This window comes from Acartia tonsa, chromosome 8, assembly GCF_053477335.1.
Source record: "Acartia tonsa isolate MP-2025a chromosome 8, ASM5347733v1, whole genome shotgun sequence".
Classification (NCBI taxonomy): Eukaryota; Metazoa; Arthropoda; class Copepoda; order Calanoida; family Acartiidae; genus Acartia; species Acartia tonsa.
In genome coordinates this window covers 48941268-49006917 of record NC_137267.1, presented here as the reverse complement: position 1 = coordinate 49006917, position 65650 = coordinate 48941268, and the positions used below count along the sequence as shown (strand labels likewise).

Here is a 65650-nt window from a genome sequence, read left to right as displayed (position 1 = left end):
AGCATAAAACAATCCCAGAACAATTACTTACATCCTGATAATTAATTACATAAGATTGTTTATAAACTAACAAGGATGACAACATCCATAAGTAGCGAAGCACAAAAAATCGTGGATGGAAATACGTAAAAGTAGATTTAAAGTGTATTTATCTCAAAAAAGTTTGAAAATTGGACCAAAAACACCAAATATATGGGGAAAAATTTAAAACATATAAAAATAGCCAAAAACCTGATAAAAGGCAGTCTGACCGCCATGGTTGTTTTCTATAAACGACGGGAAATTTAATTTTGATATCTATAACTGAAAAAATTTTGAAAATCGGACCATAAACACTGAAGATATGGAGAATAATGTGATAAATACAAAAATAGCCTAAAACCTGCAAAAAGGCAGTCTGGCCGTCATGGATGTTTTCTTTAAACGACGGGAAATTTAATTCTCATATCTATAACTGAAAAAATTTTGAAAATTGGACCATAAACACTGAAGATATGGTGGAAATGTGAAAAATACAAAAATAGCCTAAAACCTGCAAAATGGCAGTGTGGCCGTCATGGTTGTTTTCTGTAAACGACAGGAAATTTAATTTTGATATCATTAACTGAAAAAATTTTGAAAATCGGATTATAAACACTGAAGATATGGAGAAAAATGTGAAACATACAAAAATAGCCTAAAACCTGCTAAAAAGGGGTCCGACCGCCCTTGATGTTTTATAGTTAATTGTGCTCCTTAATAATGGGAATGCTGTCAAAAAATTTCAGCTGTCTATCTTTAATAGGAGCCGAGAAAATCACGTTTCCCCTATTCTGTCTTACACGGACAGACGGACGGACAGACGGACGGACAGACGGACGGACGGACATTTCGAATTATAGAGTAGCTTCGCTACTAACAAGGGCAATTATCTCAATAAGTAGCGCAGAATTCAAAGTTTGGATAAAAAAGAACTGTATGCTATCATTTTAAGAATTAGCACATGAAGTCGGTAAAATTGAGAAATTTAATGGAGTTAGATATACTGGGAATATAAATACCCTTAAAATTAAGAAACCTACTAGGTTTTGTCAAGAAAACTGTGAATTTGACCGCCATGTAAAATTTAATGGTTGTGAAAATGACAATGAAACTGGCACCTGTCTTTATGTCAGCGACAAAGGTGTATGTTTGACAACGGGTAAATAAATATTGCCACTTATGCAGCAAAAAATCAAATTGACAATAACACATTCACTTTTTGTCAAAAAAAAAAACAATTACTTTACATAGTAAAGCTATTCGTAGAAGAGGCAGACCCTAATTATATACCAGCTGCTCTATTTTCAAAAAATAGCTAAATATTCCTAGTTTCTGATATTCAGGTAGGCAACAATAAACAAATATTATCAAAACTAAATATAAAAGCAGTTGGTAGTGAGTAATAAAAATGACGTCTTACAATATAAATGACCAATGAGTATCCAGAATACATTATACCATTGGTCAATTACAATGTATACTGGCCTATCATTGCTTATTCGTATTGTATGACGTCATTTAGGCACTATTAATTGCTTCCTAAATATAATAATTTTCTCTTTACAGGAACCATTTTGGCATAGCTTTTTGTCTAATTTTCATTTCAACCTTGAATAAAGAAACAACAAATAGTGACTAATAAAAATGCATCATACAATACAAATGACCAATTATAGGCAGTATTGAATAAAATTTACTACTGATAAAATGTATACTGACATATCATTGGTCATTTGTTTTGTATGACGTCATTTTTTAGTAGGCACTATTTGCTGCTTCTTGAATAAATAGATTTATTATACTAGATAGTCAATCAGACAATGAGTTTAGGATATATACATGGATATATTGACAGGGCATAATTTGTTGTCAATTTAACTGGCTAATATGGACCCTATTTATTGGTCAATTGGTTTATCCAGTGGGAAGGGGATGGATAAGGCGAACAGTTATTTTAGCCAGCTGCAAGTATAACTTTATTACAGTACATGAAAATCTGGTGCAACATTCAAGTAATATATCTATTAATCAGACACAATAATGCGCACAGCTAATAGTTATTTCTCGCATCGTATTATAAACGGCTTTCAGCGGATATAGAATGTACAATTATATGATTAAATTCAGTTTTTTAGATTCTAGGTGCCGTAGGCACGGGCTAAAAAAACTGGTTTTAATCTTATGATTGTACATTTTTATATTCGTAGAAAGCTGGATATAATACGATGCTAGACATAGTTTTTTCGTATGGATGGGAACCGGTTCCTATCCACCGGATTTGAATGAATACGAGACAAAATAATTTATTTTTACTTTTCATAGGGATGAAATAAAAACCAAAAGATGGGCAGACAACCCCTGCAGCAAAACCCTGTATACGCCACTATAAATGAGTTTAACACTTGCAGGGAGGAAGGGGACATTGGACTGTATAATAAACAAATCCCCAAAGTTTTGTGAAAAAGTTTTCTTATTCGTTGAATTTACATCATTGGGGGCTTTTATTATTTTTTGATTGGTTTGTTGTTTTTGTTATGTGTTCTAACATCTCAACCACTAAATGTAATCTGCAGAAGGGGTAATTTTGTATATTACTATTGGGGATGTACATCATTTTATCAGCCATTGTCCTATGCCTTTAGGTTGCCACAATTTAATATTAGTCACTATCAATATAAATACACTGAATAAAAAATATATGAATACGTAATTTTTTTAAAAGAATGAAATATTAATTTAACTTTAATAAACCTATCCCTGTAACATCTGATAATTTAAAATAGGAATCAGCACATGAAAAGTAGTAAATTCAACTAATTCATATTTTTAAATTTCCAATAAATGCTATAAGCAGGTGTTTTCGTTAATTTGTAACATAGACAAATTATCTATAGAAGATTTTTAACCGCTTGAGCTGTAACTTTGCTAGAATCTAAAGGGATAAGACAATGGCAGATAAATTGATATAAATTCCCAATGATAACACACAAGGTTACCCCTTCTCTAGATAAAAATTAGTGATTGAAACTTTTAGATTCTCAACTTAAAGAATCAACTAATCAAAATTCAATACAAGTCTCCAAAGTTGTTATGTCAACGAATAAGAAAACATTATTGTAAAACTTTGGGGACTAGTGTAATAAACAGCCCAAAATGAAGAAAAAATGTCTGACTTTCTTTCAGTCAGTTCCCTGAGATCTCATAAACCTGTTGGGAGCTCTAACCCTGCTGGCCCTTTATATTTAAAGGGCTTTTATGACCTTTCCTTTATATCATTTAAAAAGTAATTTTATGAAACCGATTAATGTCCGCTGGATTAGGACCGGTTCTTAGCCATAATGAAAAATCATGTATATCACCGTATTACAGATAATTTTCTAATAAAATTAAAATTAAATCATAAAATTAATACCTATTTTGTTATCACTGGCCTTAGGCTTCTCTGGGCTAACAAAAATGGTTAAACAGTTTACTAATAGTTGGATGGATCTAATGGGCAATCTAATTCATGTTACCTCTATTATTAGTGCAAGTGTTAAATTTGTAATATAATTAATAAACCTTATATCATAATAAGACTTGGACATTAAATGAACTATGCATATGGATGTAGAACATTTGTGGATATTATGATAGGGGGAGTTGCTAACATGGAACTCATTGGTCAGTTCGTTCATCAAGTAGGTGGGGGGATATTATGTAAAGGGGGTGAAAACGTATAATCCCTAAATTAGCCCGATGCATGTTTTACTTTATTGGAGAACACGTAAATCTGGTGTAAGATCCAAGTAATAATATATCCATTTATACTATACATTAGTTCAAAATGTTGACGATTTGAAATTTAATTATTGATTTTACAAGCATTAAAAAGATTGCTAATGATATAATGAAAAGCTTAAATCTGCTTGGACTGTACAGTATACTGGTCCCCAAAGTTTTTCAACACTTTCTACCATTGGTTGACGTATACAAATTGGGAACTTTTATAAATCAATCTTGATTGGGTTATAGAAAATCAGCATGATACCAAACTTTTCCACCGATAATTGTTGCCAACATAAGAGGTAATTTTGTTTAACACAAATGGGCTGTACATTAATACAGTGTGTTTTTTATGAGAACTTTTTTGAAAGAAATTTTGACCCACTTCTAGTTATCAGAATTGAATGATTAATGGCTTATTTTCTTCGTTTTTTAAGGCAATTAATAGAACAACAAAAAAATATTTCAGTTTTTATTTAAAAAGAACAGTAAAATCTAAAATTCAAAACTTAGTGGTCATTATCTAAAAATGGTTTTTGGGCCTTTTTTTGTGCTCAAATCTTCTGCCTTCTTCTTTGAGTAGGTGTATATGATCTCCATTTCAGCTTTGTTCTTAGAATGAGCCATATTTTGTAAACAGAAAAACCTAGCTCTCTGCTTGCATCTCTGAGATGTGCATCATCCTTGGATTGAAAGTAATCATTAACTTGTTTTATGTCATCGTCAGGTATTCCAGTTCCCTGACGTTTCTTAGGCTGGGCATTCCCACCACTGTTTACAAAACGCTGCATTACTCGTCTGAAACAACTAATGTTTGGCAGGGAGTAAGGGAGGGGACAATGGGCAATTAATTCAATTTAAGTGTTTTTGAAGAAAGGCCATGAAAACCAGAATAATCCCGAAAATATAGTGGAAATTGTAAAGTGATTGTTGATTAAATCTAGAAAACCATAAACTAAGAAAAAAGTTCCAAGAAAAAAAGCAATCATTTGAAATTAAGATTACCAGTATTACAGACTGACATAACCATTCTGTAATTAATTACTAGAAATATCTCCCTTGATCTCTTCAGATGGCAGGAAAAGAGAAAAGAGATTTGGGGGCAAGTGATGTGAACACGGAAAAAAGGGGCAGGCAGGTGTGTAGCTGGATGGGCAAGTATATGACCCGCACGCCTTCCTGCCCCTTTTTATCCTGTTTATTTCCCCCACCTCCCTTCTCCATTTCCCTTTCTCATCTACTTTTAAAAAGGAGGTGGGGATGAAGGGAGTGAAATATAGTATGGGAGGGGGGCCGTTTATTTATATTTGAACTACTCTCTGTCTGCAAAACTATATATATTCAAAACTAACATAGCGAGTAATGGCATTTCTTGCGCATGTCCCCAAACTCATTCAGAAACTGCTAAATTCTTGCACATTCCCTTTAAGCCAGTCCCCAAAGTCTGAGACTCCTAAAGATTGAATATTCCATCCATTGTCCCCTCCCTTACTCCCTGAATGTTTGGCACTTTCTTGCGGTTAGTAGGATAAAACTCTTTTTGAAAGGCTGTCTGAAGCAATTTGATATTTTTCACTTCGCCATACTTAAAAATTATCCATACATGCTGATCAGGAGAAAATGCAGGTTGGGGTGCCATGACGTTTGTGTTTGTCACAACATAATTAAAAGATTTTTTAAAATTTTCTTCGCGGATTTTCAAATTGCCTTAAAAAAACGAAGAAAATAAGCCATTAATCATTAAATTGTGATAACTAGAAGTGGGTTAAAATTGCTTTCAAAAAAGTTCTCATAAAAAAACACACTGTATATCATTTCTTATAACTTCAGATTTCTTGAAAATCACAAAAAAGTAACAAAAAAGGTGGTTAAAAACGTCCATAATTATCAAAGCAAATCTAAATATAAAACAAAGATTACAACATCCATAAAAGCGAAGCTCTGAAATGGAAGGAAAAACGAACATAAGACTTGTAGAGTGTCAGAACTGAATTATCAGAATATAAATGTACAAGAAGTAAAATGTTGAAAAACTGATTAGATACAGGATATTGTTTGTGGCGCATACATACATTTTTAGGACTTGATCATAGAGATGCTTCGCTTATGATAATGTACTTTGTTGTGTTAGGAATCAGTATACTAAAATTCAGATATATTTTTTATACAACCCCCCCCCCCCTGGTCCTGTTATTTTTCTTAGTTAGGTTAGGTTAGGTTATAGGCCAGGGGACATTTCTACAGATGGGGTGATTTTGATATTATCATTTTGTATGTATATCAGTTTGTCGGCCATTGTCTTATCCCTTTAGATCCATGAATAGAGCTACACAATTAAACCACAACCAAAGTGTACAAAATATGATGACTTACATAATATGACCTTTTGAACAAGAAATTCTGAAAATTTCTATCTGGTTTTGATAGATAATTATACGGGGTATAAATCATGATTGTCTGCTCAGAGCTGGAAGGTATATCTATTATACAAAGTAGAACGATGTCTGTCTGTCTGTCTGTCCGTCCCTTAACCCTTACAGATCGGGCCCCAATTCCCACCTTAATAGATCGGGGGGGGGGGGGGCTCCAAGAGCCCCCCCCTCTATCTCGGCTCCTAGTACAGATAAAGACGTAAAATATTTTTCTGGTGGTTCATGTGCATTTTTAGAGAAAATTACTTTTTCTAGTCATAGCGGTCCTTAGCCGCTTTTTAGCGGCCAGCCGCTAAATTTTAAAACAGCTGTAGAGCGGCCAATTTTGCAGCTAGGATGACCAAATTTTAGGACGAACTTTCATTTTCATAACAAAAAAATTACTTTTTCTGATCATCGCCGAAAAACGGCAAATTAAAACGACGGTTGGCGGCGAAAATTAATATTTTTATCTGTTTATTATTGCTCAAGGATTTACCAAAAAAAATTATAGGTCTCTAGGTGTAATAGAAGCCACGATATTCATGATATATGTCTGTAGTAAAAGCCGGACAAAAATCGGTCATAAAGTCGGTCAGGGAGCGGTCAAACGGTCATAACACCACTTTTCTCAGAAGGTCATTGATATCTCAGTATTCACCAAAAAATTTTTAGGTTTCTACCTTATACACAAAAGTCATAATGTAGAAATTAAGATTTATTTAGAATTTTTTCTAATTTTTTTTGCTACCCAACCGACTTTGACCGGACACCACGACCGACACAGACACATAATTACTAAACTTAAAAAGTCATGAAGTTACAGCTCTCCATCTTACCTACAAAAAAATGAGATTGAAAAAACTAGAGGGGGAGCTCTTGGAGCCCCCCCCCCCCCCGATCTGTAAGGGTTAAGATCTCGGTAACCACTGAACCGATCGGATTCTACTCTTCAGGGAATATACATACTGGTCCTGTGGTGGTTTTAGGCTATTTTCTTGGGGGGTGGGACACCCCCAACCCCCCAAAAAACAAATATCCCCCCCATTTTTTTTTTGTAGAAGATTTCCTTTGTCCTTTTACGTATTTCGCAAAAGATTTTTTTATCACCTCTTGGGGCAGAGCCCCTAGAAGCTAGGCTCAGGGAGTAAGGGAGGGGACAATGGGCATTTAATTCAATATAAGAGTTATCAACGAAAGGGCATGAAATCCAGTCTAATCCAATAAATTTGTAGGAAATTATAAAGGGATTGTTAATTGAATAATAGATTTCCATAGCGTCATGTAAAGTGAAATCACAACTTGTTTTTGATGAAATATATTGAGGTTTTTTGGTGTGATTTTTATATTAAAAGATTATTGGACCCGGCCAGCTGCTAGAAAGAATATGACTGCCCCTTTTTATTCTGTTTATTTCTCTTGCCCCTTACCCCCACCTCCCTTCTCCCCGTCTGCTATATTCCAAACTAACACAACAAGTGTTTATTTCCCTTCCCCCCACTATTCAAAACATACATAACGAGTAGCGGCATTTCATGCGCAAGTCCCCAAACTCAGTCAGAAACTGCTAAATTCTTGCACATTCCCTTTAAGCCAGTCCCCAAAGTCTGAGACTCCTAAAAATTGAATATTCGATCCATTGTCCCCTCCCTTACTCCCTGAGCTAGGCTAGTCTATTATATAAAATAGTTTGTTTTTTTTGTCTGAAACTTAAGATCTCAATAACTACTTAACCGATTTAGTTTCCGTTAAAGGTAAACTTCACATAGGTCCCGGGGTGGTTTTTAAAAATATTTTATTACTATATTTTATACTTGGGATTGTAAGGCTATTTTTCTGCCCCCCATAAATATATTTCGGTAAAACTTATAAGATAATAAGATAGGGGCTAGTAAGGCATTTGAATTACCTAAGTCACTAAAAGTTCATAAACATCACGATCTCCTATTAGCTGGCATAAAAACTTTTCAATCACTAATTTTAATCTACAGAATGGAAAATTTTTTTATTGTACATTAATTTATCTTTTAATTTCTTATCCCTTACGATACCGGGTTCCTTCTAGATTATACCAGAAACTTATGTTGAGTTTAACTTTAAACCATATGAAAATTTATATCTATGAACAATCAAAGATATTATAGAACAACAAATTCAATTAAAACAAAGTTTTAAAAACTTTTTTTCACATACATTCAATGACAATTCCTAGTTCTTTAATGTTACTAGCGGCTTCGCTCCTAGCCTCTAGGGGCTTTGCCCCAAGAGATAATTAAAAAAAAAGTAAAAATGCTGCTCATAGTCTAATGTGTTGGGTGGGGGGAATTTTCATTTTTTGGTGGGGGGGTTGGGGGTATCCCACCCCCAAGAAAATAGCTTTAAACCACCACAGGACCAATAGGTATATACCCTGAAGAGTAGAATCCAATCGGTTCAGTGGTTACAGAGATCTTAAGGGACATACGGACGGACAGACAGACAGACAGAGGGACGGACGGACAGACATCAAGCTACTTTGTATTATAGATATCTGAATGATTTTAAATAAATAGGAAACAACATTTATAAAAGACGGCAGGGCAAAGGAAAATAAAGTATTTAGTGTCAAAGTTTTTGATCCAATGAATAAGATAATTTGATTATTATTAACTTTGGATACCAGTGTAATGTACAGCCCAATGTCCCCTCCCTCCCTGGTTATTGAAGAATTCATTTTAAAATTGATGTGCTGAATTTTAATTTCTAAATGTGTACGCAGTTTCCGCTCAATATTTACTACTAGCTAAAAAAGCTTCAAACTTCCAAACTTTGAAAATTTTGTATAAATACATTCAAAACTTTAATTTTCAAAATTTTGATTTTTTTGGGAAGTTTGAAGCTTTTTAGAATGCCGGAAATATTAAGATAAGATGAGGAAACACCGCGGAAATTGCGTACACATTTGGAAATCAAAATTCGGCACATCTTAAAATTAGTTGAAGAAACATTTCAAGTATTTAAATACAGGGACCTAAAGGGATAAGAAAATGGTAGATAAATTGATGTACTTCCACAATGATGATACACAAAATTACCCCTACTGTAGATCACAGTTTGTGGTTGAAACGTTTGGACACTTAAATTGATGTACCAGCCAATCAAAATTCACTAAAAGTCCCTAAAGTTGATAAGCCAACAAATAAGAAAATTTTGGGGACTAGTGTAATAAACAGTCCAATGTCCCCTCCCTCCCCGATTTCGAGTATTTACTCAACAAATAATGGGAACCAAATCAAGTGGGGTTGAGTGCATTTATAGCAGGGAGGGAGAGGACATTGCGCTGTAAATTACACTGGTACCCAAAGTTTTACTACGTTAACCTTGGGTACTTTTACTGAATTTTAATTGGTTAGTTCAAAAATTGTAGTTTCCAAACGTTTAACCCAATAATTTAATCATGTTTTTCATCATTAGAAACTAGGGTTGGGCCGGATATCCGGTCTGGCCGGTTATCTGGCCATTTTCAATATCCGGCCGGATACCGGATATTAAAACTATCCGGTTACATGAAATCCGGCTGATTTTTGACGCAGGATATCCGGTTATCCGGCCGGATATACAGTAAATGGCCGGATATTAAACGTTGGCACGATATCCGATCGGAACCGGATATCCGGCATTAGAAATTAGCCGGATATCCGGTATTCGGTATCCGGCCAAAAAAGTATCCGTGCCAGCCCTATTAGAAACATAAATTAATTTATCACCCTTTCATCAAAGTTGATTGTCGAAAACTGAAACCCCTCTCCACCTTAATTTTAAAATAATATTGGGGTTATTTTTACTCGTTTTCAATTTCATTATAAAAATTCTTTAATCCCAATTTACTAATTTGGAAAGAAAACACTATTAGGTGCATTTCAAATTTTGATTCAAAACAATCTTATGCATGGTTCAATCAGTTAGTATCAGAAGGCAGGCAGGGAGGGGACAAAGGGCTGTTAATGTTAATGTCGTGTGGGTGAGTTGCACCTGGACTGTGAACAGTCAACTTGTCAACTCAAGGCCAGACTCTTAGTCCTTCACCTCATACCCGTGATACCGTACATTACAGACAACCAACCCTTTGATTGCACGATCTTTGTCTGGAGATCCTAACTGTGCATGGTTATGAGTTACGCCTGTTTGGGGCCAAGACATTCCCCCTACTCTACTTTTTGATGTCCTGTGCCGAACCAAGCAGGTACCATTATTAACGAAACCTAATATTTTTTGGTGAATACTTAGATATCAATGACCTTCTGAGAAAAGTTGTGTTATAACCGTTTGACCGCTCCCTGACCGACTTTAAATTTTCTCTAAAAATACACATGAACCAACGGAAAAAAAATTTACGTCTCATCAATATCGGCGGGTTGACAAAGGGCTGTTACACTATTGTCTATAATACCATTTTCTTATTCGTTGGCTTAACAACTTTGATTGGTTGGTTCACTAACTTGAGTGTCCAAAAGTTTCAACCTTTAATTATAATCTACTGAATGGGTAATTTTGTGTATTACCATTAGGGATGTACGGTCATTTTCTTATCTGATAAATTGATCTTAATTGCAGTTACCCTTTCTGTAGATTACAAGTGTTTGATAAATATAGACTTAATGAACCAATCAATGAAAAGTTCTTAAGCCAACGTTAAGTTTATACTTTAGGGACTAGTATAATAAACAGCTTAACGTGATCCCCTCCTTCCCTGGGAAGATTTCTAATCTCGTGTTCATTGTTTTATACCCAAAATCTTGAACGTACTTGTAAGTGGGTGCAAGAAATGGATATATTATTACTTGGATGTTACACCAGATTTTCATGTGGTCTAATAAAGTAATATTCGCAGTTGACCCCGTCCACATCCCCTGCTACTAGATGAACTAACAGACCAATAAATGACCATGATAGCAACCTAAAGTTACGACAATTTTTCCCTGTCACAATATCCACTAATATTGTATATCCATTGTGCAAGACCATTGGTTAAAGGTGCATCAGGGTTAATGGATGTTAAAAATCTAATGTTTTACTTTTAAAGCTAAAATAAAATCTTGTATGTAAAACTAAGACAGTAAATTAATCTTTTCTTTCATCAGAAGTAAATTTCTTTCTTTATCAGATGTAAAATGATTAAATATATACATTTTCTAGGTACCATTAGCTATTTTGGATCTACTGCAGTTCACGGTAAAATATTGTTGGTAACGAATATTTCCAAAAATCTATGAATTTTAAAGGCTGCTAGCTTCCAAACAGCTGAACGTACAGTTCATACCCGCACACCATTTTAAGCGGTATAAGAAGGCCTACAAATAATCTGGAATAGCCAAGATCTAATGATGCACAGGGAAAGCTTCACTGAAGAAAAAACGCGTAAAATAGATCTTGGCTATTCAAGATTATTTGTAGGCCTTCTTATACCGCTTAAAATGGTGTGCGGGCATGATCTGTACGTTCAACCGTTTGGCAGCTAGCAGCCTTTAAAATTCATGGATCTTTGACCATATTCGTTACCAGCAATATTTTACCGTGAACTGCAGTAGATCCGGTATTTTCTATTATCAAAACAACAATATTAACATTTATTTTTTGAAAATGTAGCTATTAGAACAAAAACAGTATTTTATTTTGTATTGTGCATGTACAATTTTAGTTATTCATGTATGCTATGTTCTTAAAGATGAAATATATCATTTGAAAACACCACCATTAGCTATTAAACATTAACCTGCTTTTCTTTATATTTGTGATATTGTGAATGTGAAAATGTCTTGGTAAAACTATGAGTAATGTTTTGTTTCTCAGTCCCTTTCTGGGAATATATAATTATTTTCCTTCCCCTGTATCCATGAAATGAAAGTACATAGCAACAATAACAACATGAATATAATATTTGCTTACACTCCACAGTCTTGGTTTGGTGCTCAACTGGTAAACAACAAGTTCAGTGTAATCTATTTTCTCGTATTAATTCGAATCCGGTGGATAGGAACCGGTTCTCATCCATACGAAAAAACTATGTCTAGCATCGTATTATATCCAACTTTCTACGAATATAAAAATGTACAATCATAAGATTAAAACCAGTTTTTTTAGCCCGTGTCTACGGCACCTAGGGGCTAAAAAACTGGTTTTAATCTTATAATTGTACATTCTATATCCGCGGAAAGCCGTTTATAATACGATGCGAGAAATAACTAGTATTCTTAGTTCATCTAGTTTAAATCACTTATATCCACAAATCATTAAGAACGTACTTTGTATGTAAATTTTGGGTATAGTCCTTTCCACGACATCCCTCCATAAGGAGCGATTTTTCGTATTTTTAAAAGAACGTACTTTGTATGTAAATTTTTATCATTAGATGGTTTTATTCTTATTTATCATATTTTTCAGATTTAATTTTGACCTCTTTTTTTCATCAAAAAAGCAAACAAAATAACTTCTATTTTCCAATATTTTATTGTGTAAAAGTTATGACTTTGTACAGCAAATCAAGATTATTTTCACACTAGGGTTAATTTTATTTAATAACGGGTACGTTAATTGATCGTCTACTAAGCAAAGCTACTAATTAATTAACTTTTTAGTATCGAAACTTCTCTATAACTCACTTTGCCAGTCCGTAAGTCAATCACTTTATGAAATGTGTTTCTGTCGGCTGACATTGAAGATGTGCATCTGAAGTTTTCAGTGAAGATTCTTATGTATATGCGCATCTAGTCTATACGTTGTTTTGTCCGTCTGGCTTTAATAACTTTGTCCGTTCCATGATTTTTTTGTGCTTCGCTACTTATGGAAGTTGTCATTCTTGTTATTGTATAATTATAATTCTATCATGTACTTTGACTTTTAACTTATAATTTTGTAATCATTCTTTTAACGTTTATTTTAACGTTCATGGAAAATTAATTGTATTACGATGCTATACAGTATTTTACAGTATATTTTATGACGAAGCCCATACTCTACAAATTTTGCACTACTTTTTATTCCTGTGACGTCATAAAATGAGGGAGATGAGAGGAGAAGTGGGAAAGAAAACCCCTAAAAAAGAGATAGATAATTCAAAAGTGGTACAGATTGGGCTTTGTCTATCTGATAACTGGTTCTAATCCAGCGGATAATAATCGATTTCAAAACCATGCTGGAAAAATGATTATGAAACCATTTCATTTCATGATAGTATCATATTTTTCTTTGCTTTCTAAAACAGGTTGAGAGATGAAGCCATAATTATAAATAAGGGTTGCATGATTTAACAATTCAAAACTAGAAATTTATCATATTTTTTAGTAGCGAAGCTACTCTATAATTTACTATGTCTCTGCGTCTGATATGCAGTCCGTCGGTCAGTCAGTAAACCGATTGGGGAAATGTGATTATCTCAGCTGCTATTAAAGATAGACGGCTGAATTTTAGTGTGAAAATTTCCTATGCTAATGAGGATCCATTATGTAATTAACTTTGTCCATCGGTCTATCAGTCATGCTACTAAATACAAACATTAAAATACCTAATACAGGTTTCGTGATTTATTCTCCAATATATTTTTATTCTTGTTTCAAACAAAACTCTTTTAGTCTCCTCGTTTGTATTCCTATCTATGATTAGTTCACTATTTATGGATGTTGTCATCCTTGTTCTAATGGTATTTTTGTACAGCTTATAAATGCTAGATTAATATATATAACGAATGGGACCAATCGTTTTCTGTCCAAGTAATGTCTATTGTATGTAATTAAAGGAAGCATAATTTTGAGGAATTGATAATAGTAAATTTGAATACTTTGCAGAAATAATAATTTTTCACAAAAAAAACTGAAAGAATCAAACAGCCTAATCTGAAAAGCAAAGTTTTATGAAATTTTTTCTCGTCTGCTGGCAAAAAGGTCTAAGATAGAGGGGTCGGGTAGTTGTCTAGAATATAATTATATATTTATTTCGACATAATTGAATACACAGTTTTGAAATTATACCTCTTTCTTGGTAAATCCTATACATACATATATTTTGTAACTTGATATCTCTTAATTTCAGTATAAAAATGAAGTGGAAAGGAAAATTAGTTTTCTGTGTTTTCTTAATCTTTTGTCAAACAGGAAGCTTTTTATAGTGCCTATTAAAAAACGGCATACAATACAAATGACCAATGATAGACCAATACACAGACTAAATTGCTAATTGCAGGTGACTAATCATTTTGATTGACCAATGGCAGATCAGTATAGATTTTAATTGACCAATTGCAGGCCTGTGTACATTTTGATTGACCAATGGTAAGCCAGAATTTATTTTAATTGACCAATAAAAAGCTTCGTCTAACAGTGCTTGGTGGTGACAGCAGTGAAGAAGAATATGAGGGAAGCAGCTTATAGTGCGTTATAAAAAATGACGTCATACGATACAAATTATCAATGATCGGCTAGTTTACATTCATATTGACTAATGGTCTGGGACTAGGGCATGCTATTCTGACAAGCAATGCTAAGCGATATTTTCCCCTCAACCCTCTTCCCTAATTCCCCCCCCCTTCTTACCCACTTCCATTCAGTTACATCAAAAAAAGTTCTACGCCAAGAAATTATTTAGTTTTCGGCAATTTAAATTGCACTTATTGGTTGAATCACAGCCCCTGACCAATGGTAAAATGTATAATGGCCTATGATTGGCCATTTGTATTGTATGACGTCATTATTATTAGGTACTATAAGCTGCTTCAATATAATAAGGAGGAACCTGATTTGTTTCTAGAAGATATTAGTGCTGAGAGTGCTGACAGCGAAGAAAGTAAGTTTAAAAAATGGATATTTTGTTTATTGGATGTTGTACCAGATTTGTATGCATTCTGATAAAGTATTACTCACTGTTGGCTATGATGCCAATACCCCCAATCCACTCTTTTTACCCTATCCCCTCCCTTTCTACTGGATTAACGAACTGCCCAATAAACAAGAGCTGGATCTTTTAAATCATTTTAGTGGTGAGCCAGATCGTGGTGAGCCGAATTTCAGCCAATCACAGCGCGGCATTTCATAAAATGCTGTGTTCTCATTGGTGGAAAATTGGCTCACCCCGATCTGGCTCACCACTAAAATGATTTAAAGATCCAGCTAAGGTCAATGTTAGCAACCTAAATTTTCCCCTGTAAATATGTCTACATATATTTTAGTCTACAAGGAGTGGGAAGGAGATTGAAAAATAGCCTAAAACCTTCCTTTGACCTATGTAAATTTTTCTAAAAATGCAGAACTCAATCGGTTTAGTAGTTTAAAGACTTGTTACTTTATACATTAGGATATCCATTTCTAGGAATTATGTTGTATATATTTTTAGGCTTTGAACATGAGGCTACTGGACAAAAATCCACATCCCTACCAAAATTAGATAACAGCGATTATGAGTAAGTACATTAGCATTAAATTAAATAAGGCAATACCATTAGAAAATAATTCCCCCCCCCCCCCCATTAAAATACGTCTGTTTAGGTGCGCTACTTAAAATTTACATAAAATTATGTTATATCTAAACGTAGTTTAGAATTGGTTTTATTACTTAATTATCTAATTCACCAAATTATATAATTGTACACAGGTCTCCTTAGCAAAACCTTAGATTAAAAAAAATCTCCAAAGAAACGGACAACAGGGCCTTCAAATAGGGTACAGTGGTGGTCAGAATCCGTTGGAGATTAAATCTTAGCTGCTCCTTCTTGCCAGATATTGCAATTTGAAGTTTTGTGGTAAAAATGCCTAAAATTACAAGAATTCCAAGGATATATGCATAAGTGAACACCTTAATTCATCAAATAAAAAGGGTGAGTTTAACATTTGAGAAGTTTAGATATCTCTTCATATGTAAACTACACACTTCATCCCCATTTAGAACAATTTTTACTACTTTAAATGATGTTTTTAACTTCAATAAGAGTTATATATAAGGTACTATAAGCTTAAAGAGGTATGTTCAATTTACAACTTTATCCTAAAGGCTGTTACCCTAGAACCAGTAGAAAAACTTCACTTTCAGTTTACATATGGCCCAAGTTACTTTTAGTAATTCTGCCCCTCCCCCCATACTCTCACAACCTACAAACTTTAGGGTGGAGGGGGGGGGGGGGCATAGTAATGTACCAAAATAATTGTACTAGATTAGGAGGGTTGTAGTTGGAATAGATATTTTTAAAAGTAAATATGGGCCTACATAAGTTAAAATATTAACCCTGAATATCTTCAGAGGTTTCTAAATAATATACAATATTATTTACCTATGCCAGTAGCCTCTATTTCCAACAGATGGAGGGGGGGGGGGGGTGGTGGAATTCAGCAATTTTTGTAAAAGTAACTAATATCCTAAAAAGCTTAAATCCAAAGTTTGTTTAATATAATTCAGTGATTTTAAAATAACACAAGAGTATTTTTCACATCCACTGCCCCCTCCTAATAATTTGGGGTCTAAGAAGGGGGAGAATGTTGATTGCAGCAATATTTGTAAAAGATTTTGATGCCTACTAAAGTTTAAGTGCTAAAGCTTATATATTTCTTTAGTAATATCTAAAGAACTCTTCTGCCTCTTCACCCCCTTCCAATTGGATTTCATTAGGAGGGGGGGGGGGGGGGGGGGTAGTCAACAATATATCCAGAAACTTTGAGCCCAAGAATCTTACATATAATTTTTTCTCACAATACTTCAAGTAGTTGGATCATTTTCATTATTTTCCAACTACAACCCTCCTAATCTAGTACAATTATTTTGGTGCATAGTCTCTTTCAACCTATTGGACTAATAAAAGAAATATTGTCAACCCATTGCTCCTTCCCCAAACATTGAATAGGTAATACATATAAAGCAATTTGGAAATCTAAAAGCTTTATTCCAAAGTTTGCTCCTTATTGCTGTAGTGGTTCCTGAGTAAAACACAGGTGGTGAGGTTGGAGGGTAGCTGGAGAGGGAGGAGGGAAAGCAATATTTAAATATTTTTTTATGGGGGTGGGGGGAAATTAAGCAGCAATATAATTTTTCTGGATGGGGTTGGTTGAGGTTGGGGAAAGTATGAGGTATGAAGTAATTATAGACCTACTAAAGTTTAAATTCAGAAGCCCTCTATATCTTGAGTAATCTCAAAGTAAATCACAAGGAATTGCTATATTCCCTTTTATTACTTCATTGGAGGGTGGGGGGGGGGGGATTGTAAAGCAATAGGGAGGGAAAGGGGGCTTGGTGGGAAATTTCAGCAAAATTTGTAAAAGTTACTTTTGACCTACGAAAGCATATCTCAAGCATATTGCTTTGCTGCTATAATTCTAGTAGTTTCTTAGTAACACAATATAGTAGTACCATTTCAACTGCAACTCCCCCCCCCCCTTTCTCTCTTTACAAAGTGTTATGTTTTTGATTTATGAGGGGAGGGGAAGAGGTCAGCAATATATGTAAAAGTGCTTTGGGTCCCACAACAATACAAATCCAAAAGCTTATATATATCTCTAATAGTTTCATAAAACACATTGGAATGGTCTTCTACCACCCCCCCCCCCCCTTTCAATTGTGTAAGAACGAGGGGGGGGGGGGGAGAAGGTGGTCAACATAAATTCTACAAAATTTTGGCCTAAAAACCATACATAAAAAATTTTCCCACTATACTTCAATTAGTTTTTGAGAAACACATAATAGCATTACTATGCACCCCCCCTCCTCCACCCTAAAGTTCATAGGTTGTGAGAGTGTGTGGGGGGGGGGGGCAGAATCAATAAAAGTAACTTGGGCCATATGTAAACTTAAACTGAAGTTTTTCTACTGGTTCCAGGGTAACAGCCTTTAGGATAAAGTTGTAAATTGAACATACCTCTTTAAGCTTATAGTACCTTATATATAACTCTTATTGAAGTTAAAAACATCATTTATAGTAGTAAAAATTGTTCTAAATGGGGATGAAGTGTGTAGTTTACATATGAAGAGATATCTAAACTCCTCAAATGTTAAACTCACCCTTTTTATTTGATGAATTAAGGTGTTCACTTATGCATATATCCTTGGAATTCTTGTAATTTTAGGCATTTTTACCACAAAACTTCAAATTGCAATATCTGGCAAGAAGGAGCAGCTAAGATTTAATCTCCAACGGATTCTGACCACCACTGTACCCTATTTGAAGGCCCTGTTGTCCGTTTCTTTGGAGATTTTTTTTAATCTAAGGTTTTGCTAAGGAGACCTGTGTGTAATAAAGGAAATTTGGATCATCGTTTTTTGCATATAAATTAGTTATTTATCGCATCATAATATAGACAGCTTTCGCGGATATTATCATTCAGCATGTTAATATCAGCTTTGTTAGCCTAAACTGGAATAAATTTTATGTTTTTCATTTTCATATCTGCGGAAAGCTGTCTATAATACGATGCGATAAATAACAAATATCAATCATTATTAAATCATCTTTTCTTACAGGGAGAAAGGAGCTGTAACAGCATTAGAAGATGGATTAAATGTGTACAGTGTTGGCAACTCTTCAAAGTAAGTATTGTTATTTTCAATTGGGGACAATGGGATTTGTATTACACTTGTCCCCAAAGGTTATGATAAGGTTTCATATACGTTGGCTGAACATTTTTGGGGACTTTAAATAAGTTTTGATTAATTAATTCACATAGTTGAGTATCTAAACATTTCCTAAATCTTTTTAAGAGGGAATTTTGTGTATCATCATTGGGGATGTACATCAATTTAACGGCCATTGTCTTAACCCTTTAGATTCCTGGAAATGACCTCTATAATTAAAAATATCTCTGTGTATCTGAAACATTTTCTCTGCTCCTATTTAAGATTGTCATCTGAAATTTCAAGTTAATATTTTCTGTGTGTAATTTCCGTGTTCTTAAGTCACCCTAGTGTCCCTTAGGGGGTTGTAGAGGGGTGTCAATACCCATTCTCATATAAACGACCCCTTAAATAGTGGATGTAAATATTTATTTATTTCCCCGGTATGATCATTTATATCCCTGGTATCAATTTTAGAAGATTTTTAATTTTTTTTGGAAGATTTTAGAATTTTTATTAATTACTGAAAGAAAGAAACATGATACCAGGGAAATAAATGAAATTCAAAAACCAAAATTAAACCACATTTTAGCATAAAAATTAGTTTTTGTTTAAATGAGAATGATATTCCTATCCAGTTTTTTGTTTAGGAATGAATATTTTTTACCCAAGGGAATAAATGATGGACCGATAGGTCATCATTTATTCACGGTCCATCATTTATTCCCTTGGGTAAAAAATATTCATTCCTAAACAAAAAACTGTGAATAAATGATGACCTATCGGTCCATCATTTATTCCCTCGGGTAAAAAATATTCATTCCTAAACAAAAAACTGGATAGGAATACCCCATTTAGATTTTTAATATAGTTATCCGGGCCTATTTGTATCTTAACTGTAAAGGAGAACCACAAAGGTCCAGCGGTTAGCAAGACCTTAACTATATTAGTCATTTCAAATATTAATATTCCTGAACATTGCTTTTGAATTAATTTGAAATGCTTCTATATGAGAAATATAATATATTACACAACTCGATCGATATATATATTACTTGGATGTTGCACCAAATTTTTCATGTACTCTTGACCCTTATAAAGTGATACTCCAAGCTGGCTACCCCTTTTAACCCATCTCCTTCAGTACTGGACCAGTAAATGAGTTCCATATTAGCAACTTAAACTAGTGACAAATTTCTCTGTCAATATATCCACGTATGGTAAATCTATTCACAACTCCCAGCCATAAATTGCTTTTCAGTACCTACCCAAATTATTACCTCCAAATTGTAGCCGACATAGTTTTAATAGTTGTCCTTATGATATTGCATAAATTATTCATATACTAGTGGTAAAGGCCTTAGCATCTAGTGGATCAGTATTTAAAGGGGAGGAAAAAATAGCTTAAAACCATACCATGATTAAAATCATGTAAATCTAACCTGAAATAGATAATCAAATTAGTTTAAGACCTATAATACATTGCTATACAATCATAACTATGACTTAATGGACTATAGTTTTACAAAAACTTCCCTTCCTCTCAAAACTAATATGATGAAATTTATAATTTATCAGGGTTTAAATTAATAAATTTATTAGCATAACATTATGATTAACTTCTCAAACCTATTGTTACTCATCAGTAATATTTAGCTTTATTTTCTTTTTAAAACCACCGTTTTATTTAATTCTGACATTCCATTTCAGTCAAATTTGTTTTTAGATTAGACTCTGTAAAGAACCAGGTATCTAAAGGGATAAGACAATGGCTGTTAAATTGATGTACATCCCCATTGAAAATACACAGACTTACCCCTTCTATAGATTAGAATTAGTGGTTGAAATGTTAGGACACCCAACTTAATGACCCAACCCAACCAATTAAAGTTCCCGTAAGTCGCTAAGCCAACAAATAACAATTTTTTATTATGAAACTTTGGGGACTATTGAAGTAAACAGTGCAATGTTCCCTCCCTGCAGTATAGAAAACAAAATAAGGAAAAGCCAATGAAATTCTCCATGGATTGAATACGGTTTTATAAGAAGCCCGATGTGCACATGGGACTTTTTCATCTGCCTTATAATTTTTAAAACTACCTCTAATAAATAATAAAACATATGCAATATTTTTGAAAATAATTGTTTGACAAATTAATAATGCAATATTTACCTTTAAGGCTAATGTTCAATTAAATATTTCTCTTAACATTTATAACTATGAAATATAATTTTTCTTTTTCTTTCTATAAAAAAATGCATTATTATCTATTTGTTTTCAATAAGGAAATATAAAATGATGCCAAATTTTTCTATTTTCATTTTGAAATTCCTAGAACCTAATATGTCAATAAAATGACAAATGACAAATAAGAAGAGGAATAGAAATATGTTTTAGATTTTAAATCATTTGTGTATGATAAAATATTTCAGGTTCAGACGTATTAATTATTTTTAGAAAAGAACCTACTCTATAATTTGAAAGCCCGCATGTCCGTCTGAAACGTTTTGGTAAACATGATTTTCTTGGCTACTTTTAAAGGTAGACGCCTGAAATTTTCGGGGAATAAATAAGTGCACATTTAGATTCTTCATATTTTCACTCGGATTTGTCAATTGATTGTGGTGCTAGATCGATTTCTAGATTTTAAAGTTTTCATGATTTTTTCGCCTCCTATTCAACATAGATGGCTCAATTTTTCACTGATTAATCAAGTTTCAATTCTGCATGCTTCTAACAAGTTTCATTGAGATTTGCGTATTGGTTAGGGTGCTAGTTCGATTCCTAGATTTTTAAGTTTTCATGATTTTCTAGACTCCTATTCAAAATAGGGGGCTTTAATATTCAGGTACTAATAAATAAGTTCACATTTTACATATTTCCATAAAGATTAATTAAGATTTTCTTATTGATTGGGGTGCTAGATCGATTCTTGGCTCTTACGTAATAATGTTTTCGTGATTTATATTAGTATAATGTTTTTTTTTTTTGATAATGCTATATAGTAAAATTTTCCGGTTGTCCATCCATAGTTTTGGTGCTTCGCTACTTATGGATGTTGTAATCCTTGTTTTTTTTTTGCACAAAATATTTTAACAATGACCTTGTTTTTAATTTAGGTGTATCATATGGAATTACGACATCTTTGGATTTTCTGCTGGACGAACAAGACAGCTGTGTGATTACTTCGCCGATCAGGAATAACAAAATCTTTTTTTTATATTATTTATTGCATCGTAATATCTACATATTTTTGCGTATATCAGAATGAAAAAATATAAGATTGAATTTTTTTGGCCCCGATTGGCAGACATCTAGAAATGGAATCATTGTATTTTAAGCCTATTCAAAATAATATTTCCTTTTTTAATGAAAAAACAGGGAATTATATTGAGTAATTATTTACTTTTTATGTTTTTTTTTATCGCATTGTATTATATACCTACAGCTTTCCGCGGATGAAAATGAAAATCTTAAGATCAAAACCAAAGGTCCGGGATAACAAAACTGGTTTTAATCCCAAGATAGTTTTTAAATATTCGCGGAAAATAGTCTGTAATTCGATGCGATACATAATTTTTCAGTATATTATTCGGTTTAGAAGCCATACTGGAAAAATGTTTACTAGGAATGATCTTCAAAAAACTGTAATAGTTATTTCTCGCATCGTATTATAAACAGCTTTCCGCGGATATAGAATGTACAATAATAAGATTAAAACCAGTTTTTTAGCCCCGAGGTGCCGAAGGCACGGGCTAAATATTTAAGTTTAGACTCGGATGGATAAACTAATAGTATCCAAATCTTTCTGATAATTTTAATCTAAATAAATATTGGATAATTTTGTTTTTCATAATTAGGGATTTACATAAATTTATCGTCCATTGTCTTATCCTCCCAATATACTGAAAATTTTTCCCTGAGCTGGATCTTTAAATCATTTCAATGGTGCGCCAAATGGGGGTTCGCCGAATTTCAGCCAATCACAGCGCGGCATTTCGTAAAATGCTGGGCTCTCATTGGTGGAAAGTTGGCTCACCTCTATTTGGCGCACCATTGAAATGATTTAAAGATCCAGCTCTGTACATGAGAGTTGCATTCCAGTGAGAGATGGTACACTGGGCTGTTTATTACACTCGTCCCTAAAGTTTTATAATATCGTTATCTTATTCGTTGGCTTTGGGGACTAAAATTAATTTTGATTTGCTGTTTCATAAAGTACATCAATTTATCGGTCATTGTCTTATCCCTTTAGCTCCCTGGTTGCATTCAGACAATTTTCTAAGAAAACTATTATGGTTTGGACATCTTAATATATTTAATATAGAATTAGTTTTTAGGTTTCCTATTAATTTCAAAGACAGAGAAAACCATGAACTAGAAATGATAAAGATCTAAAGTTTAAGTAAACTCGTACTTTTAATAAAGTTTTGGTAGAGAGGGAAGGGACATTGGGCTGTAAATTTAACTTGTACCCTAAGTCTTATAAACACTTTCACGATTAAATCTTGACTGGTAGGTTTAAACTAGTGGTTTCCAAACTTTCATCTATTCAAGGGGTTTATTCGGTATTGTTTATCATTATTAGGGATGTAAATCAATTTATCGCCAAATGTCTTATCCCCTAATATGAGTTTAGTGGTAAGCATTTTAGTTTATACCAGGGATCTGAAGGGATAAGACAATGGCCGATAAATTGATGTACATATCACATACCTTATGATGATACACAAAATTACCCCTTCTGTAGATTACAATAGTGGTTAGAACGTTTGGACACTCAGCTTAAAGATGTTATGCCAACGAAAAAAAACTTTAGGGGCCAGTGTAATAAACAGCCCAATGTCCCCTCCCTAACTGAGCTTACAGAGCAACAGGCTTAACACTTTTCTAACAATAATTTGAAATGATAATCCTCCATTTTCCTATCCCTTAACGTCTCTGAGAAAGATTTGTTGTATTATCAGGGATACTTCGTCATTCTGCCAGATTATTTCAGGTAGCATTTTTTTTTATGACTTGTGCGAAAATTCCGAAAATAGAAATGACGCAAATGAGTACAAAATATACCCAAATTTCTGACCAATTTTTGTGTTTTTTTTTTTTAAATGCAAAATATAATAATAACTATTAAACAATTCTTAAGTATAGCTTTTATCTTATTAGGATAACAATAAAAAAAATGTTTTTACAATATGCAATTCGTGTTCAAACACCTAATTGAAAAAATAATGCAAGATATAGCTTTTATTTTAAGATAGAGTAGAGGCAAAGAACCTAGAAGCCTCTAGGTATTCTTAAGGTGGGAGGGGGATAAGTCAACCGCCCTTCTACTTTTTAATTTGAGTTTTAATAAAAAATATTATAAAAAAAAATTTGGGAAGGGGATTTTAAATTGGCGCATTTGTATAAACATCAGTTTATGTACAAAAATAAAGGGGGGGAACAAAACAAAATTCTGAGAACCCAAACTTCTATCATCATTTTTTTTGTGGGGGTTCGGAGTGGAGGGGGATTGGAAATAATCCTTATATAAAAGTTACATTATGTGTCTGTCTGTGTGTGTGTATCTTAATAGCTGAAGAACTGATATGGTTCTCCTTTACAGTGTAGCTTGTAGGGCTTATATTTATTTTGAGGAAGGGCTCCCTCCCTAGAGAAATAGTCCCCAGAAAAAATATAATATAATTTTTTTTCTATTTGAAACTAAAACTAAAGTTGGGATGAATTTTTTACTTCCCCTTTCACCTTAAGTGCCCCTAGAGGCCTCCAGGGGGGCGTGACCGCTAATTTGTCAGTCAGGGGAGGCTTTAGTCGATAATGGTAGAATTGCAGACCCTCCCAAGTTGCATGCCCCTTGTAAAAAAAACACATTTAATCTCCTCTTGAGGCAAAGATTTTGTTAAGGTTGAGGCGGGCGCAGCCGCTACATAGATTGAAAGTACTCAATAAATAAAAAGTACATATTTATAGTTCTTAAGAAAATGATTACTGATAGGAATGTCATATCCTGTTAGATATCACAAGAGAGATATATTGTGGTATGCGGCAACTCTGGGCCATGCAGAAACCATGACATTATAGTGATGCTACGCACCCAGCTAAATCCTGTTATTCTACAATTGTAACGCCACCTGAAAATATGTCAGATAACGGTATGGATTTCATCTCTCAGTTGTCCTGCAAATGGAGGGAGGGGTGTTACCCCTCCCTCTCCCATCTTAAGCACCGGAACCTTCCCCTTCAACCACCAAGTTATCAGCACCACCTCAACCCTGAGGATAAAGGATCTAAGCCTTCCCTCACCTGATAGAATCACCCCCACACAGACTGTTGTTGTCACAGTAATCATCAAACCTTCCCTTTTTAGTACCCAGACCTACCACTCAACCCCTCTATGCTTATCTACCTATTGTGCTGTTCCATGGGCTATCCTGCCTTCCCCGGACAGGGATAGCCATCTACCTAACCATTGCAACTATCTATGTTTTACTTGTATGATTTACCTTTAACTATCTTTATTCCTAATCCATATGTATTTATATTATGTTGTACAACTTTAGTAATCCTTAGACCTTCAATAAAGGAACAACTGAATAGATGTTGTTTATTATTTAGTGATTGCCAGAGAAGCATAGCTTCTCTATAGTATAGGTGTCCACGTCTGTTCACACTGCCGTAGTCTTTTCGAACTCTGGTGTCTGCCATTTACCCTAGGCGGATACCACAACTTTTGGTGACAGCTGTGTGAGATTACGGCAAACCACAAGTGTAGAGCAGACGCGCAGCTGAGGCTAAGGTACTCCCAGCAGTGAAACTGGCAAAACTGACACAAGCAACCTGAATTACCCACCCTGGATAGCAAGGTCTAACTCTGCATCCGGCAGTTGTGGAAGCGAAACAGCGAAACTTGACGGAGAACCGCGAGAAGTGCCGATATCTAACGGAGAATTGAGCGCTCAAGGGCTGAAACAGGCCTGCGGACTGGCTGAAACAGGCCAAATAAGTGCAAACGGCTGAAAATAGGCCAACATTTACTGCAAGAGATAGCAGGATTCGAACCAGCGGCGCTAGCAGGACGGGACATTCCCTGCCGCCATCAGCCGGATTCGGATACACGGCGCTGCAGGACGGGACATTCCCTGCCGCCGATAGACTGAAACAAGCCAAGGATTCGAACCAGCGGCGCCGCAGGACGGGACATTCCCTGCCGCCAACAGTCGGATTCGGATATACGGCGCTGTAGGACGGGACATTCCCTGCCGCCGATAGGCTGAAACACGCCAAATAGCTGCGAGCTGCAAGCCAACATACGAGTGTAGTGTACCAAGCAGAGGAAACTGCGTCCACTCCAAGTATCCTGAGAGGCTACAGCGCAGCCACCCATCTAGAAAAGCAGATATTATATCACATTGTAGGGATTACCACCCTAGTGTGATGGCTAAACAATAGATTTATGAGCAAGGATTGGCAAATAATTTGTTGTGTATTGTGATAAAACTAAAAATAGAACAGGCTTGGTAAGCAAATCTGTTATGTATTGTGATAAGGCCAAAAATAGAATCTAGATGTAATATAACAATGCCTTGATAAACAATCTGACCACCCAAGCCTCCAGCACAACAAATACACCCCTTATTCCAGAGGAAAGGGAGGGGCCCACTCTCCATTGAAGAGAATACAATCAAGGTGACATAACAATAAGCCTAGGATTAAGGAGAGAGGGCACCATTACCTCATCACACAGTTACCTCAAACCCACAGCACTCCCCCTTCCCCACAGGGGGAACGGACGGCTTTACCCCGTCCCCTCACGCGCTTCCCCCCTCCTACCCACACTTGACTAAGTCCGCCCACGGTGTGGAGCTAGTGATCGGGAGGACAGAGCGCCATTTACGGGTCGCGCAACCGAGTGCGGGACATATCATAAAATTCAACGGACAAAGCGGACCAATGAGAGAGCGAGTTGAGGGATAAGTGCGCGTTTTACCTGTGTGCGCGGATTTGACGGTGCGTAAGCGCGCTGCAAGGAAAGGAGATTTCACGCACACACACACACACACACACACAGGAGAGGGGCCACTCTATAGCATACAACAGAGATATTTTTTAGAAGAAAAAACTTGCAAGCTCCTCCCTCCCTATCTACAGTGTGATAAGGAAAACTAAATCAGTTCCTTAAACCCGCTCAGACCCTCAACATCTTCCTAGCCCTGCCAACCCTACTTCAAAGCTGAGTGGCTAGTGAAAAAATATATGTATATATAAATACCCAAGTGATAAATAGTGTTGTTTTTTGTATCATGGGTGCAAGTAAGTGAATACTAACCTCACCATACAACACTGGAGACTGCTATGGTAACTGAACGAAAGTACGCCCACCCTGTGGACATAGCCTGACTTGATGCCCCACACTGGGCAGTGGTGGTGTGTACCTTGACCATAGACCCTCATGGTTGTGAACTATATACAGAGGAAGCGTGATTTTTTTTGAAGCAAGGAGGAAAGCTAGCTAGCTCTGGGGATATTCCTATACACGTATATATATATGGGAGTGTAGCCATATATATAGATAGCCTACATATCCATATATCTACTAGCGTATACGCTCCTAGAGACATCTATGGATACCTAACATATTCCCTTTTATCTCTAAGCTAAGATCCGCTGGTTATCACAGGAATCAAGAGCTATACTGGAAAGGAGAACAACTCAGGCTCAACAGTTAAACAAGACGCTGGCACCAACAGACCAACCCCCTGCTACTTATCATGGGGACGCTCCAGCCACCAAAACTCTTGAGCCAGGAGGACAGAGCCTACGGCTACGTGGACTACCACCCTAATTACACAGCTATAGTATCTATAATAGGGGTGAGCCGGCTCGAACCTCCTTGCGGCGCAGCTACTCTACTCTGCTCCTATATCTACAAGATGAGAAATTGTCAGCCCCTAGCCCGAAGTGCGGCAATAGAAGACATTCCTGATTGGGCATTAACTGTGTGCCTAGGCATGCTGCTGGCACTGTGGTGGACAGAAGTCTTCATTTGGACCATAACCACCAACATCTGTACCCCACCACTCTCTGCTTCTTCATACAAGGTGCTGCTTCTGTTATTACTTTGGCCTACTGTGTTGAGTACAGTGAACATAAAACACATGCCAGGTCACAGACCCCTGGTCCCTGAGATGCCCTTGTCTGGAAGGGTGACTGAATGTCCGCTGCACAGCTCCTGTACAGTTGGTGCTCAACGCACAAGAAATGGAGATACTGGACTGGGGATTGTTGAACCTGTATGTGTCCTCCTGGGGGTGTTGAACGATGCGACTGAGCCTAATGAGAAGGTGACAAGCTTCAGAGACTTAGTGGCCAGCCCCAAGATGGACACTACCACCAGAACTGAGACTCCAAAGGGGCCCAGCCTTAGGGCCAGTACCACCTGTGTCTGGGGTGGAAAGGTCCTCCCTGGCGCTGGCCTCACCAACCTGGAGGATGGGGAGCTGTCCCAGGGGAATAGGCTCTTCACCCAGATGCCCGACGCGTACCTGGGGGTGGGGGAGCCGCCACCCAAGCCTCCCTGGGAGCCCCCAGGCATGGAACGACTGGGGACCGGCCTAAGGATGGGAAATGGTGACCTGCTGCAGTGGAAGGCTTTACCCAGCACGGAGGGAGCAGGGTTGACCAGCAGCAGTGAGGCTGTTCCCCCACACTCCAAGACCAGATGCCTCTACTCTGTTGAACCACTGCACAGGACCCAGCCAAGTCCCCCCATGCTGCTGAAGATGGAGGCCCACCAGGATGCAGAGCTCCAACTAGGGAAGTCAATAAAAAGGCCACCCCCTGCCAAAACCAGAACCACCGCAGGGGCTCCCCACCAGCAGCTGACGGAGCCTGGCAGGGACGCAATACCAGCTGGCAACTCTGGCCCAACTCAGGTGGCTACCAACAGCCTGCTGGCAGTCCAGAACACAGTTCAGGCTACCATCAGTATGGCATCTTCTGGGCCTTGCTGGTTCAACTGTGGGTACCTGTCCACACACTGGCCACAGGTACCCCCCAGAGATCATAGCCCCCCTTCCGACTGGCACCATCAACGGCCTTTGCTACCAACTACCTGGCGTAACCAGAGGCAGGATCCCTCATGTGGAGAAGCACCTGCAGAAGCTAAGGCCAAGGCTGGCCTCGCCACCCAGGAGAGGAGAGCCGCTGTTGGATGGAAGGGACCTGTGTGTATGGGGAGGAGGCTGAATGTAACCAAGGAGCCACCACAAGCAGCCCAGCACTGCCTGACCCCTATTAGGGGAGACCCTGTTTGTCAGCTGGTGCCCCAACTGGAGGAGGAGAGACCTGGCAGGTTGATACACCCTGGGGAAGCCGGACTGATGGGACCCAGCTGGACGAAGGAGCGCTGCCGCTTCAACGGCCACACAGCCGCCAAGTGTAGAACCGGTTGGGACCAGGCAATGAAGAAACACCAGGCAGCCCAACAACCTGCCTACAACCAGTCTGACACCCAGGTCCACCTGGAGGGAGATGCCCAGCCGTCACCCCAACCAGCTGCCGCCGCTGGGGCCGCGGCTACCCAGGAGTCTGTGTCTCAGATTGGGACCATAGTGGCCAGGATCAATGTGCTGGGAGGAGCGGCTGAACCCAACCGGGTTGGCCTGGACCTCAGCCTCAACCACATGGGACCGGTGTTTGTGCAGCCAACCAACATTGCGGAGCCAGAAGTCCTGCGGCCTCTGCCGGTCGGCCTCAACATGATGGTACCCGTCAGACCGCGTCCCCCGAAGGAGGAGGTAACCCCTGTCACCCCCAGCAAGAGCCGAGGGGCGCTACCCAGCGCCACCGGGACGGTGTACGGGGAGGCCCTGGCGGCCGCCGAGCGGGAGAGGCAAGAGGCGCAAGCCAGCGAGTCTGAGTCGATGTATGGGACGCCAACCGGCGTCGCCACCTGGAAGGAACGAGAGGTGCTTCCCTGCACCACCAAGCTGATGTCTGGGCCGACAACCGTCGCCGCCACCTGTGAAGACTGGGGGGTGCTATCCAGCGCCCCACGCTGGTGCCTGGGGCGACAACCGTCGCCGCCACCGAGAGACCTGGACCCCTGTGAAGACTGGGGGGTGCTATCCAGCGCCCCCAGGCTGGTGCCTGGGGCGACAACCGTCGCCGCCACCGAGATACCTGGACCCCGGAACGAGCCCGCAGCCCCAGAGGAAGGGGTGACACCCGTCACCCCCAGTCAGCCAGAGCCCCCAGCCAGCAGGGAGAGTCCAGCTGTCCCTCACCCTCAACTGCATCCAGCTGTCTACCTCCCTCAACCAAGCCAGGGTAATTGTATTGCACTGGTGTACCAGGAAGTTTGTGCTGGGTCAAACTTGCCTGCGCCCCCTGCATCTGCCCCAGGAACCAGGATATCAGCCATTACCAGCCAAACTGAAGAAGCTTTGACCGCTGCCTGGGGAGTAACTCAACTAGATGCGCCAAGTGCCGAGCCTAACCATAGAAGTAGAGGATCCCCAACAATTATGTCTACCCAAGATGGAGACGATGTGCCTGGACACCTTCAGGCTAGGGGAGGAAATCCGGAGCCTTGTGCCTCCAGTCCACCAGCAGCAGTGGCCGTGGATGGGCCTGTCCCCCAGCCAACTAGAGCGGAGCCACCCTTGCAGATCCAAGACAGCCTCCGGCACAGGGGATGGACTGTTACCTTCCCCTACCCTGCAGGTCTGACTGCCATGCACCACCCTGCCAATGTCCAGGATGAGCCTGAGGGAGGCAACGCTCCTACAGTATGGCAACCACCACCTGCCCGCGTTGACAGAGACCCTGGAAGCCGAATGAACCTGACCAGCCCCGAGGGCGAAGAAGCTGCGCCTGCATCCAGTAGCCAGCCTGCCAGCAGCAAGGTGACCAACACGATGGAGACCACCAGCCCAGTAGAGAAACCTGAAGAGGTGTATACCAGGCGGCTGTTGGTCCAAGCCCCCTCATGTGCTGTGCCACCCCTGGAGGTTGCCAGGGTGGCCTCAGAGGTACACATCCAACGGCCAGAACATCCAACAGGACCAGCTACTCCAGCAGATATAGCAGATTCCGTTCGACCTGGGGAGGGCTGGAGTCTACCACCGTTCAGCAGCTGGTATCCTGGCGGACCCATTCCACAAGGACAACAAACTGAAGGCCGCAACTACTGTCGGAAGTCTGGCGGTGCAGACAACCCCTCCCAGCCTTCCGAGGGGAGAGTTGTGGTATGCGGCAACTCTGGGCCATGCAGAAACCAAGACATTATAGTGATGCTACGCACCCAGCTAAATCCTGTTATTCTACAATTGTAACGCCACCTGAAAATATGTCAGATAACAGTATGGATTTCATCTCTCAGTTGTCCTGTAAATGGAGGGAGGGGTGTTACCCCTCCCTCTCCCATCTTAAGCACCGGAACCTTCCCCTTCAACCACCAAGTTATCAGCACCACCTCAACCCTGAGGATAAAGGATCTAAGCCTTCCCTCACCTGATAGAATCACCCCCACACAGACTGTTGTTGTCACAGTAATCATCAAACCTTCCCTTTTTAGTACCCAGACCTACCACTCAACCCCTCTATGCTTATCTACCTATTGTGCTGTTCCATGGGCTATCCTGCCTTCCCCGGACAGGGATAGCCATCTACCTAACCATTGCAACTATATATGTTTTACTTGTATGATTTACCTTTAACTATCTTTATTCCTAATCCATATGTATTTATATTATGTTGTACAACTTTAGTAATCCTTAGACCTTCAATAAAGGAACAACTGAATAGATGTTGTTTATTATTTAGTGATTGCCAGAGAAGCGTAGCTTCTCTATAGTATAGGTGTCCACGTCTGTTCACACTGCCGTAGTCTTTTCGAACTCTGGTGTCTGCCATTTACCCTAGGCGGATACCACAATATTATCACGTGGATGTTGCACCACATTTTCATGTACTCTAATAAATTGATACTTGCAGCTGGCTGAAATAATTATGTCTCCCATCCACTTCCCTCCTATTGGATATATGAATGAACTGAGAGAAAAAAATAATTTCCTTTGTAGCAATCTAAATTGACAAATCATCTCATTTACTAAGTATATTTGCGATAACTTTTATTTAATAGATTCTACCAATTTTTAACATTTACAAAACAGCCTGCTTTATTGCTTCAAGATCCATGTCAGATCTATATAGGAAATAAATGTCTATATATGAGCTTAAGTTTTCCAAGGAATAAATGTTTAAAACTCATAGTGCTCCAATAATCCATAATAAACTCCCATTGACCAGAACGATATGACCCATTATTTTACTGCATGAAGAATAAATTCTTTTTTTTTATTTCATGTTGCTATTTGAATTATATTGAAGTATTAAATTTATATTCTTAAAACAGAAAATTTAAATTTATAATATAGTAAATAAAAGAAAACTTAGTTTTAAAATAAAAGCGATACGTGCTTAATGTGGTCAGATTTTGAACTAAAAATTAACAGTTAACCCATTATTGCAGAGCGCCACTTTTATGGACCGATCGAGCTGAAAATCTCAGGGAAGCTTTATAATGGTAAAAACGGAATTCCAATTTTTTTGTTTTGCTCTAGTGGCGTGCATAGGAAAATTGCAAAAAAAACGGTTTGGCCTGGCCATAAATACCAAACGGGCATTATGACCCGTTTTGGGCGGTTTCTGCCGGCATTAAAACCCGGTTTTGTAGTAAAAACCCGGTTATTTCGACCAAAAATTGAAAAATGTAATTTTTGAACGCCCAAAGTGAGATGAACACTTTATAGAACTTTGATACAATCCTTAATTGAAAACTCATGTAATCTATAGAGCTACAAGTAATATACGAAGCGAATTATATCAAATTTAGTGTTTTGGCTCTAGGTGCCGGTAAAAAAACCCGTTTCTCAAAGTTTTAAAAGACACACACTACAAAAAAAGAACATATAAAATTTGGGTGTTACACATATCAGAAAACGAGCATAAAACTATTGGGAGACACATATAGAGATTACTAGGGTTATTAGGGTGGCTCAAACCCTTACTAATGACGAAAACTGTTATTTTTATTGGTTAAAAAGTTAAAACCGGGTAATAAAAACCGAAACCGAGCCGGGTTTTAAAACTGTGGGGTATTTATGGCCAAGCCAAACCGGGCTTATATAGGGCATAAAAAAACGATAAAAAAATCATATAAAAAATAATAATTTGAATAAAACGAATTCACAAATAGATGTACTTGTCAATAAACATTAGATTTCACGAAAAAAATTTGCGACTTTACTATAAAAACAAAAAAGTTAGATGGAGTATTATGAATTTTCATGATTTTCAAACTTTGTTGAGCTATACCGGCTAACGGAAGTAAGCAAAACTGCCTGCTCCAGGGGGAAATGAAAGCCAGGGTAGTAGAGGGGGGATTCATACTGAGAATGATGCAATTATGAAGCCAGAAACCGTTTTTTTTACATTTTATTGAACCGGGTTTTAATACCCGGTTCGGCACTAATGAGTTAACTAAACATTTTAACCCTTTCAGGACGATAATTTGAAATAAAAAATATTAGGATCCTAAAATATTTTAAAGAAAGAGGAAATACTTTAATACTTTAAACAGGGATAGGACAATGGAATAAAAAGATTAATATTCAATCTAGCTAATAGCGGAATAATTTTAGAATGTCAATATATCTAAGTATTCCTTATCTTTTGGTATCACAAAATACAAATATTTGGTTACAGAAAATTATTTTATAAAAGCGAAGCTTTTCTATATTAGGGTCGGTCCGTCCGTCCGTCCGAGAATGATAGTTTTTTTCCCGTTATTTTAGGCCTGTTAGAATTGTTCTATCGATTTCAAACTTTGCATGGTCCTTCCTGTAGTAGTTTGGTACGATTTAGAAAGCGTAGCATAGGTCCATTTTAAACATGTTGATTTTTCTACTTTTTTAATATCAAATTTTTATTTGATCTAATTATCCGTTTGATCTAATTTTTGATATATAGATTCTTGGAACCACAAAGTAAAATTTAATAAGCAAAGCAACTCTATAATTAAGTCCTAAAAATGTAAGTATGTCCTGTATTATCCTGTATCAAACAGATTTTCAACAAATTTACTTACAATTTTTCTTCAAATCTTATACTTTAATATTCTGATTATTCAGTTCTGACACTGTACAAGTGTTAATGTCCGTTTGTCCTATTGTTTCAGTGCTTCGCTTTTATGGATTTTGTCATCCTTGTTTATTAGTACATTTATCGCAAATTATCATAGATATACACTGACAATAAAATACGTAAAAAATCGGTCGTATTGCTGCTATGCTAGGTGCGCGACATCAATAATTAGAATAGGGGGAATGCCTTGGCCCATAATCAGGCGCAACTCCTTACCATGTACATTTAAGACTTATCAGACACAATTCGTGCAATCAAAGGGTTGGTTGTCTGATGGGTGTTAATTAACCCAATACTCCGAATGTTTTGACAAAAAAAGGATAGAATTTACTGCCCTTAGTTATCCTGGGTTGTTGAACCTAACGTTAGAATGTCGCCCATATGTGGTAATAAATAATAGGTAAGGTAATAAATATGTAATTCAGAGGACCACCTACACTCCCCTGGCTGCCTGGAGGTGAAAACTTCATCAAGACGGAGACAAACTGGACTAAACTGTATAGGTAATCAATAGGGTTGGGCCGGATATCCGGCCATTTTCAATATCCGACCGGATATCCGGCAATTTTCAATATCCGGCCGGATACCGGATATTGAAACTATCCGGCCGGATATCCGACTATGACTTTTTTTATATTTTACACCAAAAATCTCTGCTTTTTAAAATTTTAAATGGCTATAATTTTCTTATTATTGAAGCTAGAAGAACATTTTTTGAATATGTTTATCTTTATGTAAATTTTATATATGAAATCTCAAAAGTTTATTAATAAATTTTTTTTGCTACTTTAATATCTGGTAATTTAGCCGGTTATCCGGCCGGATATCCGGTAATTTGGCCGGATAACCGGATATTTGCCGGATATCCGGCCGGATACCGGATATCCGGCATTTAAAATCAGCCGGATATCCGGTATCCGGCCAAAAAAGTATCCGGCCCAACCCTAGTAATCAACATTTCGAGTATGGCTTCGAACCCGATTAATATCCACTGGATTTCTCAGGCATACTGAAAAATCATGTTTAGTATAGTATTACAGACTATTTTTCACGAATGTTAAAATAAGAATCACAAAACTGGTTTAATTCCTAACTTTTTTTAATTTTATATCCGCGGAAAGCTGGTATAATACGATAAAATAACTTTTCAGACCCATGAGATTTAAAAAAGATAATTTTATCTTCAATTTACATATCTCCCTGTAGCTTTAGATATTTTAAAAATAGCGCATATAACGAAAATTACTAGCGTGCGACTTTGCCTCTAGCATCTACCTGGACTATGTGTTCAAAGGGGGAGGCAGGGAGTAGGAAAGTAGTCTAAAACCATCACAAGACCTACGTTAGATACATGAAATAGCCTTGAACCGTCTCGGTACTTACCTAATATGAAGATCTCATTCAATTTACAGTGGTTTCATAATGTAGATTGACAAACAAAAAACCTTACTACTTTACATATTAGGTTGTAAGATAATAGCTTTTTGTTTTTTAGATGTAAATGAATAGACAACTTAGTTACTTTAGAAAAGACAAAAAAATATTTTATTCATAAAGGGAATTAAATGAGAATAGTTATTATAAACAGCTTTATAAACAGCTTTCCGCGAATATAGAATGTACAATTATGAGATTAAAACCAGTTTTTTAGCCCCGAGGAGCCGAAGGCGCCGGCTAAAACAACTAATTTAAATCTTATTTTTGTAAATTTTTATATTCGTAGAATGCTGGATATAATGCGATGCTAGACAGTTTTTTTTGTATGGATGAGAACCGGTTCCTATCCACCGGATTCGAATGAATACGAAAATAGTTATTTCTCGCATCGCATTATAAACGGCTTTCCGCGGATATAGAATGTACAATTATGAGATTAAAACCAGTTATGAGAACCGGTTCCTATCCACCGGATTCGAATGAATACGAGAAATAAAATTATAAAGAAATTTTCAACAAAAAAAAATCCAAAGTTTTAATTTTTATGGTAAACTATTCTATTGAACGTTTCCATAGAATTTAATCATTTTTTTAATATTCAGACTATTTTTGCATTTCTTAGTATAGCATGAATATCTAAAGTTCTTAAATATATAAACTCTTAAAGTTACGTTGAAAATGTAAATGATAAAATTAAAACCAGGTTTAAATGTAAAGCCAGGATGGTATTTATTTAATTATTTTTATATGAATCAGTTCTAATCCTGCAGATATCGGTTTGGAAGCCATACTGGAAGGATGTCAATATATAGCATATTGCTCATATTATTTAGAAGGGAGGAGTAGGTTGCGCTAAAAATCTGTAAAGATATGAGTATTAAGGCTTAAAAATAGTAGTAGAACGATAATATTCATTAAATATGTGTATTCTTTATAGAAAAGAACTATAGACAATTTTTTTTAAAGTTAACATAATTTTTATCATTCTACTACTGTTTTTAACTTAAAACCCACAACGTTTGCGGATTTTTAGCGCAACCTACTCCTTCTTTTATTGTAAATACTATTTTCATTGTTTAGTGATTGGCTGCTAGTGAAAGACTTTGCTATAGAAAACGGCGCAGAGACTTTTGGTGCTATTGGTAACAATGATTTTATATGTAGTTAGTAGCGAAGCTACTCTATAATTCACTTTGCCTTTCCGTCCGTCTGCAACGACAAGGAAAAAATGTGATGTTCCTGGATGCTGTTCAAGAAAAAGGGTACCACCACCCTTCCAAGTGGAATTAACCCTAAAAATATTACATCCCCTCCCATTTTTTTTCTTTTCTTTATAATCTAAAATTAAAAGTAGGTAAGGGTAGATTTATCTCCCCCCCCCCTCCCCCTCTCTAGATGACTGATATAATAATCTAAAATGAATTACAAGAAAACAAGGATTACAACATCCACAGAAGCGAAGCACTGAAACGGTAGGACAAATGGACATTAACACTTGTATAGTGTCAGAACTGAATAATCAGAATATAGATGTATAAGAGTCGAAGCAAAATTGTAAGTAGATTTGTTGAAAAACTGCTTGATACAGGATAATGTTTATGGACATACTTACCTTTTTAGGCCTTGATTATAGAGTTGCTTCGCTTATAACATTATACTTTGTTTATTAAAAATTTAAAAACTTAACTTTTATTTCTAATAAATTGCTATGCTAATTGAATTTTTGTCACTGCACTGTATTCTGTAGTATTAGTATTCTTCATATTAAGTTGGAGTATACTTTTTTTTCTTCAAATCCAGAATTCCTTACATAAGGTTTTATATTAAGATGAAATAAAAAAGCAATAATTGCAAATGTTTTATTCTTTTGTGCTGAATGCTTCATAAATAATACTTTTTGTGTAGAATATACGTGGATATTATAAAGTGGATAAATTTAGGTTATATGGACCTCATTTATTGGCCAGTTTGTGCATACAGTTGGAGGGAAGGGGATGGGGTAAAGTGGGTAGATGGAATGTATCGTTATTTTAGCCAGCTGCAAGTATCACTTTATCAAAGTACATGAAAATCTGGTGTCAAATCCAAGTAATAATGTATCCATAGCTATAATCGCAGCAATCACTATGGTATGTTAGTCATTAAAAATTGTCAAGAATACAGTCTGAATTAAGTTTTCCGTAAATTTTTAATATTTCATCTTTTTATTGTTTTAGGAACTTGTTGGGGCAGCTACCCTGTGGTCCGTCTGTCCACTCTGCCTGAGTTTAGTGCTGGTGTCAGGTATAAAAATGATATTGTTGGGGCAGCTACCCTGTGGTCCATCTGTCCACTCTGCCTGAGTTTAGTGCTGGTGACAGGTATAATAATAATATTGTTGGGGCAGCTACCCTGGGGTCCGTCTGTCCACTCTGCCTGAGTTTAGTGCTGGTGACAGGTATAATAATAATATTGTTGGGGCAGCTACCCTGGGGTCCGTCTGTCCACTCTGCCTGAGTTTAGTGCTGGTGTCAGGTATAATAATAATAATGTTGGGGCAGCTACCCTGTGGTCCGTCTGTCCACTCTGCCTGAGTTTAGTGCTGGTGTCAGGTATAATATAATAATTGACTTTTGAAACAACCGTTTGACCTTAACAAAACATTTGATAATATTTCATACAAAATTGCTGATTTCAATATTTTTTCATATACAAAATAGGATTGGGCCGGATATCCGTCCGGATAGTTTCAATATCCGGTATCCGGCGGGATATTGAAAATGAAAATTGTATGAAATATTATCAAATGTTTTGTTAAGGTCAAACTGTTGTTTCAAAAGTAAATTATTTCGATGAAAAATGTAAATTATTTTTTCAGCATGCACCCTTCCCATTCTCCCATCATCAAGCAACTGGGAGAGGACGAACAATCTATATATGAAAAGGTAATCTAACTTCTGATTGTATAGTATTTCAGACAGCTTTCCGCTTTAGTTTGTTTAGTTTTGCTCAGTTGTTATTTATAATAGACGGTTGATTATTCTTTGTGAAGATTCTCTCTACCAATGAGCATCTAGTATATAATTTACGTTGTCCGTTTGTCTGTTAGTCATGCTACAAAATATAAATTTCAAAATTATAGATATACGTGAGAAATGTTTCGTGATTATTTTCTCCAATATATTTTAATGCTCTTTAAATCTCCTTATATATATTCCCATCCATGGTTTTAGTGCTTCACTACTTATGGACGTTGTCATCCTTGTTTTAGATTGTAGCTCCCCAGCTGTTTCTGCCCAGTAAATCTGATGATGCCAATGTAAAACTTGGAGGCATGGCTGAAGACATTCTTGGTGGTAATCTTACTATTGTAGGTAAGTTAATTGTTACAGTAAGGGGGAATGCCTTGGCCAAAATAAATGGCGCAAATTACCATGCACAGATAAGACTTCTTGACACAAGGAAAGCAGGGATCCAAAGGGATATGTCAATGACCGATAAATTGATGTACACCCCAAATTATGCCACACAAAATTACCATTTCTGTAAATTAAAATTAGTGGTTGAAAAGTTTAAACACGCAACTTAATAATAACCCAACAATTCAAAGTTCAATAAAAGTCCCCAAAAGATGTTAGGCAAACATATAAGAAAAATAATAAAAACTTTGGGGACCAGTGTAATCAATAACCTATGTTACCTCCCTTCCTGAGCTTACCAAATGAAAATAAATCTTTGTAAATAAGAAATGTTGAGCAATAAATCTTTTTCAAATACATATATTTCACTTTGGAGATTGTTTTAAGTAAGATCAGTGATTATGATAAAGAAGCGACAAATAACCTAAAAAATGGTATCCTTCTATCATAAAATAGTATTTTTTTTGGTCTGGTTCTTCTTTACAGGTCATTGGATGGTTTATAACTATATTGGGGGGTGAGAGTACCACCACCCTACTAAAATAAATCAACTCTAGAAAAAAATTATATTCTTCATTTTATTACTTTTGTAATTAAAACTAAAAAATAAATTAGGGGGTTGGGTTGGCCTCCACCTTCAAACTTAAGTGCCCCTAGAGGCCTCTAGGGTGTAGCCTCTAATACTTTTAGTAAGGCAAATATCTAAAAAAGGTTTTGAAATTGGTTTTTATGGGGAGGAGGGTAGGAAGGGTAAAAATAATACAAAGGTTAGATTTTTATCTATTGAAAAAAGTAAACTTGATAATTTGTCCCTTTCTTCGTGTAGCAAGGAGAGAAAAATAATCATGGGATTGGAGAACTCAATTAAAGATTAATTTATTTCACCTTTTCATATCAAGCAGGGCTCGGCAGCCGCGCATCAGCCATAACTTAGCCGCAAATATAAACCTGTTTTGATGCTTTTAATTTTAAAGAGTGACTGCCATATTTGGTTCAGGTGATTTTTAAGTTGAGGCTTCAAAAGCAAGCTCTTCTATCAATGATTAAATAAGATAGATTGAATACTTTCACAATCTAAAAAAGTGCAATATGCGTTTTTCAAAACAGTTATTAATATATTTTAGAATTTAATGATATGGCTCATGGTTGGACTACAAGAGGAAACCTTTCTGATCCTCTGGTTCAGACAGACAGACATCATTTTACTTTATTATAAGGAGATAATAATGATGTTTATAGTATATAATTTAATGACATGGCGTATGGTTGGACCACAAGAGTGTCTAAACATTTCAACCACTAATTGTAATCTACAGAAGGGATTATCTTGTTTACATGTTTAGAATTTAATGATATGGCGCATGGTTGGACTACAAGAGCGCCTAAACGCTTCAACCACTAATTATAATCTACAGAAGGGATAATCTTGTTTCTATTTTAGAATTTAATGATATGGCGCATGGCTGGACTACAAGAGGAAACCTTTCAGATCCTATCATTGACAGGAAAATATTGAGTTATTATCCTTTAATATAAAGTAGTAAGTTTTTTTTGTAACTTAACTACCAAACCAAAACTGGGATGGTTTTAGGCTATTATTCTGCTGTCCCTACCTCTGCGAATAGTAGTGGCACAGTCGCTAGTATCTATTTATGATTTATGTTTATGTATTCAGGTTATGTCTGGGCTTAAAATATGGTAGGCTTGGTCTGCACTTACTTTATGTTAATGGCTAAAATTATAAGTAAATCAAAATATACTAGTATTTTTAGTTAGGGTTTGACCGTAAAATAGCCACTGAAGAGTTCAAGTTCTCCCGTTTTGTAAAGCTTCACTTTTCGAGTGGTTAAGAAATAGATTTGAGTAAACATATGAAACATTCGATATATGTATAATTACTTGAATGTTGCACTATATTTTCGCTTATTCAAATAAAATTGTCCTTCAACCTAGCTAATATAGTGATAACCCCCATTGATACTTTACCATTCCCTTCCCCTCCTTCTGCAGTAACCTATTGTCCAATAAATGAACACTATGAAAGCAACCTACATCAACGATAAAATAATCCCTGTCATAATATCCATGTATATTATATCCATTTATGAAACATGTTTTTATTTAAAATAACTCAATAAAATTGAATTATAGAGATGTCCACAAGGCAATTTCTCTGGCGGTGGATTTCTTCAACCAAAACCTTTAGAAGAAAACCAGACCAGTTTTGTTAGCCGCGGAAAGCTGTTAATAATATGATGCGATAAAAAAAACTATTATATACGCGATAATTAAAAATTGTATATTTTAAATCAACCTTGTAAATTATATGACAATTTCAACCCATTGACATTTATGCATTTTTTTAGTGTTTTCAAATATAAAACAAAAATTACATGTTTTAATCGTCTTCATATAAAATAGGAACAAAGAAGTGTGTTTGTCTGTTATTGAGCTTGTACCTTAAGATCTCGCTTATAACCGAACCATTTTTGCTTTTCGTTAGAGCCAAATTTTCATTAGAAAGGAGTGGGGGTGATTTCGCAACTAATTCAACTAATTCTAATTCTATTTCAATTATCATCTATTGTTCTGTTTCTGTATCCCTGCTATTGCTCTGATCATTAGCAGGGAGGGAAGGGACATTGTTCTGTTTATTATGCTAGACCCAAAAGTCTTATAATAACATTTTCTTATTCGTTGGCTTAACCACCTTGAGTTTTGATTAGTTGGTTTAGTTGAATGTTCAAACGTTTGACGGTTTGTACCACTAAGTATAATTTACAAAAAATATTCTTTTTCATCAAAAGGGATGTACAATGTAAATCAATTTATCGGCTATTGGCTTATCCCTTTAGATCCTTGGATCATTAGCATAAATGTGTTGATATTGTAGTATTATGTTATTAAGATCACTTAGTAAGTGTTTGCTAAAATATTATGTATACAAACACTTTAACTCTGGACAGTAGACATAATATATATAGAATGCCCATCTGATATAGTGGTATTATGTTATTAAGATCACTTAGTAAGTGTTTGATAGAATATTATGTACACAAACACTTAAACTCTGGACAATAGACATATTATATATAGATGGTCCATTTGATATAGTGGTATTATGTTATTAAGATCACTTAGCAAGTGTTAGCTAGAATATTATGTTCACAAACACTTTAACTCTGGACAGTAGACATAATATATATAGAATGCCCATCTGATATAGTGGTATTATGTTATTAAGATCACTTAGTAAGTGTTTGATAGAATATTATGTATACAAACACTTTAACTCTGGACAATAGACATAATAATTATAGATGGTTCATCTGATATAGTGGTATTATGTTATTAAGATCACTTAGTAAGTGTTTGATAGAATATTATGTACACAAACACTTTGTTTTCCTTAAGCCGGCTTAAAAAGCCAGGTGGCTGAAAAAAACAGGAAATCATACTTTAACTCTGGACAATAGACATAATATATATAGAATGCCCATCTGATATAGTGATATTATGTTATTAAGATCACTTAGTAAGTGTTTGCTAAATATTATGTACACAAACACTTAAATTCTAGTCAATAGACATACTATACCTAGATGGTTCATTTGATATAGTAGTATTATGTTATTAAGATCACTTAACAAGTGTTTGCTAGATTATTATGTTCACAAACACTTAAACTCTGGACAGTAGACATGATATATCTAGATGGTTCGTCTGATATAGTGGTATTATGTTATTAACACCACTTAGCAAGTGTTTTCTAGATTATTATGTTCACAAACACTTAAACTCTGGATAATAGACATAATATATCTAGATGGTTCATCTGATATAGTAGTATTATGTTATTAAGATCACTTAGCAAGTGTTTGCCAGAATAATATCTACACAAACACTTTAATTAATTTTGTTAAGATCACTTAGTAAGTGTTTGCTAGAATATTATATACACAAACACTTTAACTCTGGACAATAGACATAATAATTATAGATGGTCCATCTGATATAGTGGTATTATGTTATTAAGATCACTTACCAAGTGTTTGTTAGAATATTATCTACACAAACACTTTAACTCTGGACAATAGACATAATGATTATAGATGGTCCATCTGATATAGTGTTATTATGATATTAAGATCACTTAGTAACACTTTAACTCTAATGGAATAATTATTACTTGGATCTTACACCAGATTATCATGCACTGTAATGAAGTGAAACTTGTAGCTGGCTAAAATTATGACTCCCTCCACCACCCCCAATACCCCATCCCCTCCCCTAATAACTGACCAATAAGTGATATTCATGTTAGCAAACTAAATTGACAATAATTCCCTCTGTCATAATATCCACGTTTATCTATATTAACTCTTCAACTTGGGATAAGGACAGAGGCTCAAATATTATAATCAGGCACTTAACATTTTCTTTGACTTTTATTAGAAGGATGAATCCATGATCATATAAAAAACACATACAATTAAGGCATGTAAATTTAAGAAATTATTTTCTCAGGTATAATAGTATGGTTACTAAGACAATAAGCTTATTCCGTTGCTTAATAAACACAAACATTCGAGTATTTTTTTAGCCTATTTTTAATTCTGTCAGCAATGAATACTGAAACTAGGAGATTCAGGCTGTTTATATTACTACTCCTCTAAGATTTTTAATACTACTTTTTCTTATTTGTTGGCTTACCAACTTTGGGGTCTTTTAATTGGTTGGTTCATTAAGTTGAGTGTCCAAACGTTTTAATCACTAAAAGAGCAATTGATCTGCTTATTATACCAATCCCCAAAGTCATATAATAATGTTATCATATTTGTTGGTTTAACTATCATGGGAACTTTATTGAATTTTAATTGAGTAAACATTTCAACAACAAATTAAAATCTAATGATGGGATAATTTTGTGCGTCATTATTGGGAATGTACATCAATTTATCCGCCATTGTCGTATCCCTTTAGTTCGCTGTTAAAACAGTATATTCCATGAAAAATGTGAATTTTGAACAACACATATATTTTCATTTATTAACACATTACACTATAAATAGAATTTTATCATACAACACATATAAAAACTTTTCCATTATGGCTTCCAAACCGATTAATATCCGCTGGATTAGAACCTGTTCTCAGCTACACTGAAAAATCATTTATAGCATGGTATTTCATACAATTTTCTACGAAAATTCAAATTAAAAATCATAAAATTGAAATCAGTTATGTCGTCCCAGGACTTCGGTCCCTCAGGGCTAACAAAAATGGTTTTGATTTTTCAATTTTTCATTTTAATATCCGCGGAAAGCTGTCTATAATACGATGTAATAAATAACTAATCTGCTAGAAATATATTTATTAATAAAACATGTATATAGTGATTATCATCTTATATCAAAAATGTGCAGTAAAGACACATAATTTTCAAATTTAATTATTTCTTTTATTCATATATTTAGCCAAGAACATAGCTAGCTTTTTTACAATAGATAGGTTTCTGAAGGATATTTGTGTTAAAATGCTTTGAATTTTTTTGAAAGGAGGAATTGCCATACTTGGCTCAGATATCGACTTACAGCTTTTTTTTTAAATAAAAAGGGTGATTTCCTTGAAGCTTAGATGCGGCTGCCAAGCCCGGCTTAAGAGAAAAGTTTAATAATAAATGATACATTTATTTCCACTACAACCATTACAATATAGATAAAGCATTGTACAATTGTATACAATAAAGTTTGTACTAGAATTTATAAAAAAAATATAAATAGGTTAATGAGTTTTTTTGATGAAGAAAAGTAATTTTAATGATGAATTACATAAGTGTTGTCAATTTGGCCGAGAAAGACTAAACTACATAACTTTTGTGTCACCTTTGAGAAAAACGATTCCCTATGACGTCATATGACGGAAAAGAAATAGGGAAGGGGGAAGAAAATCTCTTCAAAATCGTCTTCCTCAAAAGTGACACAAAAGTTATGTAGTTTAGTCTTTCTCAATTTGGCCCTCTAAAAAACTAATTTTAGATATACCCATACCTAATTCTTAAACTTTTTATTTTACTATCCACGGAAAGCTGTTTATAAAACGATGCGCTAAATAACTATTCCACACTTTTGATTAAAGTTTATCATATATTTTGCAACACTGTTGACAGCTGTTGTCACTGTAGGTCATATTCTAACCCACTGTGGTATTATAATTGAAGTTAATCATATATTTTGCCACACTGTGGACAACTGTTGTCACTGTAAGTCATATTGTAACCCACTGTGGTACCATAATTGAATTTAATCATATATTTTGCCACACTGTGGACAACTGTTGTCACATTAGGTCATATTCTAACCCACGGGGGTACTATAATTGAAGTTAATCATATATTTTGCCACACTGTGGACAACTGTTGTCACTTTATGCCATATTTTAACCCACTGTGGTACCATAATTGAATTTAATCATATATTTTTCCACACTGTGGACAGCTGTTGTCACTGTAAGTCATTGAGCTTCCCATCTGTATAAGTGCACAAGTTAAACAGTCTTCATTTCCTAAAATAACAATAATTATTAATTTATTTATTTATTGTCAAAGGTGTCATGGGATCGATCCTAAGCACAAATTAAGATAATACATTTGTACTAAAAGATGACTTCTAATGACTTCTATGATCAATGACAAAATAGTGGAAAATGCAAGGATATAATGGGATAAGATAATGGCTGATAAATTGATGTATTTCCCAATTGATGATGCACAAAATAACTCTTTCTGTAGATTAAAAATTTGTGGTCGAAACGTTTGGACACTCATTTAATGAACCAAATTAAATAAAAGTCTCATAAAGTTTTTAAACCTACCAATAAGAATACGTTATTTTAAAGCTTTGGGGACTAGTGTAGGGAAAAGCTCAATGCTCCTAACCCTCCCGGGGAAATTACTTCAGCCTATTAACAGGCACAAATCATCCTTTGCAAAAGGCGTGTAAAGGTTGATCAATACATAGTCAGTAGCATAATGTTAAACAATATACATATGTATTACTACCTACATTCAATTTTGATTTAAAAAGCTTTCCTGGAACAGAGAACTGAATTGATATGTGGGTTCTAAATTGACAAGCAAAAAAAACTCTGTTACTTTTAATACGACTTCATATAAAGAAGGGGTAATATTGTGCGTCATTATTGGTGATGTACTTAAATTTATCGGCCATTGTCGTATCCCTTTAGTTCGCTGTTAAAACAGTATATTCCATGAAAAATGTGAATTTTGAACAACACATATATTTTCATTTATTAACACATTACACTATAAATAGAATTTAGAAAAAAATTCATTATATATATTCACTTACTTAGATTATAAAATACATTTTGATATTAAGAAATGATTGAAAAGAAATGATGTGTCAAACACAAAATTATGTTTCATTCATTAATAAGTTTCTATGTAAATGTAATTTATTGATAATAGATTTTTCCTTAATTATTAATATACTAGCGGCTTCGCCCCTAGCCTCTAGGGGCTTTTTTCCCTAAAGGTTCAGGGGAGAATTTAAAAAAGATTGTTTAAATTTTTAATGTTTTTAAAAATTTCTTTGCCATTTGCCTTTTTGGGGCTTCGCCCCTACAGGGGAAGGAAGGTTTCACAATCTTTTTGAATTTGAAAAAACAAAGTTCAAAAGAAGAAAAGAAATTTAAAAAAGAAAGAAAAAATTTTAAATATAAAAAATATAAAAAAGTATAAAAAAATATAAAAAGATTAATCAAAATTATAAAAATATATATAATTATAAAAATATATAAAATTATATAAAAACATAAAAAACATTAAAATTAGAAGAAAAAAAGTACGAAATTTTTTTTTGGGGGGGGGATTTTCATTTTTGAGGGGGGTTGGGGGTGTCCCACCCCCCAAGAAAATAACTTAAAACCACCACAGGACCAATAGGTTTATACCCTAAAGAGTAGAATCCAATCCTTCAGTGGTTACCAAGATCTTAAGCTTCAGACGGACGGACAGACATAATTCTACTTTGTATTATAGATTGAATTAAAAGTCAACTATATGAATATGTTAATGATTCATAAGAAAATAAGCCACTGATCTATCTACGTTCAATAAAACTTTGGAGACTAGTGAATTAAACAGCCCAATGTAACCTTACCTCCCTGCAATCTATCAGTCAAGACAGTGTATTGTAAAGGGAGCGTTCCTTGAGTCATTCGTCATGCTCTTTGTAAAAATTTCCTATGCCTTTCAAACCTTACTCTGCTGAATCAGAAAAGACGACATTTCATGTAATTTCACCTCTGATAGTGCGGCATTCGTGTGCGAGAGTTTGTTGTTCAGACAGCTAGGAACAGAGTTAACTCAACCTCTCCAAGGAATACATATATACACCTAGGGAGGGAGGGGACATTGAGCTTTTTATTACACTAGTCCCCAAAGTCATTTAACAACATTTTCTTATTCGTTGGCTTAACAACCATGGGGACTTTTATTGATTTTTAAAAAAAAATTTGGAGTGTCCAAACAATTTTAACCACTATTTCTAATCTACGGTTGTGGTAATTTATCAGCCATTGTCTTATCCTTTTAGATCCCTGGGTTTGCTTACCTCCCCAAGGTATATTTGCCGCTGTAGCTGTTTGGAACAAGAAAGACTGTTGTAAAGCTTCCATTAGTGCTGGATTACCTCGTAACCCATGGAACTTTAAGGGTTATTTTGTGTATTAATTTATCGTTCATTATCTTATCCCTTTAGATCCATGCTATATAGTAAACAAAAAAACCCGGTTTGCTTACCTCCCCAAGGTATATTGGCCGCTGTAGCTGTTTGAAACAAGAAAGACTGTTGTAAAGCTTCTACCAGAGCTGGATTACCTCTCAGCCCATGGAACTTTAACTCTTTTCTATATACAAGTTAGATATTAAATAAAGTATCAAAAATAATACAAAGTAGTACAATGCCTGTCTTTCTGTCTGTCTGAAGCTTAAGATCTCAGTAACCACTGAACCGATTGGGCTTTACTCTTCAGGGAATATACCTACTGGTTTTGGGATGGGTTTAAGCTATTTTATTTGGAGGTTGGACACCTCAACCCCCCTAAAACAATAAAAATGCAGCCCCCCCCCCCCAAAGGTTTCGTCATTGTAGATCTTCTAATAGCGCAGGATGGCCATTAAACTTGGTAACTGAACTAATTAAGTTCTCCAAAGTTGTTATGGACGTATGGACGGATGAACTGGCCTTAATTATAGAAAAGCAACAACTTTGGGGACTTTAATTGAATTTTTAATTGGTTGATTAATTAAATATAGTGTCCAAACATGTAAACCTAAAATTGTCAGAAGGGGTAATTTTGTGTATCATTATTGGGGAAGTACATTAATTCATCGGCCATTGTCTTATCCCTTTAGATCCCTATGTCAACTTACTCTCTTTGAATTTGGTTGGATCTTCGTCTTGCCATGCACCAGACAACCAATAAAGTTATTAGAACTCCTAAATATGGATATAATATTACATGGATGTTACACCATACAAACAATAAAGTTATTAGAACTTCTAAATATGGATATATTATTACATGAATGTTACACCAGACAACCAATAAAGTTATTAGAACTCCTAAATATGGATATATTATTACATGAAGTTACACAAGTCAACCAATAAAGTTATTAGAACTCCTAAATATGGATATATTATTACATGGAGTTACACCAGACAACCAGTAAAGTTATTAGAACTCCTAAATATGGATATATTATTACATGGATGTTACACCAGACAACTAATAAAGTTATTAGAACTCCTAAATATGGATATATTATTACATGGATGTTACACCAGACAACCAATAAAGTTATTAGAACTCCTAAATATGGATATATTATTACATGGAGTTACACCAGACAACTAATAAAGTTATTAGAACTCCTAAATAGTTGTCTGTTGAGTCTTACTTAATCTAATCTAATACCCTAGGGTGTCTTAGGTTGCTGAACCTGAGTTGTAAGTGTCATGTTGTTGTATTAGCCTTGAATCTTTGAAATTAGTATTCAGAAGCGGACATGCAGCAGCCTCGACCTAGCATGGTAGAGCAGATTCGCTGTTCAAAAAAAATATTTGAAAATCTATTTCAGTTTGAGAGTATAAACAAGGATGACAACATCCATAAAAGCGAAGCACTGCAAAGGTAGGACAAACGGACTTTAACATTTGTATAGTGTCAGAACTGAATAATCATAATATAAATGTATAAGAGTTAATGCAAAATTGTAAGTAAATTTGTTAAAAAACTGCTTGATTCAGGATAATGTTTATGGAAATACTTACATTTTTAGGACTTGATTATAGAGTTGCTTCGCTTATTACATTATACTTTGTTGTCCCAGGAATCAATATACCAAAAATCAGATCAATCGGATGATTAGATCACATAAAAATTTGTTGTTAAAAAATTAAAAAATCAACATGTTTAAAGTGGACGTACGGACATTTTGGTGATAATTAAAAATCATACCTAACTACTAGAGGAATCATCATGCAAAATTTGAAATCGATAGGACAATTCTAACATGCCTAAATTAACAAAAAAAGCTATCCTTTACGGACGGAAAGCTTCGCTTTTAAAAAAGATAAATGTTCTAAGAGCATTAGTGAAAACAAACATTGAAATGTAAAATGGAAAGTTTGTGTCATCACATCCGAAGAATTTCGCAAACGTATTAACCGAATTTTGGGTGAAGGCACCACACCAAGACAAAAATCCCCCCCCCCCTTCCTCCAAAAAAGAAGTTTATAGTAACGTTTTCTTATTCGTTTGCCAACTTTGGAACTTTATTAAATTTTGTTTGGTTGGTTCATTGAGTTGAGTGTGCAACCGTTTCTACCACTAATTGCAATCTACGGAAGAGGTAATTTTATGTTTCATAATTTGGGATATATATCAATTCATCAGCCATTGTCTTATCCCTTTATATCAGCCATTGTCTTATCCCTCGAAATTCCTGATCTAAAGGACCGTGTAAACTTTCTTTTGTTTATCTTAGTTTTTGCCTTTTACACCAAAATTATATGTTCATGTATTTAGGCTATTTTCTTTCATTTTAGATATTCAATTTAAAAAAATTCAATTTATGGAACCTTAATCCATCATGATGAAAGACTCTTTAATTCATAAGAGAATTGACAAGTAGCTTAATTTTTTTATTTATCATATTTTTATTTTCTTTGCGGCTTTTGAAGAAAATAACGTACTTTATCTGCCAGTCCGTGGGTCATGTAAGAAGAAAAATATATATGAATATTTTTAATGAAGTTTTTTTGAATTATAATATCTTCCTTTAACCCTTTACAGTCGGGCCCCTTGCCGCACCTTAATCGGTCGGGGGGGGGGGGGGGGGGGGCTATTAGCCTATTAGAGCTAGAGGGCTAAATTGTGTTTGTGTATCTGTCTGCAAAGGAGGATTTCACAAACCGCTGACCCGATATGGTTCTGATTTACGATAAAGTTTCTCATAGATCCTGGGACATTTTTAAAGACTTTTTTTGGGGTAGTCACTAAGAGAAATCACCCAAAATTTTTCGTTTTAAAATAAAAATTGAAGATGGAGGTTGATCGACTCCCCCCTCCTCCCCCCCCAAAAAAAAAAAAAAAAAATTACCACCTCCAAAATTCCTTTTTTTTAAATCTATATGTTTTTCAGATTCTTTATTACTTTTGCTTGAGAAAATGAGTTTGGTTTACCAACTTTTAAAGTCCTTTTAATATATTTATTTAATATTTAGAAATTCTTTTCAATAATATGAACAATAAATAATTAATCGATTTTTCTTTTAGTTTAGTTTTCTATATCTATTGTATTTGCTTATTTGTAATAGGGGCTACACCCACTGTAGGCCTCTAAGAGCACTTGGGGAAAAAAGGGAAGGCGGGAAGTGTAGGGGTGGCAGTCAACCCTTAATTTTCAGTACACTAATTTATAAGTCTAAACAAAAATGTATATAAATGGCGTACTTTAATTTTTGGAATTGATTAATATTATAAGTATACTTCGCTTGTAGATATTGAATCTTGTTGTTCTGGGATTCAATAATTATAGCTCATAAAAAAAATGTTTTATTCATGAACGGGTTTCTTTTAACAATTGTAGAGTTGCTACGCTTCTTAAAAAAGAATCATCATGCAAGGTTTAACAATTAACAATAAGAGCAAACTGTTACTTACAGACGGATGGACCAACACTAATTATAGAAAAACTTTGAAATAGAAATACTAACCTAGAAAGAGAATGGCTCCCAGTAGAACAAGGAATAGCAACCATTCCCGTCTGTTTTGCATTATAAACTCAATAATATACTCATTTTAGGTCTGAAATAAAAGTACCCAAAGTTGTTAAGTCAACAAATAAGAAACTTTATCATAAATCCTTGGGGTCTAGTGAAATAAATCTATTTTCATCTATTTTGCATTATAAACTCACAAATAAACTCATTTTATGTCTGAAATCGGACTAAGATTCAGTATTTTCCACAGGGATTTAAAGGGATAAGACAATGGCTGATATATTGATTCACATTCTCAATGATTATATGCAAAATTACCCCTTCTGTAGATTACAATTAGGAGTTGAGACGTTTGGACACTCAACTTAATGAATGAACTAACCAACCTAAATTTATTATCAGTCTCCAAAGTAGATAAGCCAACGAATAAGGAAACGTTATTATAAAACTTAGTAAAATAAACAGAGCAATGTCCCTTCCCTCTCCGACCAACAATACTAGTTTTCCTTAATAAAAAAAACTCTATATTTTAAGTACTCTTGACTTTAGTAAAGCTTAAAAAAATATTGTTAGACATTGGGCAGTTTATTACACCAGTCCCAAAAGTTGTAAAGTAACTGGCCTAACAACTTTTGGGACTTTATTTAAATTTTGATTTGTTGGTTCATTAAGTCGGGTTTCAACCCCTAATTGTACTCTACAAAAGGTGTAATGTTGTGTATCAACATTAGGGATAAACATAACTTTATCGGCCATTGACTTATCCCTGTGATTTTTGTATTCTTACAATGAGTTATGGTTAATGAAGTGAAAATAGTGTAAAGTCCCCGAGGAAAAAAATCCATTAAATATATTTGTTTTCTCAATAAATTCTCAGATTTTTTCGGACTAAATATAGGTCAATCTTTAATATATTAAAATACAGAAAAAAAGATGAATTTATATGTGAACATCCATATCTTTTATCTTTAGTTCAGTGTGTTTTTATTTAACAAAAATAATGCGTTTTTTTTAACCCCCCTATTATTGGCAAAAGTTAATAATCATATCTCATTTACTTCATTGAGGTGGGGAGTTTTATGGAAGAAAAAAATGTTTAATGGGTTTCAACAAATTTTGCCCTAATAACCGGTATTTCAAATGTGCCTTATTTTTGAAGATTAATAGATCATGGCTAAAATTTGTATAATTTTTTACTTTAATAATCCTTCGATACATATGTATATTAAATTGTATATGTTCGTTTTTCATTGCTCCATTTGTTAGTGTTATAAATATTGTCATTCTGAATTAAGAATTATGACCCCTTTTCTCTGGATTAATGCAGGAATCTATAGAGATAAGACAATGATTAATTAATTAATGTACATCTCAAATGATTATACATAAAATACCCCTTCTGTAGATTAATTAGTGGTTGAAACGTTTGGTACTCAACTTAACTATCCAACCAATCAAAAATCAATGTAAGTCAACAAAGTTGTTAAGCCAACGCAATAGAAGACGTTATCATAAAACTTTGGGGACTAGTGCAATAAATAAGTGTAGTCCAATGTCCACTTTCTCCCTGGGATTAAAAGACTATCAGCAAATTAGTTTGACAGTAATTGATTGAGGAAAAGGTTTGAAAAATACAAAACTCAACAAGGATGACAACATCCATGAGTAGCGAAGCGCAATAAATCTTGGATGGGTAATACAGGAGATATAAAGAGCATTTGTTTAAATCAAGAATATAATTTTGTTGGAGAGAAAAAAATAACGAAACCTTTCTCACGTATTTTTACAGGGTTAGGCAATTGACCCCGCAGGGTTAGAGCCCCTCGCAGGCGCTAGAAACAGGAGAAAAGCTACTGTGAAAAACACGAAGAATCGCCCCTTAAGGTTCGTTGCCACAAAAGGGACTATACCCCATATCTAATATTTGTATTTTGTAGCATGACTGACGGACAAACAGACAACGTGAACTATAGAGTAGCTGTGCTGCTATAAACTAAAACTAGAACACAGTAAGAAATTTAATCACATTAGTTGACATCACAAAAAAAAAACACTTTTGAACAGGGATCTTAAGGGATAAGGCAATCGAGGATGAATTGGAGTACATCTCCAATGATAATACACAGAATTATTCCATATGTTAAAGTTATTTGATAACAAGTTTGAAAAATGATAAATTTAACAAACTAATCAAGATGCACTAAAAATACCCAAAGTTTTTATGCCGTCGAATGAGAAAGTGGGATTATAAAACTTTGGGTTATTTGTAGTTCAACGTCCCCTTCCTCTCTGAATTTCATACAATAAGATCAGAGATGGATTTTTGAAAGATGAATGCCGCGTATTTTCAATTCGCGAAATTTAAACAGAGTATACAACTATTTATTAAATTATTTCGCTTTTGTTGGTACGGCCTTCATAGAAGAAAAACAAATTATCTTTAATCCATTTTTGCTTCATATTAATTAATGCAACTTTTTAGAGCTATATTAGACATTATACAAATGGCTTAAAAAATAATTATGAAATTTTGAATTCTTAAGTTGTATACTCTATTGAAATCCTGACGTCTCCGTCCAATTAATCAATGTCAAAAAAACGCGGCATTCATATTTTAAAAACCCATCTCTGTATAGAAGGCGTGTATTTTTATTATAGAAGCTTTGATTGGTAGTAAAAAGTATAAATTAGGATTTAAATTTAAAAAATCTGAAGTAGATGTTTTTTTCAAACTGGAAGAAAATTTAATAATACAATTTTGTTTTTGTAATTTTTAATACAAAATTTTAGATCAAATATTATTTTTTCTTCAAAACATAAAATTTTGTAAAGAGATTGTTGTATTTGATTTTGAGTTAAAATAAATTACTAATCCTTTTGGATTTACTTTTGAAATTAAATTTTCAAGAAATTTTAATGGATATATTATTACTTGGATCTTACAACAGATTTTCATGTTCTTAAAAGAAGTGAAACTTGTAAGTCTTAAATAAAAAATTCCCCCCTTTACTGCCTTTATCCCATTTCCTACCCTCTAGATGAACGAACTGACCAATTAACAAGTTCCATGTTAGCAAACTAAATTGACGAAAATCGAAAAATTTTCCAATGTTTTAATATCCAAGTACATACATCCATTTAAATATTGAACATACAATTTTGATTAAAATTTTGAATGAATTGTAAACTTACAACTTTATATACTTTTCTAGTATGGCTTCGAAACCGATTTATATCCGGTGTAATAGAACCGGTTCTCAGCCATACTAAAAAATCATGTATAGCATAACATTACAGACAATTTTCCAAAACAAACGTTATCCAAGGCCTTCGTACCCTATGGCTAACAAGACTAGTTTTATTGTTCCAATTTTTCATGTTAATGTCCATGGTAAGCTGTCTATAACACGATTTAACTGCAATCTTCTTGTACAGTGTTTTTTTTTATGAGAACTTTTTTGAAAGCAATTTTATCCCACTTATAGTTATCAGAATTGAATAAGTAATGGCTTATTTTCTTCGTTTTTTAATGCAATTAATAAAAAAATTTCAGTTTTTATTTAAAAAGTACAGTAAAATCTAAACTTCAAAACTTAGGTGTCAACATCTAAAAAAGGTTTTAGAGCATTTTTCTTATGCTCAAATATTCAACCTTTTGCAAAGTTGAGATAAAGAGCTAAAAATGTATACAGATACTATTAGAGACATGTACTAGAACATATCAAAGTTTGAAGGTCATATCTCAACCAGGGAGGGAGTACTGGCCTCCCAAAGTCGACTACAGAACATCATTTTTTTTTCTTGCAAAGGGTAGAAGATTTAGACATAAGAAAAATGCGCTAAAACCATTTTTAGATGTTGACACCAAGTTTTGAATTTTAGATTTTACTGTACTTTTCAAATCAAAACTGAAATATTTTTTTGGTGTTCTATTAATTGCATTAAAAAACGAAGAAAATAAGCCATCAATCATTAAATTCTGATAACTAAAAGTGGGGTAAACTTGCTTTCAAAAAAGTTCTCATAAAAAAAACACACTATAGAAAGTTGCTATGCAAGGATATGAACTGTATATTGTACATGAATAAGTTAACACTCCCACTAAATAAATTATTACATAGATGTTGCACAAGATTTCATGTCTTCTGATAAAGTGATACTCGCAGCTGGCAAACCCCTCCCCTCCTACTGGAGAAATGAAGACACAACCCAATCTTTCCCGATTTTGTATAATTTTTGATGGAACACGACTCCAGTGACGTCATATTTTTCTTTCCCGAAAAAGGGAAGGGGGGAAGAAAAAAAGAGATGGGAGAAAAGGGGGGTTTCCCCATCTCTTTTGAAGAGATTTTGTTGTGTCGAAATGAACTGACCAATTAATGAGGTTCATGTAAGTCAACTAAACTAACGGAAAAATTTCTCTAGATATCCACGTCTATTACCTATCCCAGGACCTATAAGAAGCTACCCTGTAAAGGAAAACCATATCGGTTCAGCGGTTAGCAAGATCCTTCAGTAAAGACAGCCACACATACATAGATCCTTTATTTTATTTTATCCATTACACTCCCCGTAATGTAAGAAATGGTCTTTTTTCAATTGAGGCATAACATGGCACCCTGCCAAAGTACCCTTTTCCCATTGATATAGGGATACAAATATGTATAAAATAATCTTTATTTCTTAAGGATAAAGGGAAAAGAACAGGGATAAGAAAATGGACGATAAAGGGGGGGAGTAAAGGGGAGTTTGTCCAAATTTTTGTCATAATTGGAGATGTAAATCCATTTAGCTTCCATTGTTTTATCCTTTAAAATCCCTGATTATTCGTAATGGTCAGAGAGGTTATTCTATACTCTGTATGATTATATTGTATAAATGTGGAATAAGAGATATAAGTTTTCCGGAATTGTAATGTAGGGAGTAGATTTGAAATCTGCATCAAATTTTAAGGATTTTTTATAAAATTCGTTTTTTTTGTATAATTCTTTATCTAAAAGCGGAAATACAAATTAAGTTAATTAATTTTGGCATCTGTGATTGGTGGATTTAAAAAATCTGCGCTCAGATTGGATGTCGTACATCATTCAACCAATTAGAGCGCAGGTAGTTTAAAATCCACCTATCCTATTGGTCAAAATTAATTAACTTAAAATTTTCGCTTTTAGATAAAGAATTTTACAAAAAAAACGAATTTTATAAAAAAATCCTTAAAATTTGATGCAGATTTCAAATCTACTCCCTACATTAAAATTCCGGAAAACTTATATCCAGGGATAAGGGATGGGAAACGTAGGAAAATATTATTTCAGGCCTATTTCAAGCCTAGGCCTATTTCTAGCCTAATAAACCAGTTTTGGGATAGCGCAGTGGTTCGTATAAAATGCTAATGAAAAAGCTGTGTGTGTGTGTGTAGATAAAGTTTAGAATCAAATTCAGGTAGCTAGTTTAAAGTAAAAAACATAACTTTTTATAAACCTATATATTAATGGCTTTTGTTAAAATGAAGTTTTTTCTCTCCCAAAATTTTTTATCTTTTACTTTGGTAATTTGAACTGTCAGAAAGCTATCGTTGGGTTTCACTCAGACAGATTTTAGTTTGTATTATTTGCATTTTTATTAATGAGTAAAAATTTTATTTGAAAATTTCATTGCTAATTAAAATTCAAAATAAATAAATAAATATGCACTTGGGTAACATTCTATCAAGTTCTTTGGATACTATACTGGATATAATGTAATGATATATCTGTACTGTGTTGTATTGTACAAAAATTAGGGTGAAGGTGTTGTATCATTTCCGTACTAAATTTTTAAAATTCAAAATACAACATCTAATTTATAAACTACCAAATGAAAATTCGTAGATACCTTCTTTCCAAAAAAATAATCCCGTTATTTTTGTTTTTTCTATGTGGCCCTTTTTTAATGTTTAACTCTAAGCAGATTTAATAATTAAACTAATGTGATCTAACACCATTTATATTTATTTTTTCGTAGCAGACAAAATCATTATTTTTTCTATAATTGTCTGCTTCTAAAATTTCCGCCATCTGTGATTTGGGCTTGTTTTGTATCAACCAATCACAGAACACTATTGGTTTAGAGCGGTAGCCAATATGAGCTGTCCGCCAGTAAGGTCATTAAATTAGGCAAATGGTAAAAGTTGCATGATCCCTTTCAAAACCAGGCCGAGACCTAATTTATGGCCAGGTTTCCTATCCCTTATCCCTGCTTATATCTCTTAATGTGGAAGCATATAGCATACAACTTCTATGGTTAATTGTACGTATAGCATACTTACTTTATGTATGACCTTTCAATGGTTATAGGATATATGTGGATATAATGACACAAAAAAAAATTTCGTCCATTTAGCATGCTTATATGGAATTTATTTATTAATCAGTTCAATCATTCAGTAGGAGGAAAGGGGATAAGTAAAGGGGTATTATTAGTTTAGCCAGCTAAAAGCATCACATTATCAGAGTACCTGAAAATCTGGTACAACATCCAAGTAATAATATATCGATAAACCTTCCTTAATCACAGCAAACTTACTAAAGTAAATATGTACATCTAGTAAACTGTACTTCAAAATTAGATATTATGACTTGGGATAGATTGTTGTTAATTTGGAAAGGTGGACATTATTTATTGGTCAGTTCGTTCATCCGGTAGGATGGGGGTGGATTGGGTAGAGCCAGTGGATGGGAGGATATTTTTTTTACCCAGTTACAAACTTCACTTTATTAGTGTACATGATAGTCTGTTGTAAGATCCAATTAAGAATATATCCATTATGTACCTCTAGTAAACTGTATATCAAATTAATTTTAATTCAATTTCTTAAGGATGACAAGATCACAAAATCAACGATTGAGTTCTTACATTTCATATCTAATAGTTTCATGAGTTACTATACAAACTTTAAAACAAATAAAAGGCAAAGAGATGGGACATTGGGCAGTTTATTACGATAGTCCCAAAAGTTTTATAATAATGTTTTCATATTCGTTGGTTTAATAACTTTTATTGAAGTTGATTGGTTGGTTCATTAAGTTGAATCGGTCATTTTTATCTTTTTAGATTCCTAAATATAAGGGTAAGTAATTACTCATTTTTTATAAGGGTTTATAAAAAGTAATTGAGATACTTTCAAGATAAAAGTGTTTTTTTCACAAAAATTTTTTTTCAAAGAATAATAATAAGATTATGCAAATTTTTGCTAATAAAGATTAAACTCAAATTATCTTTTTAATAGTATCATTATAGTATAGAAAACTAGCGGCTGCTCACCTTGGAGGGACTGGCAGAAACATAGCCTTGAACCATCCAAATACTTTAATTTTGAAACAAAGCATCCTAAAACTATCCCAGGGCCTATGCAAAGCTTCACCAAAATCAGTTTAGTTATTATCGAAATCTTAAGCTGCAGAAAAAAACCTTACTACTTTATGTAATAGGATAAGCCTATAACTATCCCAAGACATAAATCTAACAATAAAATAGTCCAAACCATCCCAGGACCTATATAAAGCTTCCCTAATTTTAGATCCAGTGGGAAAAAAATGATACCCTTACTACCTTATATAATAGGAGGTATGTATAAAATGTTTTCTTTGAAGTATTTCCTACAATAATATTGCATAAGTAGTCGGTTTTCCAGTGTGGCTTCGAAACAGATTAACATCCGCTGGATAAATCCTGGTTCTCATTCATACTGAAAAATCATGTATAGCATCGTATTGCAGACAATTTTCCTCGAATATTAAATGAAAACATCAGTTGTGTTTCCCGGGCTAACAACATTGATTTTAATCTTATATTTTTTTTATGTAGAAATTATACAAAAGCGATTTGTTATGGTTACTATGCTTTTCAGATTATTTTTTTTTACAGCAAGCATTGAACAAGATCTTAAAACAATAGGACAATTATAATATTCATAATTAAAGCATCTTATGAACATAACTTTAAAATAGCTTCGCCCTAAAACAGATCTAACAGGTTTAAGAATTATTTATCGCATCGTATTTTAGGCAGCTTTCCAAGGAATTTAAAACCACTTTTGTGTGCCCCGAGGGTCCAAAGGGTCGGGTTAACAAAACTGGTGTAAATTTTATGATTTCTATTTTTATACTCTGTAATTGTCTGTAATACGATGATTTACATAATTTTTTTGTATGAATAAGAACCGGTTCTAATCCAGCAGATATTAATGGGATAAATTTTATGTTATCACTATTCAAAGAAGGCTCTCTATCTCAATTACTGACGGAGATACTTTTACAACTAAAATCTTCTCAACACAATATTTCTCTATTTGCATCTCTCTCTCTCTCTCTCTCTTTCTCTCTCTTTCTCTCTCTCTTTCTCTCTCTCTCTCTCTCTCTCTCTCTCTCCCTATCTCTCTCTCTATCTCTATCTCTCTCTCTCTCTCTCTCTCTCTCTCTCTCTTTCTCTCCCTCTCTCTCCCTCTCTCTCTCTCTCTGTGAATATATCTCCGTGATAATGATGCTAGGGTTGAAAGAGTAATCCAACAATGGATATGGAATATACGTGGATATTATGACTGGTAAAAAATTGTCGTCATTTTGGTTGCTAACATGGAACTCAATTATTGGTTAGTTTGTTAATCCAGTAGGAGAGAAAAGATGGGTAAAGGGGATAGATGGGTAAGGATCGATAATTTGGCCAGCTACAAGTTTCACTTGATTAGAGTACATGATAATCTGGTGTAAGATTCAATTAATAATAAATCCATTAATCCTATTGAGAACACGCAGCGGGAGATATATTCAAGAAATAATGATTTCTTCATAAAAGAGGGGCTCCTTAAAATAATGCAATGAGTTTTTATCCGTTTGTAGTGCAATTAAATTTAACGAATGGTTATTTGTTTGTTAATTATAGCTTTTAAAGACAATAGTGAGAATCACAAACGAAGATAAGTGTCCCTAATGGTATGTTCTTATGTCAGGCTTATGTAAGCTTTTAGTTAAGTATCCCTTTGGAGTTTCTTAGTTATTGTTAAGTATTCCTAAATGTAGTAATGTTAAGTAAGACTTAGGGAAGCTTTAAGGTACCTTATGAAGTTTACTACGGGTTTCTATTTTGTTCTTAGTTACATTAAGCTATGTCAAGAAAAAGCAGGTTTGATATACGAGTACCTTTTGGATGAACTGAAAATAGTTGCCGAATGTGTACGCAGTTTCCTGGGTGTTTCCTCATCCTAGCTCAATATTTACTACAAGCTACAAATCTTCAAACTCCCTTAAAAAATCAAAATTTGAATGTATAAACGATTTATACATTATAAATTTGATTTTTTTAAATTTTGATTTTTTTGTTGAAGTTTGAAGCTTTTTTAGCTAGTAGTAAATATTGAGCTAGGATGAGGAAACACTCAGGAAACTGCGTACACATTCGGCAACTATTTTCAGTTCACCACCTTTTGGGTTATGTCTTAAAACAGCTAATTGTTTTTCTAAATAAAATTTTTAAAAAATATTCCTATCTTTTTAAAGTTTTTGAGCACGGTTCCTTGTAAATTCCGCCACATACATCCTATCTGTGTTATACATAATAGCAAGTAACCATCTAAGGCCTCTTCAAAGATATTTTTGATTTTTCTAATTATAATGAATGGTTACTTAAAAAATTTTTTATAGGGTGATTTTTTTAATAGAAAATATGGTAAATTAACCTCCCCCAATATATATAAAAAACACAAATCATATTCAAATATTGGAAATGGGCAGGTGTCCTAAACATTTGCAAATTATTTTTTTTCGTTAAAGTGAATGAACAACAAAATAGATGTAATCATTTCATTCTACATTTAAAGAGTCATGATTCAAAATTTATTACAATGAGTACACTTTTAGTTATCTATAATGTTTCTTTTTTTCTATTTATGTAGACGAAAAAAACTTTGCTCTAATTAAGACTTATCTTTCATATTTTTTTTATTTTATTTCTTAATTATTTAAATAGGGTTACATAAAATTACTTAGGTATACTTAAAATATTAGATATCTTATCTAGTTAAGTCAGGTAGAAAGCAAGTACAAATTCGCATTCAATCCAGGAAGAGAGGGGTCATTGGGCTTTCTAAAATATTACATTAGTCCCCAAAGTTTTATTATAACGTTTTCTTATTCAATAGCTTAATAACTTTTGGGACTTTTTTCGAAATTTTAATTAGTATGTTCATTAATCTTAATATCCATCCGTTTCAACCACTAATTGTACAGGACAAGGACGTCCAAGCTTTTTTTATTTTGGAGGAGGAGGGTTCAAAATTCAAAAATTTTGCCTAGGCATCTCAAAATTCAATTTGGGCGGGGTATCAATTTATCTACTATTGTCTTATCCCTTTAGATCCCTGATTTCATCTACATTTATCTGATTGATTTATTCATTTGTGTTCCTTCATATGCGCTAAAATTTAGAAATAAAGTAAAAGTGAAGGTAAATACAATGGTCATACATACCCCTCCCCTCTTGGATTTCCCATCACACATATAAACATCATATTTTTGTTATTTAAAATAGCAGCTACCCCTCAAACTTTAAAGATATTAGATTCACAAAGAAAGGTTAAAAAAACAGGCATCCAAAGGGATAAGACATAAGCCAATAAATTGATGTACAGCCACAATGATGATACACAAAAATACCCCTACTGTAAATTAAAATTGATGGTTGAAACGTTTGAAAAATCAACTTAATGAAACAATCAATTAAATTTTACTAGTCCCAAAAGTTATTAAGCCAACGAATAAGAAAACATTATTTTGAAATGTTGGGGATAAATGTAATAAATCAGGTATAAGGTTAGAAGGGATAAGACAAAGGCCAATAAATTAATGTATAGCCCTAATGATGATACACAAAAATACGCCAACTGTAAATTAAAATTGGGGGTTGAAACGTTTGAACACTCAACTTAATGAAACAACCAATTAAATTTTACTAGTCCAAAATGTTGTTATTCCAAGAAATAAGAAAACATTATTTTGAAATGTTAGGGACAAATGTAATAAAGCTTTATTAAAATAAAACATGTGATGTTTTATTAGCAATTTTCTTAGCACAGTAAAAAATGTTTTCAGTGTTCTCTTCATCCCTAAATCAACACTTCATAAAGATAGGCGAAGAATTGTCGTAAAAAAAATTTAATCAAAAATAAGTCATTTAAAGCTGTCATTCAAGTTTTGAAGAAATAAAGGAACACCAATAAAAAAAATATCAAGTAAAAATTATTAAAATGTATAATATAGATACATACTCCCAAATTCAGCCAATAGGAATACAGGGGAGAATCAATCTGCCATATATTGGTTAGAAAGTAAACAGAATTTGGTTAGAAAGAGCAATTATCCTTTCATATCATTCGCAAAATGAATCAGCTATAAATAGTCTTTCATAGGATAAGCCTTTGCTTAGGTTAATCATATGGTTAAAAAATTTCTTCCCTCGCATGATGTAAAGCATACAACATAACATATATAAGAAATCATCTTTAAATAGTTAACTTTTTTGGGGATAAAGATAACTCTTTGGAAATTCCTTATTAAGTTGGGCCCGATTTACCATCTAGATCTACTATATCTATTGGTTCATTATACTATACTTTTGTACTTTCTTTGTAGAATATTTTTTTAAAGGTTATTATTTAAAACAGCTAATTGTTCTTTTAGCTTAAAAATTTAAGAAAAGTATTATAGCCTTCATTAGTTTTTAAGAAGTCCCACACACACAGACACACATCCTGTTTTTGTTATACATGATAGCTACAACCCCTCTAATATTTAAAGATGTTAGATTTTTAAGTTAGGTTAAAAAACGTTTTTTAAAAGCGAAGCTTTTCTATAATTAGGGTCGGTCCGTCCGTACGTCGGTCTGTACGTTCGTCACAGAGAGTTAGCTCTTTTTGTTAACCCATTAGTGCCGAGCGCCACTTTTATGGGCCGATCGAGCTGTAAGTTTCAGGGAAGCTTTATAATGGTCAAAACGGAATTCGTATTTTTTTGTTTTGCTCTAGTGGCGTGCACAGGAAAGTTGCAAAAAAACCCGGTTCGGCTTGGCCATAAATACCAACCAGGCATTAACACCCGTTTTTGGTGCTTTCCCCCAGTTTTAAAACCCGGTTGACCTGTATAAACCCGGTTATTTTGACCAAAAATCGAAAAATGTAATTTTTGAACGTCAAAAGTGAGATGAACACTTTTTAGAACTTTGATACGATCCGTAATTGAAAACTACACAACCTCATGTAATCTAAAGAGCTACAAGTATAATACGAAGCGATTTATTTCAAATTTAGTGTTTCGGCTATAGGTGCCGCCGTTTTCGGGTAAAAAAACCCGTTGCTCGAAGTTTTAAAAGACACACACTACAAAAAAAGAACATATAAAATTTGGGTGTTACATATCAGAAAACGATCATAAAGCTATTGGGTGACACCTATAGAGATTACTAGGGTTATTATGGTGGCTCAAACCCTTACTAATGACATTAATTGTTATTTCTATTGGTTGAAAAGTTAAAACCGGGTAATAAAAACCGAAACCGAGCCGGGTTTTAAAATTTTCGGGTATGTATGGCCAAGCCGAACCGGGTCATAATAGGGCGTAAAAAAACGATAAAAAAATCATATAAAAAATAATAATTTGAATAAAACGAATTCACATATAGATGTCTTGTCAATAAACATTAGATTTCACGAAAAAAATCAGCGACTTTACTATAAAAACAAAAAAGTTAGAAGGGGTATTTTGAATTTCATGATTTTCAAATTTTGTTGAGCTATACCATAAAACGGAAGTAAGCTAAACTGCCTGCTCCAGGGGGAAATGAAAGCCAGGGTAGTAGAGGAGGGATTCATACTGAGAATGATGCAATTATGGAGCCGGAAACCGGTTTTTTTCCATTTTTCGGAACCGGGTTTTAATGTCCGGTTCGGCACTAATGGGTTAATTTAAACAGGTTAGAATTGTCCTATCGATTCCAAACTTTGCATGATGATTCCTGTCGTAGTTAGGTACAATTTAGAAACTCTATAATCAATACCAGAATGTCCGTACGTCCATTTGAAACATGTCGATTTTTAACTTTTTTGACAACAGATTTTTGTATATTAAAATTATCCGATTAAAATCTACAAAGAGTCACATATTATCAAATTTGATATGTTTATTACAAAGAGTAGCTTTTATTTCTATAAGATCTTGCCTTATAATTTTTTTCTATTGTAGTAAAATTAAAAATAATCCACACAAAGTCGACATTAAATTGTCTGCATATGAAAGAATTTTAATTCTTATTATTTTTAAAATTAATTAAGGTAACCTTTATTTTTTATAAGTAAGCCTTGTAGAAGTGGATCAAAAGGGTTGATATATGAGTTAGGGGCATTGAAAAGGGGGAGGGGATTAGACTAGCTTTACATAAAGAGTTAGGTATAGCTAAAGGGTACTTAATTGGAAAGAAAGCAGGTAGAGGAGAGAAGAGGGGGGAAGGGGGGGGGGGGTGATAAGGGTTACTTAGGAAACTTATGTAAGGTTTTTAGTAAAACTTTAAGGTAGGCTTACATTAAAAGTTAGGGACACCTAAATAGATTAAGGTATTCTTAAATGTATGAGAAAGCAGGTAATTTTTCTTTCTTCTCTAACTTGTTTTAAAACACCTTTGACAACCAATGAATAGATATTTAAGATCTAGATGGTCTATCTGGCATCAAATTCTGTTATACATATAAAGGGGTTCCTATAAGACAAACCCCTTTGTTAATTTTTCAACTTTTTTATTTCATGGGTGGGTGATCTCCAACACCACCTTAAATTTTTTTTTAAATACTTTTTTTTTATTTTATATTTTTTGGGGGTTGAGTACCCTCCCAAAACCCCTTAAATTAAAGAAAAATTATCTTCCATTTTCAATTTTTTATTTTTTTTTCTTTTATTTTTGAATTTTTTTGGGGGTGAGGTGACCTTTCACACCCCCGTAAAAAATTTTATCTGAAATTTTTTTATCTTCCATTTTAAAATTTTTCTTCCATGAAATGGGGTGACTTCCCACACCCCCCGGTACAAATATTTTTTTCTTCCACTTTTAATTTTTCTGGGGATGGGGTGACCCTCTTAAAAAATGTTTTGTCTTTAATTTCAAATTTAATTTTTTTTGGAAAAGGGGTGACCTTCCACACCCACTAAAAAGATTTTTCTTGTCAAATTTTTTTTTCTTCAATTTTCAATTTTTTGGGGGTTGGGGTGACCTCGCACAACACCCTACAAATTTTTTTTTTTTAATTCTGTTTCTTTCATTTCAAAAAAGGAGTTTTAAAAAAATTTCTGGATACCTGGAGCGGGGCAGCCAAGCTTTTTTTGTGGGGGGGGGAAATTTTTTTAAGGGGGAAAAATGGTTTGAGGGGGTTAATCCCCACTTCACCCCCCCTTGGACATCTATGCCTGGGGGATCAGGACCTTCAGAATTATACATGGAACCTGAAATTGACTTGTATACCTA

General features: G+C 34.7%; 2 protein-coding genes across 2 annotated transcripts; one reads left to right on the top strand and one right to left on the bottom strand.

Annotated features, from left to right (window-relative positions):
* Positions 1-14264: 14264 nt before the first annotated feature.
* On the top strand, positions 14265-41166 carry LOC145327159 (uncharacterized). The gene is made up of 14 exons (XM_080170725.1): positions 14265-14323; positions 14550-14585; positions 14955-15011; positions 15558-15624; positions 18666-18731; positions 21876-21955; positions 23725-23755; positions 34392-34469; positions 36484-36545; positions 37620-37686; positions 38261-38327; positions 38654-38756; positions 40243-40306; positions 40953-41166. The coding sequence occupies exons 1-14, from the start codon at positions 14269-14271 to the stop codon at positions 41005-41007; spliced, it is 888 nt and encodes a 295-aa protein (XP_080026851.1). The 5' UTR covers positions 14265-14268; the 3' UTR covers positions 41008-41166.
* Positions 41167-43822: 2656 nt separating this feature from the next.
* On the bottom strand, positions 43823-51242 carry LOC145325678 (uncharacterized). Its single transcript, XM_080168630.1, has 4 exons — positions 51110-51242; positions 48259-48325; positions 47626-47732; positions 43823-45365 (listed from the first exon to the last, which is right to left on the bottom strand). Exons 1-4 carry the CDS (start codon positions 51168-51170, stop codon positions 45268-45270), a joined length of 333 nt encoding a protein of 110 aa, XP_080024756.1. The 5' UTR covers positions 51171-51242; the 3' UTR covers positions 43823-45267.
* Positions 51243-65650: the final 14408 nt, after the last annotated feature.

Excerpts from the sequence above, each read along its gene's own strand:
- LOC145327159 (XM_080170725.1), top strand. The coding sequence starts at position 14,269 with ATGAAGTGGAAAGGAAAATTAGTTTTCTGTGTTTTCTTAATCTTTTGT. Across the intron at positions 15,012-15,557 it reads GAGTGCTGACAGCGAAGAAA|GCTTTGAACATGAGGCTACT; the intron begins GTAAGTTTAAAA and ends ATATATTTTTAG. Across the intron at positions 40,307-40,952 it reads TCAGATCCTATCATTGACAG|AGATGTCCACAAGGCAATTT; the intron begins GAAAATATTGAG and ends ATTGAATTATAG.
- LOC145325678 (XM_080168630.1), bottom strand. The coding sequence starts at position 51,170 with ATGCAAAACAGACGGGAATGGTTGCTATTCCTTGTTCTACTGGGAGCC. Across the intron at positions 47,733-48,258 it reads TCCAACCAAATTCAAAGAGA|AAAAGAGTTAAAGTTCCATG; the intron begins GTAAGTTGACAT and ends ACTTGTATATAG. Across the intron at positions 45,366-47,625 it reads GGCCAATATACCTTGGGGAG|GAAATGAAGACTGTTTAACT; the intron begins GTAAGCAAACCG and ends TTGTTATTTTAG.